We start from the raw sequence: 70,855 nt of genomic DNA on the forward strand, positions 1-70,855 counted from the left end.
AGAAGAATTTATTTTTAAAGAGAGAGAAAGGAGATTTAAATACTCAGAAATTTAAAAAATATATCCTCTCTCAAAATACTTTTTAGTCAAAGAAATAAAAACAAAACTGCATTTTTTTTTTAATGATCATAAAATCACATGTGAAAACAGAGCTAAACTTAAGCTCTCCTCTGATTAAATTCCTCATCTTGATTGCTCCAATGATTCACATCTCAACTTAAATTCAGATTCTCAGAAAGGCCCTATTTGAGGTTGGTTGCTCTCTTATTATCTACTAGTGTCCTGGTGCACAGATTCATGCACATTGAAAGGAAATTAATTAGAAGAAATATTTTAATATCACTATTTGCATCTTGCTAATGAAAAGAAAATAGGATTCTATGGAGTCTCCTATCTACCTACTCCAGGAATTCTGTGAGGATCAAATTAGAAGAGGTAGACAGCCATCCAAGATGTCAGCAAGGCCTGTATGCTCACAAATTGATGCCACTCAAACTTTGTCCTTATATTACCTAATTGTTATTGATTGAATGTATATAAAATGATTTTTATATTGCTATTTATAAAAGAAAAAAGAATGTGTACCCTAGCTGGTTTGGCTCAGGGGATAGAGTGTTGGTCTGCAGATTGAAGAGTTCCCGGTTTGATTCCGGTCAAGGGCACATGCCCAGGTTGTGGGCTCAATCCCCAGTGTGGGGCATGTAGGAGGCAGCCAATCAATGATTCTCTCTCATCATTGATGTTTCTATCTTTCTCCCTCTCCCTTCCTCTCTGAAATCAATAAAAATATATTTTTTAAAAAGAATGTGGCATAAGTCTACTTCTTTTCAAGTAGGACATCAGAAGGGTAATGTCTAACCATGTTTATTTGGCAGAGGGCTAACAAAATGTATTTTACAGGGCAGCAAGCAAGCTCTAAAATGCAATAAAGTCGCTTCTCTTATAAAAAAGCTTTCCCACAGTCAATGATTTTATAGTGGTTTTTACTAGTGTGAGTTTTCTGGTGTGTGACAAGGGAAGAACTCTGACTGAATGCTTTTCCACATTTGTTACAGCTGTACGGTTTCTCTCCAGTGTGAGTTCTCCCATGCCTAGCTAGGGAGGACCTCTGGCTTAAAGGCTCTTCCACATTGATTGCATTCATAGGGGTTCTCACCAGTGTGAGTTCGCTCATGCTGGTTAAGTGATGAGCGGTCGCTGAAGGCCTTCCCATATTCATTACATTCATAGGGCTTCTCACCAGTATGTGTTTGCTTGTGCAAGGTCAGGTAAGAACTCTAGCAGAAGGATTTTCCACAGTCTTTGCCTTTATAGGGCTTTTCCTCTGTGTGAATCCTCTGATGCTGGGTAAGAGATGAAATCCTGTTGAAGGATTTCCCACATTCACTGCACACATAGGGCTTTTCTCCAGTATGAGTTCTCAAATGTCGAGTGAGGGCGGAGCTGTGTGTAAAGGACCTCCCACATTCCTGACATTCAGATGGTCTCTCTCCTGTATGAATTCTCTGGTGTTCACTCAGTGAATGCCTCCGGTTAAACACTTTCCCACACTGGAAACATTCAGAGTTTCTTCACCACATTAGTTTTGTTATGTATTGTAAAAGTTAGATCATGACTAAATGATTTCCTGCTCTTTGCATATATGGACGTTTCAGTTCTTTTGTGTTGCATAAGGGGACAATTTTGGCTGAGATCTTTCCCACAGTCATTACTTTCGCAGAGTCTCTGGTCTGTGTATCTCATCTGATGATGGTTTAAGTATGGACTAGCTACCAAACACTCAATATCTAGGTCACAGTCAGGGCAGTGTTTTCCTACAGAACATCCCTGTGATAAAACAAGGTCTGTGTTCAGATTACGGTTTTCCCCAAATTCATGCCAGGCAGTAGCCTTCTCTAGAGCAAATGCCTGTAATTGGATGTATACCACTTGCCTCAAAAGCCTCTGAAGGTCTTCCTGGTTCTCTCAAGGTGACACATCCCCAGTCTTCTCTAGGGAGCTTCCTCATATTCATACCACCAGATGGTTCTTCTCCCAAAACACCTTCTTGTAAATTGACTCTTGGCTTTTTAGTCCAATCTCCCAATCTGAAATTAATTGAGGGGACCAAAAAATAAAAAGAATAAAACTTCTAACTTAAGAATGGTGGGACAGAAGTACCTCCAATATATACAAGGTACATGTGGATTCATGTTCAAGTATCAACTTTCAACACAGGGGAGGGACAGGAAAATGAGAGATGGATCAGTAAGCTGGTGTGCTGAGGACAGGATGCAGTGTAAAAAGTTTGACAAGAGCAGCTCCCTCGCTGTGATCTATTGAAAATCAGCCCTCGACACAAGGGTTTGTAAAAAATAAAAAAGAAAAAAAGAAAAGAAAAAGAAAACAAAAAATACCAAACCAGAGAGGGTCGGACCTGCATTACTACCATTTGTCCACCATCCATAACTGAAATATCATTGCTGTTATGAACACATAAACAACTGTTGGACATAGAAACTGGGACTCAAAAGAACTGTTGGCCCAGAAAGAAACTCACTATAGACTGATTCATTTGCCTCTCAGCATAACTATTATTGCTTGTCTCATTTTCGGTTCCTATAAGTGTATTCCTAGTATCACATGAGCTCACTCATCTAGGGGAAAAGATGAACAACATAGACTGAAGAACAAGAACAGCATTGATCAGACCTCAGAGGGAAGGTAGGGGAGGGTGGGGACAAGGGAGATAGATCAACCAAAGGACTTGTGTGCTTGCATATGAGCCTAACCAGTGTTCATGGACAACAGGGGGAGGGGGGCATGTGTGTGGGGGAGTTTGGGAAGGGAATGGGGGGGGGAGGATCGATGACAAATATGTGCTACCTTAATCAATAAAGTAATAAAATAAATAAATAAATAAATAAATAAAAAGAAAAGAAAACAAAACAAAACAAAATATAAAAAAAATAAAAGAAAAAGTGTTTTAAAAAAGTTTGACAATGATAGAAAATGGAGAAAATGTACAAGGAATTGCTCTATAAAAAACGGGGGGAATAAGAATGTCAGAGAGAAAGAATTATCAAGAAAGGAGAGAGGTAAGAGATGTAACTAGAAACACAGCTAGGATGGCTTCATGAAGGAAATGGGATGTTCTTTTCTCTGCACCCAAGAGGAGAAGGTGGTATGTGAAAGGTGAGTGTTGCTGGAGGATGAACTGAAGGCATCTGAGAGAGTGCCACCAAGGACCTAGGCCTTCTCCTGATACAATTAGGGCCTCTGTGGAGAGATCTCTGACCTACAATCCCCAAGACACTGCCTCCATCCCAATGGCTCAAGTCTGCTTGGTTCTCACCTGAACAGGAGGCTTGGGAAACCTCCCCCTGTCCCCCATCAACATGGCTTCTCCTTGTTCCAAGTGAAAAGACACCTGTGGCTGAAAGAGTGAGCACCCTTTCCATAGGAAAAAGCTGGTGTCTTGAAAGATTTGTGCTGGGGAAGTGTACCATCCTCGATGACCATATCAGGTTTGTGCTGGGGGAAGTGTACCATCCTCGATGACCATATCAGGTTTTTCAAGGCTTCTGAAAGAGACAAGAGCATGCTGGAGAAGTGGCATGCTGAAACAGCTAAAATTTTTATTTTCTAAATTAAAATATTGTGGATCTTACATTTTCCCCAAAGACCTATAAGTGGCCAACAAGCCCATGCTCACCATCATTAGTTGCTAGGGAAATGCAAATCAAAACAACAATAAATCCCCACTTCCTAACATAGCTCTCAACACACAGATACTAAATAAGTGTGACTTGCTGAGCATGGGAATGAATAACACTGTCCTTACCCAGTGAGGCCAGGTTCCTGCAGGTCTCTAGCATCACCTCTCTGCAGAGCTTCCTCTGAGCACCATCCAGCAGCTCCCATTCCTCCTGGGAGAAGTCCATGGCCACATCCTGGAAGGTCACTAACTCCTAAAAGATCACATCAGTTCTGCTCAAGAAGCGACACCACCACCCATTTTTACAGGAGGGGGGCTGAGGATGGTGGCTCCAGGGAGTCATATGGAACAGGGTGTAAAGTCCAGAAGTCAGAGTCTATCTACTAGCAACGTGTGGGTCCTAGTCTTTGCTTACAATCCCAGGGATGTACAGACCTTGAGCCCACTGTTAACATGGCCAGGAGAAACATCACCCAGGTCTGATGGAAATATTTTGCCCATTTCTTATTGAACTGGTGATTCTAAACCTGTAAGTATGACATCTCCCCTTGAGAATCATATCCTGTTTACTAAAAAAAAAAAAAAAAAAGAATCTGTAGGTCTGTGACTCTGCCACTCCATGGTTATGGGACAATTAGGTGTATTGCTGACTTTTCCAAGAAATGGCCTCCTCACCTGTTCAATGGGAAGAACCATTTCAACCTCACTGGCTAATCAGTTCATGCTGGTGAGGCACCTGTTATTGGTAAAGTCAGAGACCCTAGATTCAAGCCATCCCTAGCAATCTTGTGCAATCAAGCGGACTGTCATTCCACACTTGAGTTTGGTAGAGACTGGTTCTGTCTGCTGCCATAACTTGGAGTTACACATTGCAAGGCACAGAGGGAGCAGGAAGTGGGATTTGCTAGCCCCCCAGGCTGACTCACTGAAATATGTCGAGAGCATTGTTTGGGAAAAGGAGGGGTGAAGGGGTGGGGTATGATGAATATTTAGTGCCTGGCTGGCTATTGTGGGTGCTAAAAATTACCTATGGAATTTTAAAATGTTAGATCCACCTCCAGGAAAGTGGATGTGTTAGATGCCCTGGTTGTTTTGGGCCATTCTGACTGAAGTGGGAGGATTTAAAAAAAAAAAAAAAAAGGTGGGAAGAGAAAAGAAAGGGCTCAAACATTCCCAAAGGTGAACTTTGAAGTAGACCCAAAATAGTCAACATTTCTGTTGCTCATTCCCCGGCAGGAGGAAAAGGGGTTAAGTTAGTCCCCAGGGTGGCATAAAAAAAGCAGCCTGTTCTCAGACAGCGCAGCTGCAGCCTCCCCCCCCCCCCGCCCCCCGCCATGGCCTCATTCCAGCTGGTTTCTCCCAGGTGCTTCAGTGTGAACCCCAAGTCACTCACTGCACGGTTGATAAAAGTAGATAAAAAGGGGAAACATTATAACGGTGTTGTATTTTGTGGCTATTGCATGTGATGTATAATGAAATTACTATGAAGTATGACAGCGGACACAGGCATGATGACCAGGACTTTGACTCAGGGACAGTGCAGATCTAGGATGACTCTCGGGGTGGTGGTGGGCGGGGTGGGGGTCTAACTATGACAACATCCTGGATGCTGGCTGGGTCATCTGGGTCACCTACAAACCTTCTCGGGGCAGGGCTTGTTCTCCAAGGGGACCGCCTGAAACCCAGCTTTTGAATCCTCTGTATTTCTTTTTTAATTTACATTTTTAAATTGAATTTATTGGGGTGACATGGTTAATAAAATTATATAGGTTTCAGGAATACAATTCCATAACACATCATCTGTATATTGTATTGTGTGTTCGCCACCCTATGTCAATTCTCCTTCCATCACCATTTATCCGCCCTTTATCCTCTTCTACCTCCTTCCCCACCCCCTACCCTCCACCCCTCACCCCCACCCCCACCCCACCCCCTGCTGTGCCACCGGCAGTCCCCAGGCTGTTGTTTATATCTATTGGTTGGTTTTTGTTTTGTTTTTGCTTAATCCCTTTACCCTTTTCACCCAGCCCCTAAACACCCTCCGCTCTGACAGCTCTGAATTTCTGATAAGGAGACCAATTGTGTTCCTGAACTTGTGGCTGCCCCCCAAAGCTGCAGGGGCGGGGAGGGGAGTCTGATGTCCCGATGTTTGACAGCTGCTATTCCCCTCGCCCTTCTGCTAGACAGGCCTTAGTCAGGCAGTCTCACTATTAAACGCAGCTGTCCCTAGCTTTCAGAAGGCTTATTCAGCCTTAAAAAGGAAGACCACTCTAAGGCCCTAGCCCAGTAGCTCAGCTGGTTAGAGCATCACCCTGTTATGCCAAAGTTTTGGGTTCGATCCCTGGTCAGGGCACATACAAAGAATCAATCAATAAATGCATAAATGGGTGGAATAGCAAATCGATATTTCACTCTCTCCCTTCCTCTCCCTCTCTCTGAAATCAATGTTTTTTTAAAAAAAGGAAATTCTGCCACCTGCTGCAATGTAGATGAACCGTGAGGACTTTATGCTGAGTGAAATAAGTCAGATACAAAAGGGCAAAACTGTGATTCCACTCAGGGGAGGTCCCTAGAGAAGTCAGATCCATAGAGACAGGAGGTAGAATGGTGGGAGCCAGGGCCTGGGGGTGGGGAGGGAGAGCCAGGTTTAATGGAGACAGGGTTTCAGTTTGGGAAGATGAGAAGGTTTTGGAGATGAGCGGTGGTGCTTATGCCACCACGCCATGGTTAGCTGGTGAATTTTATGTTACATGTATTTTACCGCAACTAAACATTTTTTAAGTAAAGAAGATGCTTTCCTGGGCAGCCTTACCCCCTCTGTAGGCAAAGGTGCCAGACCTTCAGGTCTCAGAGGCGCTCCCAGCCTAGGAATGAACACAGGTCTCAGGGAAAGGCGAGCTGGACACAGTCCCCGTCACTCCTTGTGCTTACAGGAAGCACGAGAAGCTGGGCCCAGGCACTCATGGGAATTCCCTCTCCTTCCCCTTCTCTAACAAGGAACTTATTCCTGGTGTACACACTGAGTGGCCAGATTATTATGATCTCTGAACGCATAATAATCTGGCCACTCAGTGTGAGTGTGTGTGTGTGTGTGTGTGTGTGTGTGTGTGTGTGTGTGTATTAGAGGCCTGGTGCATGAATTCGTGCATGGGTGGGGTCCGGCCAGCCTGGCCAGGGGGAGGGGACATGAGCGGTTGGCTGGCCTGCCTGCTGGCCGAACTCCTGGTCGAGGGGACAATTTGCATATTTGCCTTTTATTATATAGGATATACACTGAGTGGCCAGATTATTATGCGTTCAGAGATCAGAATAATCTGGCCAGTCAGTGTATGTTCCCTCCAGACACACTGGATGCCTTTCAGGGTGGGAGGAAGTTCCCACTCACCTGGGGCCAGGGGAGCAGGCACCCAGCTGCCATTCTTTCTTCTTGGCAAAAGGCAGGTTTCTGGGCAGACAGAGCTGCAGAAAGATAAGATGAAGTCCAGACCCAGGCCTGTCCCCAAACCCCAGAACCTGCCTTCCTCGCAGTCAAAAATCAGTGTGTAACTTTTGACTCCTCAAAAACTGAACAACTAATAGCCCACTGTTGACCAGAAGCCTTACTGATTAAGTCAATTAATACATATTTTGTATGTTATATATATTCTGTACTGCAGTCTCATAATAAAATAAGCTACAAAAAAATAAAATGTTCTGTAAAATTACATTTACAGAAGTGTATGTATTTATTTTTTAAGACCCATATAAAAGTGGACCCACACAGTTCAAACCTGTGTTGTTCAAAAGTCAATTGGACAGCCCTGGCTGGTGTGCTCAATGGTTAGAATGTTGGCCTGTGCACTGACAGGTTGCAGGTTCGATGACCAGCCCAGGTAGGGAAGCATGCAGGAGGCAACCAATCGATGTGTCTCTCTCACCTCTCTCTCTCTCTCTCTCTCTCTCTCTCTCTCTCTCTCTCTCTCTCCCCCACTTTCCCTCCTTCTCTCCCACTCTCCCTAAAAACCAATGGGAAAAATATCCTTGGGTGAGGATTAAACAAACAAACAAACAAAAAAGAGTCAACTGGACAGTCACATTGTAGATGTGAACCTGGGGGGACACCATTCAATCCAGTATAACCTCCTGGACCCACATTCTGAAAGGCTCCATTGTGACCCTCACAGGTGCCCCCACCCCTTGCACATCTCAGATTCCTCTTCCCTTTGTGGTTTCTCCCTAATCTCCTCTGGACTATCTTCTGCCAAACCGCTCTGGCCCTGGGGCAGGAAGCATCCAGATGGGCTTGTCCCGTGTTATTTGTGAGAAACGGGAACACATGGCCCTGGGAGCCCATGGGAAATTCGAAGCTCCCCACATGCCCGCAGGACTCACTCCCTCTCAGGGAAGAGGTGATTCTGGCACCTCTGCTCAGTGGCAGGGCTCTCTCCCTGAGCAGACTTCAGCCAGGCCCAATTTTAGGAAGAATTCTGCTCAGGTGGTTAATCAAGAATCCTTCATCTTCATATCCGATCACTCTTTTTGTTTTTATAATGTACCAGAGGCCCAGTTCATGAAATTCGTGCATGGGTAGGGTCCCTAGCGGCAGCCGGCCTCCCTTCCCCCGTAACCTGCCACTGCTGCCGCCGGCCCTGTCCCCTGGGCCAACTCCTGATGGAACTCCCAGTCGAATTCCCGGTGGAGAGGACAATTTGCATATTAGGTTTTTATTATATAGTGTGGGGCGCAGCTACAGTGTTTGGACAGGTTCAAGCCTTGGACTGACGAGAGGGCACAGTCCTCTCATAGCCACGTGCAAGTCCCAGCTTGGAGGGCAGAGCCCTCCCAGCACAATTATAGCCAACAGCTGTAGTTGTGAGCTTGAACCTATGGTCCAAACACGTGGCCCCACGTGCCTAAGTGATATAGGCTGCAAGTAAACAAAGCTTGATCAGGTGTGTGTAGTTAAGGATTGAAACTCACAAGAATGTTGTAAACATCTTGACCACACCCTTACTTTGCCTCGTGGCTATAAAATAAAGACACGGCTTGTAGTCGGTGGCGCTGTCTCTCCGTGAGGAAGTAGCATCCCACCGAGACCCAGCTTTCATTCTCTTATCTGTCTTTTCTAAGCCTTTCAGCCGCCCCCACTCAGGGTCACTGAACCTGGCTGAGCTGGCGCGGCACATAAGGCGCCCTGGGGCTGAGTGTGCCATGGCCGTGCCGGCGCACCACAATATAGGATTTTTATTGCTTTTCAGAGAGGAAGGGAGAGGGAGAGAGAGAGAGAGAGAGAAAGATCAATGATGAGAGAGAATCATTGATTGGCTGCCTCCTGCTCACCCCACACTGGGGATTGAGCCTGCAACCTGGGCATGTGCCCTGACCAGGAATCTAACCGTGACCGCTGGTTCATGGAATGATGCTCAACCACTGAGCCACGGCCAACTGGGCCATATCCAATCACTCCTGATACCTAATAGGGTTCCTCACCCCACCCACGCAGGCAACGTTAGATCGCCCCACCTGTAGCAGGTATCCTGTTAGGTGGTGTAGCCAGAATCCCCCTTAGCAATTTTCCATCCACGGACCCCACCTACTCGTTGGCTATAAGTCCCCACTTGTCACACTGTACTTGGAGTTGGGCCCAGATCTACACTAAGCTTTCTTCTCCCCGTTGCAGGAGCTCCTGATTTGAATTGGTTTCTACTGCTCTGATACTGTCTGGCTCTGGTTCTGGATGACAAAACCCCGAGACAGTCCTGCTTTGTCCTCGCTCACCATGAGTGAGTGAGCTTCCGCCTGCTCTTGGTGATATAAACAGCAAACCCTCACCCAGACGCCTGAGTAATAAACGGGGGTTGTGTACTGAACACCTCCTGTGGGCATGATCTATATTCACAGATCACCCCATCAGCCCTAGCCCATTTGGCTCAGTGGATAGAGCGTTGGCCTGCGAACCGAAGGGTCCCGAGTTCAATTCCAGTGAAGGGCATGTATCTTGGTTGCAGGCTCCTCCCGGGCCCAGGCTCTGGTCAGGGCGCATGCAGGAGGCAACCAAAAAACGATGTTTCTCTCACATCGATATTTCTCTCATCTTTCCCTCTTTCTTCCACTCTCTGTAAAAATCAACAGAAAAATACTCTCAGGTGAGGATTAAAAATAAATAAATCACCCCCTTAGACACAGACAATCAGCACAGGGACACCCCAGCAAGAATTCCTGCAGACAAAACGTATGGATGTGAGCTTCATGACTGGTGAGACTCCAAGGAGAAGCAGGGCATCCACAGAGCTCAAAGTCACGCCGTAAACATATTTATTAATTACTGTCATAGTTTAAACATGTGACTGAAAATTCTTCAATACACCTTCCTCCAGGAGGTGGGTCTAACCTCCCTCCCCTTCAGGGTGGACTGACTCAGTGACTGGCTTCCAATGAACAGTGCAGATAGAGGGGGAAAGACTAACTTTGTAGTGCAGACTCCTGACAGGCCCCACCTTCCCCGGGAGATCAAGGTTAATATCATCAGTGATGTTGTGAGGGCATCAGGTGTCCTATATGACATGAGGAGGAGGGCGCCTCACCTCGGGAATATCTTCCCCAGAACCCAGAATCTCAGGGTAATCATAAGAAAACATCAAACTCAGTTTGAGGGGCATCCTACAAAATCCCTGACCACGGCTCTTCAAATGTGCCACGGTCATGAGAGACAAGGAAAGACAAAGGCACCATCCCGGTCGGAGGAGCCCAAGGAGATATGACATGACGACTAAATGTTACATGGGATCCTGCATGGGCTCCCAGACCGGACAAAGGACGAGTAGAAAACATGGTGAAATCTGAATAAAGTTTGTAGTCTAGCGAATAGTAAAGAGAACCCAAGTTAATGTCTTAGTTGGTTTATTTTAACTTTATCATGATAAGAACACGTACAATGAGCTCTATCCTCTAACAAATTGTAAGTAAACAATATATTACTGCTGACTATAGGTACAATATTACCCAGCACATCTCTGGGGTTTATTCACTGACACTTTATGCCTGCTGGTTGACAATTCCCCACCCTCTTCCCCCCAGCCCCTGGCAACCACCATTCCGGTTAACGTCTTAGTTTTGATAAATGTTCAACAGACATATGAAAACATCCTCAATGTCATTAATCATCAGAAAAATACAAATCGAAACCATCATGAGATCTCACCTCACGCCTGTCAGAATGGCTATCATCAATAAATCAACTTAACCACAAGTGTTGGCAAGGATGTGGAGAAAAGGGAACCCTCGTGCACTGTTGGTGGGATTGCAAATTGGTGGAGCCCCCATGGAAAACAGTATGGAGGTTCCTCAAAAATTAAAAATAGAACTACCATATGACCCAGCGATTCCACTTCTGGGTATTTATCCAAAGAAACACACTAATTAAAAAAGACATATGCACCCCTATGTCCATTGCAGCATTCTTTACAACAGCCAAGATCTGGTAGCAACCTAGGTGTCCATTAATGAGCCAACTGGATAAAGAAGATGTGATACATGTATACAATGGAATTTAATAGGTCATAAAAAGAATGAAATCTTGCCATTTTCGACAACATGAATAGACCTAGATGGTATTATGCTAAGTGAAATAAGTCAGAGAAGGACAAATGCCATATGATTTCACTTATATGTGGACTCTAAAAACAACAACAGAGAAAATGAATAAACAAAACAGAAACAGACCCATAGATATAGGTAAGCTGATGGTTGCCAAAGCAAAGGGAATAATAATAATTTAAAAAAAAAAGGCCCGGCCAGTGTGGCTCAGTGGTATGAACCAGGAGGTCACAGTTCGATTCCCAGTCAGGGCACATGCCCAGGTTGCAGGTTCAATCCCCAGTAAGGGGTGTTCAGGAGGCAGCTGATCAATGATTCTCTCTCATCATTGATGCTTTTATCTCTCTTCCTCTCCCTTCCTCTCTGAAATCAATTAATTTTTTTTTTAAATATCAGCTCAGCCAGTGTTGCTCAGTGTGTAGAGCATCGGCCTGAGCACTGAGGGGGTCTCAGGTTTAATTCCTGGTCAAGGGCACGTGCCTGGGTTGCAGATTCCATCCCCCTCGGGAAGCAACCAATCCAGGTGTCTCTCTCACATTGATGTTTCTCTCCCTCTCTTTACCCCACCCACCCTCCCTCCCTTCCACCCTCTCTAAAAATCTATAGAGAAAATATCCTTGGGTGAGGATTAACAACAGCAACAAAGAGATGTTAACATTTGGGGATGCATTCCCAACGGGGTGCAGTCACCCTTAAGGTGCTATAAATGGGTTCTTGGAGGGGAGGGAATGGGGAAAAATAACTTGTTCTTTTTATGTATAAAGCACATACGTACATACAGTCCATAAGCAGTATATACATAGTGTATCTGTTGTCATGGGCTAAATAGTGCCCCCCACCCCTTCACATGTTGAAACCTGACTCCCAGGATGTCAGAATTGGCTGTATTTGGCCATGGGGTCTTTATTCCCTCTTTGCCCTTGAGACTTTAAATTGCAGTTCATGGCAATGGGTCCAGGACCCCATCCCCCTCCTAGCATTTCCAGACCCTCTCTCACCCTGCATGGTCCAGGGGACCCTCCTCCCTCGTGGTGGATGTCAGCGGTCCCCTCCGCGCACCTCATTCACCCAGGCCTGTGGTGCCTGGCTCATGATCTTCCCTTTCTGTCTTTTTCTTTTTTTTTTTTTAAGGGGAATCTAATCACCTTTTTTTAAAATAAAAAAATAAAAGTAAAAACCCAGACTCAACGAAATGTTTTATTGATTTGAGAGAGAGGGGACTGGGAAGAGAAAGAAACAGCCGTGTAAGAGAGAAACATCCATCGGTTGCCTCCCCTACGCGCCTCAACCGGGGTAGAACCGGCAACCGAGGTGTGTGCCCTGACCCCGGACCGAGGCTCCAGCCAGAGGCTCCACCAACGAGCCACCCCGCGGGGGCTCATAATCTTCCCTTTCACTGTTCAAACCACCGAAACGCACTTTCTCCAAGAGAGGCCCAGAGGACTTGCTCGCGGGGAAGCGGGGAGGCTGGTGAGCTCGGGGCCAGCTGCTTCGCATTCGGTTGCAGGCGTGTGTGGACGTGACCGAGCGGACGCTGGGTGCCCCTAGGCACAATGCTGGTGGTGAAGCAGGGGCTCCCTCTGCCACGTGGCCAGGGAGCCAGGTCACCCGCTGAGGGGGGCTGTCCTGGACAGTGTGGGGTGTTGAGCAGCACCCCTGACCCCCATCACCCGATGCCAGGAGCACCCCTCAGTCATGGCAACCACAGATGCCCCCAGGCATGGCCCAGGGTCCCCGGGGGGTTAGGGTCACCCTCACTTGCAAACACCTGGTCTCGCCCAAGAAAGGAGCTCGAGAGAGTCCCCCTCTGCCTTTGAGCGTAGATGGTTTCCTCCACGTCCCTTTGATGTTCGACCTCCGGGGCCTCACTCACTCCCGAGCAGTTTGCCCCCGCGGGTCCGGACTCCGGTCTTTTTCTCCGGCCAGTTAACTCCCGCCGCCCCCGCAGCAGCACCGGTACGCGCGCCCAGGCACTGCGCCTGCGCACCACAGGTCCACACGCCAGCCCCTCTGTGAGCAGTGATTGAGTCACAGCGCCCTCTCCTGGGCGGAGATATCTACGCCTGTGGCTGCGCACATCCACCGCCCCCAGCTCAAGCACCTCCTGTGCTTAAATAAGGGAGAAAACACAATGTATTTATTGAGAAACACTGGTCACCTGCCTCCCGAAGGCGCCCCCACCGGGAATCAAACCGACAGTCTGGGCATGTGACCTGACCCGAATGGAAACCTTCACCCATTTGGTGCCACTCCAACCAGGCGAGCCACACCGGCCAGGGCAAAACACAATATATTTAGCAAGATGCCTGAGATATAAAGATTTGCCATTAAAACAATAATCATTATTATTACAATTTATTTGAAAGTTATCAAAAGGTGTAATCCATGTCGGTAAATTGTTTTAATGGTTTTATTAATATATTAATCTATGTTAATATTCTGTTAAAATAATAAAACTACCATGATTGGTTTATTAATATATTATATATTACTAATTATACTAATATTGTATCATTAAATATAATATATAATAAAATGTAATCATCTAATAAGATAAAATAATTTATTGATAAATTATATAAATATATAATAATTACATATTATTGTCATTGAGCCAAACCATGATGTGTTCTCTCCATTTTTCTCTTGCTTTTTCTCTATAGGGATGGGCAACGGTAGGTTTATAGTTGTATGTGAAAGTTTATTCTTGTACTATTATTAATTATTGTATTATTTATTTGTATTAGAGCTGTAAACCTACTGTTGCCAACCCCTGTATGCACAGTTTTGTATATGCAGTAGCTCAAGCCCTCTGCTGCATGTTTTCTAGTAGAGAAGAAATGGGGTCCCTCTGAAAATTGGGAGATGCTGACAATGCTTCCTCCATCATAACAGATGATCTCTTGGCATTTGACGGTGCTTTATATGAGATATAATTATAAACATGATTGTGACTTTGTCCTATGATCAACAGGTGCTCAGGCAGAATAGGTTAGGACCCTTTCTCAGTTACCTCTTACTTGTTACAAGCCTAGATTAGACATTTTGTCCTCAAGGGACTCTGGTTTAAACAGAATAAACATCAGGCAAAAGGCTCTGAAGGTTGGATGAATTTGTGTACCATATGGCGTAAGCCAACTCAATAATAAGCATAATGCGTGTTGTGGGATGAATGTCTGTGTTCCCCCCAAATTCATAACTTGAACTCCTAATCTCCCATGTGATTATATTAAAAGGGAGTTTTGGGGGATGTGATTAGATCATGAGGGTGGAGCCCCCGTGATGAGACTAATGCCCTCATATCATGGGCCCCAGAGAGCCCCTCTCCCGGTCCACTGTGTGAGGAGGACACTGTGAGAAGTCAGCTGTCTGCAACCTGGAAGAAGTTTCCCACCCGAACCTGACCATCTGGTACTCGGATTTCAGACTTCCAGCCTCCAGAATTGTGAGATACAAATTGTGTTGTTTAAGCCACCTAGTCTATGATAATTTGTTATAACAGCTCAAAGAGACTACAGTGTGTTGATTTTCCAACATAACTTTTTTTGGTCTGATTTTTCCAGTCCCAGCTCATGATGTGGAAGATGCACAGCACTGCCCAGGTTCCTCCTTCAGGACTAAAGGACCCATTTCCCTTCCTGGAAATGCTGCTCTCAGCCTTGCTCAAACAAGCATGATAGCAAAAAGATTTTTGCGCCCCTATGTTCATTGCAGCATTATTTACAATTGCCAAGATATGGGAGCAACCTAAGAATTCATCAATAGATGGTTGGATAAAGAATATGTAGCACATACGGGTGTCCCCCAAAAATGTATACATACTTTACCAGCTGATTCTATTACATTTTGAAAATGAAATGTATTTTAATAAACACTGCCTTTATAATTATTCATAGAATGTATACATTTTTGAAACACCCTGTATATACAATCAAATCCTATATAATAAAGAGCTATTATGCAAATTGACCCCCATGCCCTCACAAGATGGCCACCCCATATCATCATAAGATGGCTGCCCCACATCACAAGATGGCCACCACAAGATGGCTGCCCCCACATTGTCACAAGATGGCCAGCAGGGGAGGGCAGTTGGGGAGGACCAGGACTGCAGGGGAGGATAGTTGGGGGGGGGGGGGAGGGACCAGGCTTGCAGGGGAGGACAGTTGGGGCGACCGGGCCTGCAGGGAAGGGCAGTTGGGGGCGATCAGGCCAGCAGGGGAGGGCAGTTGGGGGCAATCGGGCTGGCAGGGGAGCAGTTAGGTGTCAATCTGGCTGGCAGGGGAGCGGTTAAGGGGTGATCAGACTGGCAGGCAGAAGCGGGTTAGGGGCAATCAGGCAGGTAGGCAGGTGAGTGGTTAGGATCCAGCAGTCCCAGATTGTGAGGGGGATGTTGGACTGCCGGTTTAGGACATCTGGCAGTCGGACATCCCCCAAGGGGTCCCAGACTGGAGAGGGTGCAGGCTGGGCTGAGGGACAACCCCTCCCCGCCAAGTGCATGAATTTCATGCACCAGGCCTCTAGTATTTTTATGTTCTTTATTGATTAAGGTATTACATATGTGTCCTTATCTCCCCATTACCCCCCCACCCCTCCATTCATGCCCTCACCCCCCTGGTGTCTGTGTCCATTGGTTATGGTTATATGCATGTATACAAGTCCTTTGGTTGATCTCTCCCCCTTACCCCCACCCTCTCCTACCTTCCCCCTGAGATTTGACTGTCTGATCGATGCTTCTCTGTCTCTGGATCTGTTTTTGTTCATCAGTTTATGTTGTTCATTATATTCCACAAATGAGTGAGATCATGTGATATTTATCTTTCCCTGAATGACTTATTTCGCTTTGCATAATGCTCTCCAGGTCCATCCATGCTGTTGCAAATGATAGGAATTCCTTCCTTTTTACAGCAGCATAGTATTCCATTGTGTAGATGTACCAGTTTTTTAATCCACTCATCTGCTGGTGGGCACTTAGGCTGTTTCCAAATCTTAGCTATTTATACAATCAAATATTACTTGGCCATAAAAAATAGTGAAATCGTACCATTTGTAACAACATGAATGGACCAAAAGGTATCATACTAAGTGAAATAAGTCAGACAGAGAAAGATAAATACCATATGATTTTGCTTATATGTGGAATCTAAAGAACAAAACAAACAAACAAAACAGAAACAGGCTCATAGATACAGAGAACAAACTGATGGTTGCAGGATGGGAGGGGTGTTAGGGGACTCGGTGAAAAAGGCAAAGGGATTAAGAAGTACAAATTGGCAATTACTAAATAGTCACAGGGAATTAGTCAATAATATTCTTTTTAAAAATATTTTTTTTTATTGATTTGAGAGAGGAAGGGAGAGGGAGAGAGAGATAGAAACATCCTGGGGGAAGGTCAATGGGGGAGAAAAAGGAGATAAATGTACTACTATATGTAATACTTTAAACAATAAAAAGAGAGAGAGAGAGAGAGAGAGAGAGAGAGAGAGAGAGAGAGAGAGAGAAACAATGATGAGAATCATTAATCGGCTGCCTCCTGCACGCCCCCTACTGGGGATCAAGCCTGCAGCCCTGGCATGTTCCCTTGACTGGAATCGAGCCTGGGACCGTTCAGTCCTCAGACTGATGCTTTATCCACTGGGCCAAACCAAACAGGTAGTCAGTAATATTCTAATAACTATGGTACCAGGTGGGTATGTACTTACCAGGGGATCACCTCTTATGTCATATAAATGTCTAATCACTATGCTGTATACTAGAAACTAATGTCATACTGAATGTCAACTGTAATTGGAAAAAATTAATTTCAAGAAAAGTAAAAATATAATAGTGTATTGAGGTTTCATAATGTAAGAGTAAAAGGCATGACAACAACAGCCTGAAGGCTAGGAGGGGAGGCATGGAAATGAAGTATTGTAAGGTTCATTTACACGGAGTCCGTAACAACACATGAAGGTAGACGGTGACAAGTTACATGTATGCTAGTCTCCATTACATAATCTCTAATGTAGCTAACAAACTAGATAACAAACGTAAGAGTCATAGCTAATAAATCAACAAGGAAATAGAATCATAAAATATACTCGGTTACTCCAAAGAAAGGCAGAAAAGGAGGAAAACGGGAGTGAATAGAATACAAACTTAACCCTACTAAAAATCACATCAAATGTTTCATTTCGTTTAATTTTGCGTAAATTTTAAAAATATTTATGTACACCAAAGAGAGAGAGAGAGAGAGAGAGAGAGAGAGAGAGAGAGAGAGAGAGAGAAGGGGAGTGGTAAGAATCTGAACTAAAGCAACAGCCAAGGTCTTGAAGACATTCCCCTACATTTGTTTCTAAAGCTCCAGTGTTTTGCCTTTCACGTTTAGATGTACGACCCACTGAAATGGCTTTTTGTGTACATGGTGTGAGGCCGGGCTCCAGGGTCAGTGTTTTCCATGGACAGGGCTATTCGCTGAAGAGGTCATTCCGCACCATTTGCAGTGATGCCTTTGGTGAAATCTTCCACGTGTGGGTCCGTTTCTGAGCATCTGTTTCTTTTGCCCCATCCTTGCACCAAAACCATGCTTGCTTGCTTACTGCAGCTTTCCAAAAGTCTGGCTGTCTAATAATGTTTGTCCTCCAAATGTACTGTTATTCAAGATAGTCTTGGCTATTCTAGCTTCTGGGTATTTTAACATAAATTTTAGAATCATCTAGTCAATTTCTACCAAAAAAAAAAAGTATGCTGAGGTTTTCACTGGGGTTGCACTGAAGATATAGGTTCATTTGGGGAGGAGCGGACACCTTATGACCCTTCCAGCTCCATGAGCACATTCCCTCCCTCCATTCACTCACCTTTTCTTCGATTTCCTGCAACAATATTTTGAGTTTCAATGTAGAGCAGCTGTACATCTCTTGTCCAACGTATTCCCAGGTGTTTGATGCTTTTGACGGTGCTATAAATGGTATCTTTTTAAAAATATATATATTTTATTGATTTTTTACAGAGAGGAAGGGAGAGGGATAGAGAGTCAGAAATATCGATGAGAGAGAAACATTGATCAGCTGCCTCCTGCACACCCCCTACTGGGGATGTACCCGCAACCAAGGTACATGCCCTTGACCGGAATCGAACGTGGGACCCTTCAGTCCGCAGGCCGATGCTCTATCCACTGAGCCAAACCGGTTAGGGCTAAATGGTATCTTTTAAACATATAAATATTTCCTTTCCTAAGTACTTACAGCTAATATATAGAAACTAGAGGCCCGATGCACAAAATTTGTGCAAGGGGCTCGGCCCCCGTCGCTGCGGCGGCTGCCTCGGCCCCCGCTGCCACGTCGGCCGCCTCTGCCTTGGCCCCTGCCGCGGCGGCTGGGGGCCTCTGCTGCCTCTGCCTCTTCTGCCTCAGCCACTGCCTGCCGCAGCTTCATCCGGAAGGACATCCAGATGGACGCCCGGTCTAATTAGCATATTACGCTTTTATTATTATAGATGGGTAAGAGTGTTGGACACTTCACCAAAAAGACATGGATGGCAAATAAACACACGAGAATTTGCTCAACATCACTTGTCATTAGGAAAAGGCAAAGCAAGCCCACAATGAGAGCTTACTTCCCATCTATTACAGCAGCTCAAATCCACGTGCAGAATCTACCCAAGAAAGGCGACAGCGTGTGGCCACCCAAAGGTCCACAACAATTTTATCCATAATAGTCCCAAGCTGCAACCAGCCCCAAGGCAACCCAGATGAGTGAATAAACACACATATCTGTGTAAGTCACCAAAAAAAGAAATCCACATGAACGCATCTCAGAATAATTATCCCCAGCACAAGAAGCCAGACCAAATCAATAAGAGGCCACCCTGTGTGATTTCATTTCTATAAAGACAGAAAATTCAAATAAGTCTATAGAGACCTGGGTGAAGGGGTGCTTGGGGGAAGGGGACTGCAGACAGGCACGGGGAAACTGGGGGTGACACGCATATCACCCTAATTGTGCTGAAGGTTCCATGAGTACTAGTATACAGAATGTCAAAGCTTATCGCATTGTCTCTGTTAAGAATGTCATTTATCTTATGGAGAATTTACTTCCATACGGCTATTTAAAAACATCTGCATCCCCCCTTCCAGACCTGACCACGGTCCTGAGATCATTTGGCTCGCCCTAGATGAGAAGTCAGGAGTCCGGGCTCCCAGCCCGGCCACGTTTCTGATTGCCACAGTCTGGGTGAGTCCTGCCCCTCGGTCCCCTCTCCCGCTGTCTCCCCTGGCTGAGGGGAGGGGAGGGCGGTCTGCTAGGTCCCTCCCAGACCAGAACAGACACAACTCTCCCAGGTACTCCTGCACTGCCCCTCCAGCCCTGATTACCTCACCATTGCAGATCTGAGAGACAGCCACGGGGGAGGGAGGAGGATTAAAGGGGGGAATGGGGAGGTTTAAAAGGCTCCAAGAGGGCAGTCTGCCCTGACAAGTCCAGCTTCAGCTTCTGCCTATCTCACAGCAGGGACAAGGTCAAGGACAGAACTCTGGGTTGCTTACTTACTGCCACTCAGTCTTAAGCACCAACGGGAATTCATTTGGCTCCTAACGGTGACCTTCGGGGGTCGAGATCAGGCAGATGCACGGATGGCATCCTGGGGAGGCCCCTCACCGCTCTAGTTTCCTCCGGGCTGCTGGCCTCACTCTTCGAGTGGCTGTGTTTGCCCAACAGCTTATGTTTACCCAGCTTCACACTTATGTTTCAGCAAGTCACCGTCCCAACAGCCCAGCCCTAGTGCACTGTTTGTCCACCCATGAACTAACTGAACTCTGTGGGCGGGAAATGGCCCGCACCGAGGAGGTGGCCTTACCCTGGACAAGTAATCTCAGGTGGGCTGTGGGCCCTGGCCTCATGGGCTGCAGAGGGCGGGACGGAAGGCCCACAGGAAGACTGGAATGTGAGGATGAGAGAATGGCATTGGCCTGTGACCCGGCACAGCTACGGTGAACTTGGCGCCCTGGAAGCCATGAGGGCCCCGTCCGTGCTGGCAGCCCACCCAGGGCCACACTCACCCAACAGTCCCCTCTGAGACTTGAACCCAGACCCCCTGCTGCCCAGGTCAGGCTGGACCCCCTGACAATATCAGGGTTGAACGCAAATGTCACGAGGTGCCTTTGTTTGTGCAGGGACAGAGCCGTCCTCACCGGGAAGGCCCTGCAGAGCCATCCCTTGCTGGCTGCTGGCTCCGGCAGGCACTGTGGGGTGAGGACACGTGAAAGGAGTGGATGCCGGCCCTGATCCTGAGCTGGCCCACCTGAGACGGCCTGCGGGGAGGAGGAAGATGAAATGGTGTGTGCAGACCCCAAGTGCTGGCACACCTGCTGAGTCCCACTGGCACCACCTGCCCCTTTCAGGGGTGAAAGGAGGGAAGCTATTCGAGGGCACCAGCGTCCTGAGTGCGACAGGGCTGGAGAGAACCTGCTGAAGGATCAAAGCTGAGTGGACATGAGGGCCGGCGTGCGGGCGGGACTGGCATGGAGGGGGCAGAGATGGGAGGCCAGCAGCCTTAATACCTGATCCCCTGGAGCAGCGACTTTCAACCCTCCTCATCTCATGGCACACATAAACTAACTACGAAAATTCGAAAATTCGCGGCACGCCAAAATTGTTTTGCTGATCTGACAAAAAAAAGATGTAATTTTGTTTCATTCACACTGGATGGCTATTGTGTTGGCTGCTGCATTTTTTAATTTGACAATCTAAGGGAAAAGAGGTGAGTGTCCCAACTAAATAGTCAGGTACTGCATGTTTAAAAACTCCTGTGGCACACCAGTTGGAGATTGCTGCCCTGTTGGTTGAAGGCCATCCACCAGGGCTACTCGGGTGCCTTGCCCCTTTGCGCTCAGGTTTCATCAGACCCCAACCAGCAAGTCTGTATAAAAATGTTACAAACATCTCCAAACACAAAAGCTCAGGCCTTTTACTTTTTAAATCCTCACCCGAGGTCACGTTCATTGGTTATTTTAGAGAAAGCAACATCAATCTGTTGCCTCCTGCACACACCCCAACTGGGGCTGGGGTATTAAACCCGAAACCTCGGTCTGTGCCCTGGCCGGGAATCACGCCCACAACCCTTTACAGGGACAATGCTCCAACCAAGTCACCCTGGCCCGGGCTTTCTAAATGTTCCAGGTAACCTCCACCTTCCCGGCACAGCCCTCTTGGCCACACGGTGCTACCAGCTCTGGACAAGCCCAGCCAGAACACTTGTCCCATTGCCCCAGAGTTTAAGACACAGATGTGGGTTCAGGGAGCTCTGTGCTAGTTCTACATAAGGGGGGACCCCACAGCAGGGCTGGTGAGGGCGGTCGGGTGAGGGGCAGGCAGCTGTCCCCACTAACAACAGGCCACCTGGGCCTTGGGGGGAAGGGTCAGGGTGCTGCCTGACCCCTCGCTCCACTGACTGGTCCTCTTTGCAGAGGGTGGGTGGGGCGGGGGGGGGGGGGCAAAAACTGGAGGGAGCAATTCAGCGGCAAAAGGCAGGACTCCCACCGAAACTGGTTTGGCTCAGTGGATGGAGCGTCGGCCTGCGGACTGAGGGGTCCCGGGTTCGATTCCGGTCAGGGGCATGTGCCTTGGTTGCGGGCGCATCCCCGGTGGGGGGTGTGCAGGAGGCAGCTGATCGATGTTTCTCTCTCATCGATGTTTCTGACTCTCTATCCCTCTCCCTTCCTCTCTGTAAAAAATCAATAAAATATATTTAAAAAATAAAAATAAAAATAAATAAATGTCTGAAAAAAAAAAAAAAAGGCAGGACCCCTTAGTCCAGGGAAGGAAATGGACTTTTCAGATCAGATGAAGAGGGGACAGCCACCCATCCTGCTCAGTGATGAAGGACCCTTTCCAAATTCCCACTGCAACCCAAATGACCACTAGGGCATTTCTGAAGAACTACTGGAGAGCCCAGGAGGCCATCCTTCCTCGTGGTCCAGACGTGGCCACGTTGCTAATGGCCAGACTGAGTGGCAAGTGGGACAGGGCACACCTGCCTTTCAGTCCTCAGGGTCATGTGGACACGAAAGGGCTTCTAGCAGCTGTGTCCTAACAGAGACCAGCTCCTGTCAAACTGCAAACCCGCACTGGCCACCGGGCCAGAAAAGAAGTCCAGCACGGACTTACCACGGGCCGAGGGCAGACGGCGGCTGCTGCGCACAGGTGGGCAGCCTCCGCCCCACATTGCCCAGCGCTGCACGGGGACCAGGATTTTCCCAGAATCGTGCTAGGTGAGAGGTTGGCAGGAAAAACACCTCTTGGTGCGCGACCCTGGCACCCCAGCTCCACACTCCCCCCCGCCCTGCTGCAGTCACTCCAGCAGCTCAGCGGTCTCCCAGTGACCCACACGGGTCACAATCCAGAATGCTCCACACAGACAGCCGCCTGCAACTGCCCATGTCCCCCAGGGCTGATCGCCAGGTCAGGGCTCAATGGGAACTCCTCCTAGGGACCAACGGCGATCACGTGTGAAAACCAACGTTCCACTCTTCTGTGGCAGAAAGGACAGGCATCAGAGAACGGACCAGCAGTCTCTTTTTTTCCTTTTTTTTAATGGATGAATTTCAAAGAACCCATTCCTTTCCTAAGACAAATTACCAGGAAGGGGCTATATTAGTGCAACAAAGAGGAAGGCTTGACCAGACACGAGCGCTCCCCAGACATCTTGAGGACAAGCTCTCTTCAGCCCAGGCTGGCCACTGAGTGGGGGTCATGGACACTGGCTATGAGAAATGACCAGAGAGAATGGCCTCTCTCCCACCCTCCCTGGGACGCTGAGGTGGAGGCCACCGTCTCCCACCCTGTTTCCAGGCTGGGAGCTAAGGCACCAGGGCAGGGGGAGCTAGAGCCCCCATCCAGGACTGGCAGGACCCCCCGGGCGCATCAGCAGGCCAGCAGCTCGCTGCCCTCCACCTGCAGGCCTTTGCTCAGGAGAAAGGCGTCCTGCTTGGGGTCACGACCCAGGAAGAGCTTCAGCATGATGCTGGCGTCCTTGGAGCCACCCGGTCTCAGGATGCAGCTTCTGTAGTCCAAGCCGACCTGCAGGGGGGAAGAGGGGCGGGGCTGGTCGCGAGTCCTCCAGCATCCCGCCCCGGCTCCCAGGGGACCTATGGGCGCCCACATCAACATCACGAGGGAGTGTGTGCTGACACTTTGATGGGGATCTCAGAACGAGTGTGCAAGTGTGTGTGTAAGACTGCATGTGCACACACGTGTGCATGCAGGAACCCTGTCCTTCAGGATAGGAGTGGCGGAGCCTCTGCTGTGACGACACAGAGGGCTGGAAGACTGGCCGAGCCCCCAGCCCTAGAGGGTCGCAGGGGGAGCCCCGAAGAGCCAAAGGCGGCCCACTCTGCCCGGTGGCCTGCCTGCCAGGGCCGGCTGCACAGGCTCGCGGGCCCAAGGCCAAGGACAACTGCTCTTGGTCCTCGGCCGCGGGGAGCATCAGCGGAAGCCCCTCACCTTGCCATTGAGGACGCCCTCCTGCTTGAAGCGTGTGTGGAACATGTCCATGGAGTACACCTCGCTCCACAGGTAGCCGTAGTACTGGGCGTCGTAGCCGCCCGCCAGGTGGCCGAAGGTCGCAGGCATGTTGGTCCCTGGGAAGACACATGAGGCTATTGCTGTGCCCTGGGCTGGTCCCCGACTCGCCCTAGTAAGAGGGGGTTTCAGGGCAGCCACACCTGGATACTCGCACCTGGGAGGGGGAACTGCCCTGGCACTTCCAGAAAGCAGGGCCAGGTGACTTGGCCAGAGGGCTCACCTGCAAGCTGCCACCGCCCAGGGTTCAATGTTGGGAGACCCTGGGATAAGTCGAGGCTCGCCCACACAACAGAGAACATGTGTCGAGTAAAACACTTTTGAAGGGTTTTTAAATGCTCAAGAAACAGTAAACCAATGAAACACTATCTACATTAAATCTCAATTACCTTCATGTATGTTTACTGAGTGTGCTGATATGTACATATGTACAAGGACACACAGGCACACGGAGGATACACATCAAAACCTTGTCTACTGCCCTAACCAGTTTGGCTCAGTGGATAGAGCGTCAGCCTGCGGACTGAAGGGTCCCAGGTTCGATTCCGGTCAAGGGCATGTACCTTGGTTGCGGGCACATCCCCAGTGGGGGGTGTGCAGGAGGCAGCTGATGGATGTTTCTCTCTCATTGATGTTTCTAACTCTCTATTCCTCTCCCTTCCTCTCTGTAAAAAATCAATAAAATATATTTTAAAAAACTCAAAAAACAAAACAAAAAACACCTTGTCTACTGTCACCCCCAGGGTATGAGATCACTCGTATTGTCTGCACCTCCCAGGCTTTTCACAAGCCATGTGTGGGAGGTCGCCCCGAGGGAGCGCAGGAAGGCACTGTGGACGTGGAAGGGACACATAACCAGGGAGGAAGGATGGAGTCACTCACACCAACTGCCCATCAGGCTCCACACTGGAGCCAAGGACCCAGGAACGCAAAGCAGAGGGGAGGCCATGGGCCGCTTGCTTCACTCGGGTCAGCTGGACCTATAAACTGTCCCCACTCCCTTCATGCAGTGCTAGGTCTTTTCTGACCCAGAGGACAGAGACCCCCTAACCTCTAAGGTGGGCCAGGCCCACGGGCAGCTACCTGGTGTGGCTGGGACCCCAAGGATCTCCTGGCAGAGGCGGGAATACTCGTCGGCTGGCTCGGCGGCCTTCTGTGTGTGCAGGGCCTGGTCCACCTTGGCCAGGACGATCTGGCGCAGGTTGAAGAGACCTAGTCAGGAGGAAGGAGGTGGGAGGCTGGCACCGTGCTCTGCCCAGCCCTCCAGTCGGGGCTGCCCAGAAATCCCCGCGGGCATACCCGGGCCTCGCAGGCTGCAGCCTGGGCATCAAGAACTCCCCTTTTCTCCCTGGCCTCGGGGCTGAAGGATGGGGACTACAGGTGGTCCCAGGGCTGGCCGGGGCCTCAGAGGCGGGGCGCATTAGGACACACCTGTGTTGGCCTGCCGGGACTTGATGAGCTTCTCGAGCAGCTCCTGGGGGATGGCGCTGCCCGTCCTGTAATGCTGCGACATGCGGAGCAGGGGCTCCTTCTCCCAGACCCAGTTCTCCAGCATCTGAGAAGGCGCCTCCACAAAGTCCCGCTCCACATGCGTCCCGCTGAACATGGCAAACTCCGCCTGTGGGATGAGGCAGAGAGCCCGGAATGCCATACCCTGCTTGGCCCGCTCCCATCCACCTGGCTTATCCGGGCACACAGGTACACGGCACACGTGGGTGGGTGGATAACATCGTAGGCGGGCTTTTCCTCTCCCCACACTGTGAGGCGTGGCCGAGGATGGGGACTACCGAGTTTCCCCGAGCAGCTGCTGGCTGACCTGTCTCAGCCAGGGACACGGGGAGGCAGAGAGCACCCATGTTCCCTGCTGGTCACCCAGCTTCCCTCCCACCCACGAAGCCAACACTCTCAAAAAGCCTGTACCCCAAAAGGCCAAAGCCTGGGAACAGTGGAATCTGATGATAGATGTTGGAAGGTACACTGTATTTTTGTCCACTTTTTGTGTGTCTGAAATTTTTCCTGAAAAATAGCACTTGATCCAGTGCAGCCAAAACCTGGGTCTGGCAGCTAATCAGCCAAACAAGCTGCTGAGAGATTTAACCAGTTAAGTGCCACGATATTTTGAATTTAATTAAAAAAGGTCCGCCGCTTGTGTCTATACACGCTTATGTCAGGTAACTGGCTAAGGAGCCCTATCCCGGCCCTCGGTGAGGCAGGGAACCTGGGAGAGGAGAACACATGGTCATCTTCATAGTGGTCCATTCACACACGGAGCATTACTCCGCCACGAAAAGGAGCGAGGCACTGACACTCACTACAACATGGATGGACCTTGAACACATGATGCTCAATGAGAGAAGCCAGACGCACATGACCACATAGTGTGTGAGTCCATCAATGTGGTATGTCTCGAACAGGCACATCCAGAGAGGGAGAATGGATTAATGGTTGCCAGGGGCTGGGGAGGGCGTGGACAGAGTGGGGAGTGACCGCTAATGGGCAAGGAGGATCTTTTGGGGGTGATGGAATATTATAGAACTGGACAGTGATGATGGCTGCACAGCTTGGTGAATTGACTAAAAATCACTGAGCACCCAGTTCCCACACACTCCCATTTAGCCCCAAAGCACACTTTTGCTATCAGGAGAAAGGGATGACTGTGTGAGAGGGGCCAGAAGACAAATGCCATGCGCATAGCTGGGTCCCGTGACCTGGACACCAGGCTGGGGGCCCAGAATACCCAGGTAAGTCCTGTCTCTGCCACTGAGGGCCTCTATGGGGAAGTTGCTTCAACTCCCTAAGGCTCCATGTCTGCCCCTTGCCCTCCTCACTGGGCTCAGTGGGTGTGCACTGCATCCAGAGCCACCTCTCACTGGGCTCAGTGAGTGTGCACTGCATCTAGAGCCGGCTCTCACTGGGCTCAGTGGGTGTGCACTGCATCCAGAGCCGGCTCTCACTGGGCTCAGTGAGTGTGCACTGCATCCAGAGCCGGCTCTCACTGGGCTCAGTGAGTGTGCACTGCATCCAGAGCCGGCTCTCACTGGGCTCAGTGGGTGTGCACTGCATCCAGAGCCGGCTCTCACTGGGCTCAGTGGGTGTGCACTGCATCCAGAGCCGGCTCTCACTGGGCTCAGTGAGTGTGCACTGCATCCAGAGCCAGCTCTCACTGGGCTCAGTGAGTGTGCACTGAATCCAGAGCCGGCTCTCACTGGGCTCAGTGGGTGTGCACTGAATCCGGAGCCGGCTCTGTGTCTGGGTCCTGCAGCATGTGCTCTGGCTATCGTTGCTGGCTTTCACAGGATCATGCAATGTTCCTTAATGTGAGCTAGCAGGTGATAAGGCTGGCATGAACACTACACTAAGCATGTTACATATGTATACTATCTTCACTAACCTAACAGTTCTCTGACAGCTATTATGGGCTGACTGTGTCTCTCCAAAATTCATATACTGGAATCCTGACCTTCAAGACCTCAGAATATGACTATGCTTGGAGATGGGATCTTTAAGAGGTGGTTAAATGAGGTCACTAGGATAGGCCCTAATCCAATATGACCACTGTCTTATAAGACAAAATCAGGACACAGACACATTCAGAGGGACAATCATGTGAAGACATGTGGAAAAGCTGGCCTCTACACACCAAGGAGAGAGAGCTCACCAACCCTGCCCACACACTGACCTCGGACTTCTAGCCTCCGCACCAGGACATCAGACATTTCTGTTGTTTAAGCCACCCGTGGGGCTTTGTGATGGAAATGAACACAACAGGGTATTACCCTCTCCGTGGTAATGCCACATGAAGACTCCAACACGGAGAAAACCGCCTCTAGAGACCCACTAACCACCAGGCGCAGATGGGGCACCCCTGCCCTTCTTCCCTGCCAGCCCCTGACCCCACCCCCCCAGCCAGCCCCTGGCCCACACCCACCTGAGAGCAGAGCTGGTGCATCACGTGCCCAAACTCATGGAAGTAGGTCTCCACCTCATCATGCTGCAGCAAGGAGGGGGCATCCGGGGTGGGCTTGGTGAAGTTGGCCACCATGGCCGCGACGGCGATCTGGCGGCTCCCGTCCTGTCGCAGACAGCCGGGCTGCAGGCCAAAGCAGGCTGCGTGCCCATACTTGCCTTCCCTGGGGATCATGGGGGGGAGGGAGAGGGCAGGGTCAGGCCTGGCTGGGGGTCTGCTCTGCTTGCTACCTAGCCCAGAGGGGTAGTAACCCCAGGCTGGTCCCCAATTCTGCCACTCCCTGACCCTGCATCCCTCCATCAACCCACCTGCCAGCTGAGGCTAACAGACACACCGAAGGGCTCCCAGCAGAGGAGGGAGTGCACACATCCCCAGAGGTATGAACACTCCTGGCCCCCGACCCTTCCCCCCTAGCCCACACGCACCGGGGGTAGAGGTCCAGGTAGAATTTCCCGATGACCGTTCCCGAGGCCGTGTCCCTCACTGAGTACAGCTTCACGTCTTCGTGCCACACAGCGGCGTGCTCCTCCAGGTCAAAGGTCAGCCCCAGCAGCTCCTGGTAGATGCCCAGCAGCCCCTTGGTGACCACCTGCATGGGGAAGTACTCCTTGAGCAGGTTCTGGTCCACGCTGTAGCACGTCTCCTCCACCTGGTTCATGTAGTAGCGCATGTCCCAGGCATTGATCCGCCCATCGAAGTCCAGGCCCCGCTTCTCACACTCGGCCTTCTTCAGCTCCAGGATCACCGCCCGCTCCTGCTCCCCAAGGGGCTTCAGCTTCTGGGCCAGCTCGTCTGGGGGTACAGAGGGGAAAGGCAAGGCTACTCCCTGCAGCGGGCACCGAAGCTGCCCATTCTCACCCCACCACGGCCAGCTCCCAACTTGCTGGCCTTGGCTTTCTCCAGCTGTCCGGGCCCTGGCGCCCCACGTGGGAAGGATGGGCCGGAGACAAAAGCTTGACTGAGGCCAGCACCCTATCAGCCACAGCAGCCCCAGGAGAGAGCAGAGGTCTCGCTTTCACAGGGGGAAACAACAGCCACACGTGAGCCGCTTATCCAGAGCCTCACACCCCGAAGGGCAGAGCAGGGCCAGCTGCAGGCCTCGCCTCAGAGCCCCAGTGCTCAGCCGTGAGATTAGGACCCCTCAGGTCAAATACAGGGGTCAGAGGAGTCAGTGGGACGCCCACCGCAGGGTGGACAGGATGGGCTCTCAGAAGCACCATTTCGTCACAGTCAAGAACAGCACACGGGCGGCGGGGGAAGGCCGGTTACCTAGGAAAGTGGCCACCGTCTGGCTGGTCTTGGCCATGTTCATCTCCAGGACGTAGTCGGCGTGCGTGCTGAAGCCCAGCAGGCTGGACTTCTGGGCCCGCAGGGTCACCAGCTCCCTGAGGATGGCACAGTTCTCCTGGAACCAACAGGTGAGCGGGCCTGTGGGTGCCGCTCCCGCCTGTGGGGGTCCCAGGCCAGCCCCCTGCTTCCCTAACGGGTCTCAGCAGCTGCAGGGCTTCTCGGGCCCTGGCTGGCTCAGCTCCGCCCCGGCTTTCCCTCCCTCCTGCCCTCGGCCTGGCTCTCTACAGACTCGTTTCTGTCCTGGCACACGAGCTATGGGCCCTCGGCTCCTTTTGGAAACACGAAGGGTGTGAACCATGAAGGGTTCTGAAGCCGAGTGGAAATGTGGGGCCGGGCCCTCCAGGACGGCCTCCAGGAGGCGCTGTGCCCCCCACCAAGGGCCTGGTCCAGGGCTCAAGGCTGCACCACATCTCTACCGGCACCTCTGGGCAGCCAACCCAGCCAACCCAGCTCATGGGCCAACACAAAATGAAACCTGTCTGATTCACTTGCAAGGAGAGAAGTCCGTTCAGAACAGAATCCTCCCACTGGCACGGTTGGTACACAGCAAAATAAATTACGACTGGGAAGTTGAGTGGAGAGCTTCCAGTCACATGAGGGGACTCAAGGCTGGTGGCCAGTATTGTCAGTCAGCATGCCATGTCCCCTGGGACCTGGAACTCTGCCTATCCCGCCCCCTCCCCTCCTCGCTCTGCCTCTCAGGTCAAGTCTGGGGGCCAGGATGGGAATGAAAACAAGGGGGTGCTAACCCCTATCCAGTCCTGAGCTGGCAACACTCTAAATTAGGTGGGAACATGGGGGACAGCTGAAGAAAAGAGGGCATCGGTGAGAGAAGCCAGGTATTTATGTGGGAGCAGATACACGACAGAAGCAGGATGAGCTCGGGACAGACGCTCTAACCCCTGCTCTGAGCAGACAGAACAGGCCCAGTGCCTCCCAGTTCAGACACGACTGTTCCAAGGCAGAGCCCTGAGGCGGATCCCCACAGCCAGGCCCTGGCACTGCCTTCTCACCTCCTTGCATCGACAATTGAAGGCTTCCTCCACCTTCCTTCTGGTCTCAGGTACATGACATTTCTTCAGGAGAGGAAAATAGTGAGGGTACTTGAGGGTGACTTTGAACTTCTCATCCTCAGTCTTTTCCAGAGAGTTCAGGAAGTCCTCAGGAAGCCCTCCTGTGAACCAAATTGGGGGGGGGGGGCTTTTAAAGACCCGTGCAGACACGGTGGGAGGGCTGAGCTAGGAATGGGACCCAGCAGCCCTGACTATGCCCCCTCTAGGCAGCAACACCCCCTTCCCAGTGGCCTACACTGCTGCGACAGCCCCACTCCTGACCTGTCCTTCCATGTCAGAGAACTGGGTGCAAGGCCCTTGGCTGGGCACCTGCAGGGTTCCCACCTCACGAGAAAGGACGGAATGAGCCTAGAACAGTGATGGCGAACCTATGACACGCGTGTCAGCACTGACACGTGTAGCCATTTCTGATGACACGCGGCCACTGAGGCGGCCGCATGCCGAGGATGAAACATTTGCTGCTCCTGAGGATGAAACATTTGTGAAATAATGTTTTTTCCTCAAAGTGACACACTACCCGAGTTATGCTCAGTTTTTTGGCGAAATCTGACACACCAAGCTCAAAAGGTTGCCCATCACTGGCCTAGAATATCTTGGGTCAAAAAGAAGGTGCTCATGCCCAGTTGTTGTAGCTCAGTGGTTGAGCACTGACCTATGAACCAGGTCAGGGCACATGCTCAGGTTTCGGGCTTGATCTCTAGTGTGGGGCATGCAGGAGAGAATCAATGATTCTCTCTCATCACTGATGTTTCTATCTCTCTATCCCTCTTCCTTCCTCTCTGTCTAAAAAAATCAATAAAACATATTATTAAAAAAAAAAAAGGTGCTTAAAGACTAACAGGGACATGGCATGCTTGAACTGGCCCCTTAAGGTCATACTAGGACAATCTTAGCATCAACATAAATAATGACAGCAGTAGACCATAATCCATTGAATAAAATAGGATCTACAGTCCACACTGATAGAGATAAATCAATCAATCAATGGGGGGTAAGGGAAAGCTCTGACTTATGAGAAAATCAACTAACAAATGTACAAAGATTGATGGAGTTAGAAAGTCACCCATGGGTGCTACAACTGACAACTGGTGGGTGGAAATGTGATGGGCAGTGGTCTCAAAGCTTCTCTTGAGAAATGATTGATCATGAAGGGAAAGCTGGTAATTTTACAATGGCAACATCTGGCAGACAATCACCTAATCAAGTAATTAAGGTTCATGGGCAGGGAGGGAGCAGTGGGGGGAGCGGAAAGGATACATATAGAAAGAGATACGTTGTCTGTATTTTGGTAAAATAACACCAAGTATCCCTTTTGCAAACAGAAAAAAATAAACAAGTGCCACAATCTTGCTCAGCCAGACCTGTAGACAGGCCAGACCCTGCCAAGCTGGCCAGACATGTCCCGGCCACTGCCACCGGCCCAAACCCGCGAGACATGGTCTCTGAGGCCAGGCAGGGCGAACAATCATCTGCTCCACATGCTGGGAGTCACGCTGCCCACACAGGAGGCCAGAGGCCAGTCTGACACAGCGAGGCCCTCAGGCTGGACAAACAGACAGCAGGGCAGTCCCGTGAACAGTGAGGTTGAGTAGATTTGTTCCTGAATTCCAGAGACCCGGGATTACCCTTTGGCCAGGACACACGGCGGCTTTCCTAAGTGCCAGGAGCCACATAGTGGGACTTGTTGTCCGGGACACAGGGGGGACTGAATGAGGATGAGGGGAGGCAGAGCGTAGTGGTGACCAGTCTGTAAGACCTTGTTCCGGGAACGCGTGTCCATGGGTCTCTGTGTAGTGCAGCCACCCTCAGTGAGGACTCTGCACCCTGGCCACCTCCAAGGCAAAGGCTACTGGACTCACAGAGCCGGATCTTACATAACATGACGCCACCCTGCACGACACACAGCTGGTTAGGATACACGGCCTCGTCAGAGGCTCTCACAGGCGGCAGCACCGCCACTGGCCTGGTTTTCAAAACTGTCAATGTTGGGCCCTGATCTGTTTGGCTCAGTGGATAGAGCATCGGCCTGCGGACTGAAGGGTCCCAGGTTCGATTCCGGTCAAGGGCATGTACTTTGGTTGCAGGCACATCCCCAGTGGGGAGTGTGTAGGGGGCAACTGAATCAATGTTTCTCTCTCATTGATGTTTCTGACTCTCTATCCCTCTCCCTCTCCATTCCTCTCTGTAAAAAATAAATAAAAATATATTTATAAAAAAGCAAAAACAGAAACAAAAAAAACCTGTCAATGTTGGGAAAGATGGGGGAAATGGCCAAAGGCTGAGGAACTGTTCGACAGGAAAGGGCCTGACAGGACACAAAGCTAAGCGGATCCCGGACGGGAGAGAGAGCACCCTGCAGAGAGCTGACGTGGGAACCTATCTGCACTCTGTTCGACGCTGTTTCCCGGGTGTGACATCTACACCGATGACGCAAGAGAACACCCTCTTCCTGCTGAAGCGCCACGAAGCCGACAAGTGACTCTCAGAGGTTCGGGAATAATACACGCACAAGCACCAGCAGCGGAGGGGAAGCAGAACCCCAGCGGAGGGGGGACCGGTGCAGTGCGCAGGGCTTTCCACAGCACCTGCTCCTAACTGTCCCAGAGGCGTGAAACTTTTCAAAATAAAATGTTCAGGAAAAGGGAAGTGGAGAAAAGAGTAAAAACTAGAAAGGACACCTAAGCCCCAACCCTTCAAAATTCCCACGTACAGCCCGGCTTGGGAACCACTGATTCAGTCTACCCCCTTCATTTTGTAAGGTTTTTAAAAATAAAAACAATAAAGAGGGCTGGGTGTGGACCTCAGACTCAGTGGCAAGGCTGAGACTGTGCTCCCACATCCTCGCCAGGCTCCTGCCACTGCTGCAGGACATCTCCCATCAGGGCCAGAATCTCGACAGACAGAACACGGCCCTCTCCAGGAAGGACCTAGAACCGCAGATTCCAAAACTCCGAGTGCTCCAAGTGAAAAACCCCCCTTTCCCAGGGTGGCAGGAAAAATGCTCAGCCTCCGAGGGAGGAGGCAGTGGTCCTGGAGGGTCTCCCCGAGACCATGCCCCTGAGGCTGGCTGTCCACATGGCTGCCTTCCCCACACAGCCCTCCACCTACCCAGCTCCTCTCGTGTAAAGGGCAGGAAGGTCGTGTCCTCGTTCAGGTTCTTATTGAAGTCAATGCACAGGAGACTCAGCTTCTTCTTGATGCCTTTGATTTTCTGAAAGAGAGAAGATGATGCCTTTGATTTTCTGAAAGAGAGAAGAGCCATGAGCGGGGAGCACTGCCATTAAGATAGCCTCAGGGTTGGGGCTCCCACCGACAGGAGAGGAGGCAGACAAGGTAGGAAAAACAGGAGGTTTTCAGCACAAGCACCTGTCTGCTGCGCTGAGCAACCTCATGACGCAGGGATTCGAGGGGTGTCCTCATTGGTTTGGGTCCCCAGCCAAGAGCCTTCTGGACCCTCCTACTGAGGAATTATCCCCAGAGTCCTCAGCCTAAGCTTTTGGACATCCTAACAGAGTTCAATGTTTGTCCTTTCTGGGTCCATCTGGTTTTTATTTATTTTTTAAATTATTTTTTAAAAATATATTTTATTGATTTTTTACAGAGAGGAAGAGAGAGGGATAGAGAGTTAGAAACATTGATGAGAGAGAAACATCCATCAGCTGCCTCCTGCACACCCCCCACTGGGGATGTGCCCTCAACCAAGGCACGTGCCCTTGACTGGAATTGAACCTGGGACTCTTCAGTCTGTAGGCTGACGCTCTATCCACTGAGCCAAACCAGTTAGGGCTCCATCTGGTTTTTAGAAACAGTTAAAAACTGACCCCTCTGGGTGAGGGAGTGACGCAGGGCACAAAGGAAGCGCCTGGGCCCAGGGTGTGAGTCCGCTGGAAACCCCAGGGCTGCCTGGCATGGGGAGAGAAGAGTGAACGAGGGTGAAGGCAGATGCCACCCTTATCAACCACAGGACTGGGAGCAGCCTCAGTTCCCAGCTGGGAAACAGGGACGCCTCTCTCTGTGACACTGTGACACAATAGGAAATGTGCATTTGGACGGCTCCGTTTCTGACAAGTGGCTCCTAAAACCCTTGGAATTTGCTAATTGAAAGAGGCCCAGGGGCACAAAAGTGACAGGAGCCCCTTGTAACCGCAGCTGAATCTATGTTAATGAGTCCACTTCCAAAAAGCCCCAGCATCACAGGATGGATCCAATTTTTAGTCCCACCTCATTCCCCACCTTCTGGGAGAGGGGAGGGGCTGGAGGTTGAAATGTTTCCAAGGGCCACTGATTTAATCAATCGTGCCGATGTAATGAAACCTCCCAAAGGGACGGGGCTCAGAAAGCTCCTGGGGTTGGTGAACACATGCAGATGGGAAGGGCGGGGGGGGGGATGGAAGCTCCAAGCCCTTCCCCTTACCTTGGCCTTTGCAACCCTTCTATCTGCTACTGCCGAGTCATAACCTTTTACACTAAACCAGTGATCCTGTGAGCAACGGGCCCTCTGAGTTCTGCCAGCCACTTTAGGAAGTTAACCTAATCTAAGGAGGGGTCGTGGGAACCTCCAATTTATATCACAGGTCTGAAGTCGGGGCCGTCCTGTGGGGCTGAACCTGACCCTGCGGAACCTGATGCCTTTCCTGGTAAACAGTGTCAGAACGGAGTTAACGTGTAGGACACCCAGCCGGTGTCAGAAAGTTCCTTCATGTGGGAGCCTCACACATCTGGCATCAGCAGGGAAGCGTGCTGTAGCACTGTACTGAGGGTGGAGGAGACACAGGAGCAATGAGCTTTTCCTTAATACCACTGCAGCCAACGCATGGGGACAACAATAAGGTGGGATGCAGGGAGGTGCCTCATTCAGCCTGCACTCTCTCCTTCACTGAGGGAGTCCTGTGACCCTGGGGAAGCGCCCAATGACCCTGGAGAACTGAGAGCAGGGCAGGTGCAAAGAGAGAGCTGCTCTAGACAGATCTCCCACCAGAGTTCAGGCAGCATTAGGCCAGAGGATGGGCCCTCAGATGGGCACGGGAAGGCATGCCCCCCCCCCCCCCGCACCCTCCCCCAGCTGGCACTCACTTCTTGAGTTTCCTCTGGCAGGTGGAGCCCATTCCTTCGGCCAAGCTTGATCAGTCGCTCCAGGTACCGCACTGCTTCTGGCCTCAGTGAGTCCTTTTGAACTTTTTCCTAGAATAAGAAATCAAAGTTCTATTTTCAGTGAAAAATCACGACAGTGCCAAAGGCTGAGAGGCAGCAGGGAGCCCGGCTCACTCAGATGTTGGTGAGGTCAGGTAAAATAGTGCAGCCACTCTGGAAGACAGTCTGGTGGTTTCTTAAAAAGAGAAATGTACAATGACCGTATGACTCAGCAACTGCCCTCCTGGGCATTTATCCCAGAGAATGAAGCCGTAAGTCCACACAGAACCTGCACCCAGATGCTTGCTCACTGGCATGGCACAGACTGAGACCAGCCCAGAGGGCATGCAGCAAGTGAGCGCTTCCAGAGGAACAGTGAGCGGGCAATACCCTGCTTCTGAGGTTGTCTTGGGTCCCACAAAATGATACATTGGGGAAAATCAGACAAAGTGTAGATGAGGCCTTTCTGAATCATTTCTCACAACTGCATGTGAACCTGTAATTGTCTCAATAAGAATTTCAATAAAAACACAACAATACAGCTTGTGCTTCCCCAGGCCTGCGCCTGCACAGGCACCAAAGCACACTGATCCCGAGGCCGACGTGTCAGCACATTTAAAGGGAATGAACGAGCCCTAGCCAGTGGATAGAGCGTTGGCCTGCGGACAAAAGGAACCTGGGTTCGATTCCGGTCAAGGGCACATACCTGGGTTACAGGCTCCTCCCTGGCCCAGGCCCTGGTCAGGTTGCCTGCAGGAGGCAACCAATCACTCTGTTTCTCTCACTAGACAGTTCTCTCTGTCTTGCCCTCTCTCTTCCACTCTCTCTAAAAAAAAAAAAATCAATGGAAAAATATCCTTGGGGGAGGATTAAAAAACACTAAAACACACACAAACACAAAAGGGAATGAATGAGCTGCATGAAGAGCGTGTGTAGTCCCCTCTACCAGCCCTCCGACATCAGAGTGAAGTCCCCACTCCTGCTGAGAGGAGCACCGGCTGGAGATGGAGCCCAGCCTCGTGCTGTGTCACCAGCACAGGTCACTCGAACCTGCTCCCCTCACGAGGGAGATGGGACATTATCTCTGAGTAACACCCATCAAGGTCAGCAAAGTGCAATGACATGGTGGATGTGGGAAAGGTGTAAGGAGTCCTAGGATTTTCATACTGTCTTTTTTTCATTCCTCTCCATTTGTCTGTCATTTTTAATTTATTTTTATTTTTAAAAATATATTTCTTTATTGATTTCAGAGAGGAAGGGAGAGGGAGAGATAGAAACATCAATGATGAGAGAGAATCATTGATTGGCTGCCTCCTGCATGCCCCCCTACTGGGGATCGAGCCCGCAACCCAGGTATGTGCCCCTGGTCGGAATTGAATCCAGGACCCCCCAGTCCGCAGGCCAACGCTCTATCCACTGAGCCAAACCAGCTAGGGCTGTCTGTCGTTTTTTGAATGATTTTTTAAATTGTGGCATATAGACATAAAATTTACCACTTTAACAACTTTCAAATGCACAGCTCAGTGGCATTAAGTCCATTTACACTGCTGTGCTGTCATCCCCACCTTCCATCTCTGAAACTCTTCAGTTTTCTGCCTTTTAAAATCGGAGGAGTGCCTGGCCAGTGTGGCTCAGTGATTGAGCGTTGACCCAGGAGCCAAGAGGCTGCCAGTTCGATTCCCAATCAGGGCCCAGGCCCAGGCTGCCGGCTGGATCCCAAGTAGGGGCCGCGCAGGAGGCAGCCGATTGATGACGTGCCCAATGCCGTGTCTTCGCAGCACCCTCACCTGCAGCCAGACGATCCTCTGGTACACGTCCTGCCTCATGCTCATCTCCACGTCAAACTCAGACAGCTTCTTGTCGGCCTCTGTGCTGGCTGTCCGAATGTCCTTGGATGGAGAAACGTGCTGGGGGAAGTCAAGGATATTCCTCTGAACTAAAACGGGGAGATAATGGGACAACTGTGAAGAAGGGTCCCGGATGGAGACTGGCAAGTGCTGACCTCATAGCCCAGGCACAGAACTCATCCCTATTTGTTGATTTGTTCTGTGAACATTCTCCACACTGGGCCCTGGGCCGGGCCCTGGAACAGAGAAGTTAGTGCTGTCACCCACATCCTCAGGATCTCATAGTCCAACTAGAAACAGATTTAGCTCATGATACTCCATGTCAAGGACCGTAACAGGGAAGTATGACAAGACCAGGAGAGGTTGAAGGGATTCCATTCTAGAAAAAGAGCCATGGCTGCTGATGGCTCTATTTTATTTTATTTATTTTTCGTATTGATTTTAGAGAGAGAGAGGAAGGGGGTGGGAGGGGGAGGGAAGGAGGGAAACAGACATCAATTTGTTGTCCCACTTATTTATGGTTGATTCTTATTAATTAATTAATTATTTTTAAATTTTTATTGATTCCAGAGAGAGAGAGAGAAACATTCATTTGTTATTCCACCTATCTACGCATTCATCAGGTGCTTCTTGTATGTGCCTTCACCAGGGATTGAGCCCGCAACCTTGGCGTATTGGAATTACGTTCTAACCAATTGAGCTACCTGGTTAGGGCCTGATGGTTCTATTTTAAATCCACAATTTTATAATTTACAGACCACAATTTTATAATTAACACTAGAGGCCTGGTGCACGAAATTCGTGCACGGGGCGGGGAGGGGGAAGAGGGAGTCCCCCCAGCCCAGCCTGCACCCTCTCCAATCTGGGACCCCTCGGGGGATGTCCGACTGCCGGTTTAGGCCCGATCCCCAGGATTGGGCCTAAACTGGCAGTCAGTCATCCCTCTCACAATCTGGGACCACTGGCTCCTAACTGCTCACCTGCCTGCCTGATCGCCCCTAACTGCCCCCCCTGCTGGCCTGGTTGCCCACAACCACCACCCCCCCCGCCGGCCTGGTCACCCCTTACTGCCCCCCCCTGCCAACCTGGTTGCCCCCAACTGTCCCCTCCCCACTGGCCTGGTCGCCCCTAACTGCCCCCCTGCTGGCCTGGTCACCCCTTACCACCCGCCCTGCCAGCCTGGTCACCCCCAACTGCCCCCCCCCCACCAGCCTGGTTGCTGCTCACTGCCCCCCCGCTGGCCTGATCGCCCCTTACTGCCCCCCCTGCCGGTCTGGTTGCCCCCAACTCCCCCCCTCGCTGGCCTGGTCACCCCTTACTGCGCCCCCCTGCCGGCCTGGTTGCCCCCAACTGTCCCCTCCCCACTGGCCTGGTCGCCCCTAACTGCCCCTCCGCTGGCCTGGTCACCCCTTACCGCCCGCCCTGCCAGCCTGGTTGCCCCCAACTGCCCCCCCCACCAGCCTGGTTGCTGCTCACTGCCCCCCCCTGCTGGCCTGATCGCCCCTTACTGCCCCCCCTGCTGGTCTGGTTGCCCCCAACTCCCCCCCTCGCTGGCCTGGTTACCCCTTACTGCCCCCCCAACCCCGCAGGCCTGATCACCCCTTACTGCCCGTGTCTGCCGGCCTGGTCACCTCTCACTGTCCCCGCCCCCACCGGCCTGGTCACCCTCAACTGTCCCCCCTGCGGGCCTGGTCGCCCCACGCAGCCTGCTGCTCGGTCGTTTGGTCACCCCTTACTAACCCCCATGCCAGCCTAGTCTCCCCACACAGCCTGTTCGGTGGTCCGTTCGGTTGTGATGGTCGCTTAGGCTTTCATTATTATAGATTCACACTTTGTTAAATAGAGAAGAAGGGAGTGACTATAAAGGCATAATTTTAACACAGACCCATGTGACCCAGTAATTCTGTCCTTAAGTGTCCACCCACAAGAAACAAAAACACACATCCACACTGAAACCTGTGCACACCTGTTCACAGTAGCAGGATTCATAATAACCACAGAGTGGAAACAACCCACAAGCCCACTGACAGGTGAATGGATATACAAATGTGGTCATCCACATGGGAATATTACTCAGTCATGAAAAGGACTGAAGCACTGACACTCACTACAACATGGGTGGACACAACATTCAGTGAGAGAAGCAGACACAAAAGGCCACACAGTGTGGAATCCCATTTATGTGAAATGTCCAGGACAGACAAACCCAGTGATAGAGTGGATTCCTGGTTGCCGGAGGAGGGGGATGGGGCTTCTTTTTGGTGTGACAAAAATATTCTAAAATTAGATAATGGGGATAGTTGGACAATGCTGCAAATATACTAAAAACCACTAGAATATATGCTGTCAATAGGTGAATTACATGGTATAAGAATTATATCTCAAAAGAACGATTTAAAAAAAGCACACCCTGCCCTGGCCTGTTTGGTGCAGTGGATGGAGCGTCGGCCTGAGGACTGAGGGGTCCCGGGTTTGATTCCGGTCAGGGGCACATGCCCAGGTTGCAGGATCGATCCCTGGTGGGGGCCGTGAAGGAGGCAGCCGACTGATGATTCTCATCATTGATGTTCTCTCTCTCTCTCCCCCTCTCCCTTCCTCTCTGAAATCAATAAAAATATTAAAAACAAACAAAAAAACAACAACAAAGCACACAGTGCATTGGGGAGACCTGAATTCAAATCACAGCTTGGTCACTTCCATGGTCTGGATGCATCTCATTGCACCATGAAGACCTCTGAGGGCCGGATAAGGACTGACCTGCTCAGCTGACTTGTATTAAACAGTGGGGCCCTGGGTGGACCTGCTGCTGGCTGCCCAAGAACAGTGAAAAGCAGAGAACCAGCATCTGGGTTTGGGATTGGCAGATGGACATGCCCTGAGTGCAACATCAAAACAGTGCAGAGTGAGGGGTTATCTGGGCAGCTGGCGTGGGGAAGAGGGGGCTAGGGAAGGGGCTCCTGAGATCCAGAGCAGTCTGACATCCAGCAAAGCAGAGGGTGAGAAGAACTCCAGGCTAAGAGCGGGGGGAACGGGCAAGTGCAAGGCCTTGTGGCCGGCAGACAGCCCTGGGAGGGAGGGAGGGAGGGCTGGCAGTGCAGGGCACTGAAGGCCACATCCAGGACTTTGCCTCCAGAAGACCAGGAGTCAATCTTAGCTTTCCTTAGAATTACTTGGACCACTGAGTGGAGATGGGGTGGAGTGACACCTGGTAAGTGGGAATTAGCATCCTTCGACCTTCGAGTACCGCTTGTGAGAGAGAAGAAGGGGAGACTGAGGCCCATCTGCCCAACGTGGGGAAGAGGAAGCAAAGGCAGGACGCAGAGCCCTCCCCCCTCAACACCAGCAAAGCTGACACAGTGAGGCCTCAGGGATGCGTGAGAATCCTGCAGCAGGGATTCTCAATGGTTCCCAAGAAAACGATGTTTGCTCAAGATGTGGGGTCAGGGGGTTTCCTGGCTCAGGACGCTTCGCCTCGAGACTCCCCTTGATCTTTTGTCCCCACACCGTCATCCTCTACAAAGGGGGCTCCAGGAAGCAGATGCTGTATCTATTGAACCGAGCACCTCACTCCTCCCAAAGGAAGCAGACAGACCCTAAAGAGGAGAGAAGCCAGCTGGGGGCCGGCATCGGGTTACCCAAAGCGCAGGGAGGCCGTGGGGAGAAGAAAAGCAAGGGAGCCAAGTTCAGTTCTCAGTCCAGATCTCAGAGAGAAAAGAAACACCCCCTGGGACTGGAAAGGAGTGAGAAGGGCTCCAGTTTCAAGGCAGGCACCTGAGCCGGCTCTCAGAGGGGGGGCTGCTGTCCCCTCTGGGCCCTCAGATGACGTGCCTGTGAGGACGGATCATCCCAGGTGGCCAAGTGGAGCGGGGCGCTCATGGGGATGGGCCACACCTGCCGGGTGCCTTTACCTGTGTCAGCACCTTTTGTCCTTCACCACCCCGGGGAATGGGTGCAGGAGCTCCCTGCCTGGGCCCTGACCTGGACTTACCTGTGTAGGACACCTCCACGTCAGCCAGCGCCTTGAGTGTACTCTCGTAGGACACATCTTCAAACTTCAGGGAGCCCACCTGGTCGTACACGCGCTTGGTCTGCTCCATGAGCTCCGTTGTGAGCTCCGCTATTTGCTGGGCACTCAGGTCCCATCTCAGGTAGTTCACCACGGAGCAGGGGGCTGCCTTGTCCAAGACATCTGCTGTGCAGGCTGCACAGAGGACAAAACACCATACTAAGCATCTGCTTCACATCCAGAATTAGGGTCCGACTAACTGGGGTGGGGGAAGGTAGGGGGGACACTAACACTAGTACAGTACACTAGTTCACAGTGTGGGATGAGTGAGCGGGGTGGTGAATGAGGGACAGGAAAGGACCTGTGTCTCTCTGCAGATGAGCAAGGCCCGAGGGCCCTGTGAGGAGGCACAGGTTGAACAGTCCTCTAGAGAAGGTGATTCTCCTCCCCAGGGCACGATGATGCCTGGGGACATCTGAGGTCGTCAGGACCAGGAGTAATGCTACTACATCGAGTAGGTAGGGGCCAGGGATGCTGCTCCACACCCCACAGTGCCCAGGACGGCTCCCCACAGAGAGCAACCCGACCCCAAATATCAACAGTGGTGAGGTGGACATTTGGTGTATACCTGCATTTCACTCAAAGAATACTTTGATTACAGGGTGCGACTCCAGGCCTCCCTGGGTGTAATACGTGACATGTGCACTGTATTACCTTTCTGAAATAGGGGGAAACCCTGATTACTGAGACATCCCTAGCCCCGAGAGCTTTTGGGTAAGAGACTCTGGTCTGTACTAACAGCAGTCACTTGACAACTTCCGTGTAAGGTTCAGAGTGTGAGATGTTTTGTACTCTTCCCCTCGCTGAATCCTCAGACAGTGCTGTACTCTGCATTCCATTTGCCTGTTTTATGGGTGGGAATCCTGAGATTGGGAGAGTTCAAGTCTCCTGCCACAGTGATCCCATAGGCAACAAGTGCTGGAGGTGGGGTTCACGCCCACTGTCTGATTGTGCTCCCACACTGTGAACTGGTGTACTGCATGTACTCACCTCACCTTTGTAAATCTGTGCATCTGGTTGTCAGGTCTCCCTGTCCCCTCTCCCCTACTCCACCCTGCACACAGGATTCAAGTTCAAACCTTTCATCCAAGTCTATACCCACCTGATTTTATACAGCCCATGAACTAAAGGTGATTTCACATGGGAGGTGGCTAAACCATGTGCGCCCTTATCTCGCAAGTTTGCTGACCCCTGGTCTACATTGTCCAAATTCTACTGAGTCCTGTATGGCAGGTTTGGCCAGCTGGTTTTACCAGCCACACTGGCTTTCTTCAGTCTCCAGGGCCTTCCGACAGGTTGTCTTCTCTGTCCTGAGTCCTCACCCTTCCAGTCTTCCCTTCCACATTCCTTTCTCAGAAAGACCCTGTAGATCTGGAATGGCTACACCTGTCCCAAATTACTTGTTGAGTTCATGGATAGAGTGGGTGTGCAATGCACCATAAACAAGAAGGGGTTGCTCCAGGAAACACCCAGCTATGCCTCATTTTCCCCTTCTGGCCAGCCAGGAGCTGAGCAGGGCCAAAGTGTCCTGGACTCCCCATCTTGTGAACACTGGGGACCTTTGCAAGGTGCTGCTGGCTCAAACCTGTGTTTGGTATCTTTGGGGTAGAGTTTTTTGAACAGCACTATCAACATTGGGGGCTGGGCCCTGGCCAGTTTGGCTCAGCGTATAGAGCATCGGCCTGCGGACTCAGGGGTCCCAGGTTCGATTCTGGTAGGGGGCACATGCCCGGGTTGTGGGCTCGGTCCCCAGTGAGGGGCATGCAGGAGGCGGCCAATCGGTTGTTCCCTTTGGTCGTTGGTATTTCTATCTCTCTCTTCCTCTCTGAAATCAATTAAAATATATTTTAAAAAACCACAAAAAACAACAACATTGGGGGCTGGGTCATCCTATGGGGTGGGGCCATTCCGGGGTGCTGAGCAGCATCCCTGGCCCCCCACCCACTCTATGCCAGGAGCATTCCCAGTCATGACAACCACAGATGTCCCCAGGCACTGCCCAGGGTCCCCGGGGGTGGTACAATCATCCTAGCGGAGGACCAATGATATATATACTAAGAGGGGAAAAGGAAAGCCTTTAAGTCAGCACAGGTCAGATTTTTCTGGCCAAAAGACTGCTGCGAACTTCGGAAAAGTCTTTCTGTTTGCAGAGCATTTTGAATTTCAGAAGTGCCAAAAAGGGATTGTAGGTCTGTATTAAATTTGGTGGTAAAGAAGGGCTCCAGAAGCTCAGGAAAGCTGGGAGATCCACATGAGCTGGAAGGTCAGGAAAACCTCCCGAAGGAGCTAGAATTTGAAAAATTTGAGCAGACGCATTTATTCCACAAATGTTTACTGATTACCATCTATGTGCCTGGTCCCCAAGCTAACAATCCTCCAGCGAACAAGGCAGACAACATTCTCTGCCTTCTTGCCCTAGCTGCAATTATTATAAATGCAATTATCATCATCACCATTGCAATGAGCTGGAGAAAGAACTGGGAAGGACAGGCGGGCAAGGAAAAATTCCAGGAGGCAACACACAACAACCTGGGCGATTTTCTAAAATGCCCTACACAGGTCATAGGGCTTCCAATGAAAACCCGTCCATAGTGCCCATCTGCCTTTAAAATAAAAGCTGTAGTCTAGCCAAAATGACCTATTACTCTCCAAATGTGTTACCCGTGTTCCTGCCTCCAGGCTTTTGCCCTCAGGGTTACAGCCAACTGGGACGCTCCTGCCAGAGGTCTTGGCAGAGAGCGGCTTCTCCCCATCCAGTCCAAGCCGAAATGCCACCCCCTCCCAGAAGCCCTCCAGGACTGCCCTCTCTAAAAAAGCGCCACCAGCCCCCTGCACTGACTGACCACTCTGAAGCCCTCGCCTGCTTCTTTGCTTGCTGAACATCTGTCTCCGGCTCTGGAACTCCGTCTAGAAAGCATGGTCTCTCCCAGAGTCCAACCCCGGGCCCGACCCGTCCTTAACAGAAGCCACGTGAAGTTGGCTGAATGAGCGAAGCGCTGGAAAAGCTGGTTCATTCATCTGCCACGGAGGGCATGAGGTCCCGGGCTCGCCGACACCTCTCCAGGGCCCCGGTCACTCGCGGGTCACTGGGCTCCGCTCTTGGGCCTAAGTCCCGACCCCCATACGCCCGAGAGGGTGCAGGGGGCTCCCGGATCCCGCTAGCGGGGCCGCACAGAGCGGTGGCCGGTACCTGCAGGGGGCTTCATGGCGGGCGGGTGTGCACTGGGGTCCTCTCCCTCCACCTGGCCTGCGTCGGTCTGCCCTCAGCCGCGTACGCCTGTCGCCTCCGTCCGCTCCGTGGACGCGGTGGCGAGTAAGGCACCCACCGCCCGGGCCGCTGAACGCTGGGAGGAGGGTACGGCGCAAGCGCGCCCCACGCAGCTCACTCCACCCCCACCCTGCCCGCGCGCACACAGCGGGAGAAAGACAAACGAGACAGAGGCCGGGACAGAGACAGATGGCTGGCACCTCGGAGCCTCTGAACGTGTGCGGCTCTCTGCTGGTACTTTGCCTGGGCTTCTAGTCCCGGAATTGATTAGTACCTGCATCCTTTCTGCCTTAAAGAGAAAAGAAAAGAAAGAAAAGAAACCTAAGCAATTAAGTATCACCAAGGAAGCCTCAATAAACGGATTCAAACTTCAAACAATAGGTATTTTGGAACAGCGCGGTAACCTGACCTATATCTAGTATTGTGGGTTAAAACAAACAAACAAAAAAAAAATGGAACTGTTTAAGGCCTCCAGAAAGAAAAATTTATTAGAATTAACTTTGGGGAAAAAAAAAAAAGAAAGAAAATTCTTCCTTTTATTTCTGCAGAAGAATTAAAATAATCCAGGGTGATAAAAGTTCATACGTCTTAAATAGGATAAAAATGAATCGGGAGGACACTTCTGGCAACTTTTGATACTAATGGTGGGCAGTTCTGAGTCATCCCAGGGAATTTCTCATCACTCATTCTCTATTAAGTGCACCGAATTTAATTCTACTTGTCTTCATTTTCACTGCTCCCTGTACCTGAAGTGTTTTTCCTCATCCTCCAAATCCACATTTTAAAAGAAAGGCCCTCCCTAACCATCCCGGCCAACTTATCTCCCCAATCACAACACCCCATTTTTCTTCGTACCGCTTGCCATTAAGTGAAATTCATTAATTTATGTACTAGTTTACTATTCTACAATCTGTCTGTTGTAAGCAGTTAGACAGGAGTAGAGAAAGGACAAAGGGCCAGGTACGGCAGGTCACCAGGGTGGAAAGCCCAGACCATCAATTGGAGGGTGGGACCTCGCCCCGCAGGGTGATTTTTCCTCCTCTAGCATATCAGTGGTCAAGCGGTTTGGACCCCCTGACCTTTCCTCCCTAGAGATAACATCTATGCCTCAGTTGTATTTCAGCTCCAGGCCCAGGTAAGCAACAAAACCAGGCTTGGCTGACCTCAGGACCAGCAGCATTGAATAATGACCTCCTGACCTGGTGCCTGCCAATCGATCAGTGGAGAGCACAAACCTGGAAGGACACACCTGAAAAACTGCTGAATATTCTATTGAGATCTTCCCCTGGGACCGCCCCTAAACTCTCCAACCTTCAAACTCTTAGGATGGAGGACCCAGTGCCCTCTCCCTCCAGGGGCGCACACCCTTGCCTTCCCCTTTCCCCTCCCCTTCCCTGCCCCAGGTACTAACAATTAGCTTCCTCACTCCCAAGTTCCAAGGGCCTTTTCTTTACCTCTATAACTTGTTTCCTTAGAAATTATTTCTTCCATCACTGTGATTTACCAAATAAGTGTTCTCTCAAAGTTTGGGTGTTGGCTCTGAATTCTTTGCTAGCCAAAACCAAAGTACCAAGGTTATTGAACTGAGGTTTGGTCTGACCCCGTGGGTCAGATACCTAATGCCATTCCCACCGCCTACAACACGTCCACCCTGATACTAAATAATGAGAGCACTTTGCTGGTCTTTACAGTTAGCTTGCAATAAATATTTGTTGACTACTAGGCACCTGCTGTGAACAACTTCTATATTCCTTTACGTCTTATGGATTAAATGAACGAAAGACTGCATTTGTGGGTGAGTGGGTGAATGGGTAGGTGAATAAATGAGCAAAGATAGTGGGTAACAGTTGCTCGCATTCACTGAGCGCCAATGATGGCTCTGGGCGCCAGAGACCCAAACACAGCTGCACCACGTGGCCCGTTGGGACCACGTGACAGGCTCCACCTACTTCCAAGAGTCCTCCACGGTCCCACCAAGCACCGCTCCACAATCCTGACTTCCGGTCTTCCTTCGGTCGCAGAGGTCAGTTGCCCTAACGACCACCACGTTCCCGCCTCTAAATTGCGTCACTTCCCCCACTCCTGCTTGGACAATTGACGCGCATGCGCAGAATGAAATCCAACACGAGCGGGTTCCTTCCGCGCAAGCGTCCCGACTGGGGGGCGGGGCCGGGTGGCGCCGCGGTGCGCAGGCGCAGCCGTCGGAGGGTCGGGGTTCAGCAGCCCGAGAGGTGAGTTGGGGGCTTGGCGCTTTGGTTCCGCGGCTAGGGGCTTCCCGAGCTACGGGGCCCGTAAGGGAAGATCGGTCTGGGGCTGGGGTCACTGCGCGATCCGCGGGGTGCTGTGTGTCGGCGGTCCAGAGGGGAAACTGAGGCCGGACGTCGTCGGGTTGTCCTTCACCAGCCCTGGCTTCCCTCCCCTGGACCCCAGGCCTGGGAAATGCTGGTTCGCAGATCCGTGGGTGGAAAGCGGGAAGTAAAAGCGTCCCGCATGTAGTGATCGCTCGCTGGGTGTACGCTGCTGTACAGAGAAACGGTCCTTTTAAATCGGGCCCCTGTTCGTGGGGCTCAGGTCGGGGCTCCTGTCCCAGTGCCGCTGCTCTCCAAGTGGGTGACGTTGGCCAGCCTTTTGACTTCTCAGCCTCAGTTTTCCCCTCTGTAAAACGGGCATTGTCACAGCCCCTGCTTCGAGGGCGAGGGGTTTGGGGAGGGTTCAGGCCACAGGGCCCAGTGGAAAGGGAGAGCTCAAATTGGCTAGCAGTTAGTCTTACTTCACACTTAGGGTCTTCTGCATATTGTGCTAGAAGCGGTTGAAATCTGGACTTGAGGACCCGCCGCACACCTCTCCCTGGCTGTGTAAGCGTAGAGAAGTGGCTTCCCCGCTTTGAGCAGCACATCTCTTACAGGGGCTGTGGAAGGGTATGCCTCTAGGGTCTATGCGAGAGCATTCTTTAATCAGGTCCCTGGTACTTGCTCACTAGAGATGAGTGGTTTTTGTTATTGAGTGTCAGAACATGGGTGTGCAACCTGTGTCCTTGAGTGATGTTCCTATTTCTTTTGTTTCTTTCCCTGATTATTTGTTGAGTCTGTTTTACCTCTCTCTAGACCAGTGATTTTGTACACACACACCCCGGGGGGGCGGGCAGTACTGGGAAATGGGGACATTTGTGGTTGTCACAACTGGGGTGCTCCTGGTACCAAGTGGTTGTGGGGCCAGGGATGCTGCTCAACCCCCACAGTGCCCAGGACGGTTCCTCAGAAAATGATTGGCCCCAAATGTCAGCAGTTAAACCCTACCCTAGACCAATGAGTGATTCTTGAACCGTGGGGCCTCTGCGGGGGTGGGAGGAGTGAACCCCAAGAAATCATATGCAAGGTTTTGTGCGTGCACCCATGTTTGTAGGGAGCAGAAGGGGTACTTTGGAGGTAGTCTCAAGTCAGACTACTTGGGCTTAAAACTGATTTGTGTCTAAGCTGGATGACCTTGAGTGGTGCCCTTACCTTTCTAAGCCTCAGTTTTTCCTTCTGTAGAATGGGAATTAGGTGAAACAACCTAGAGTCTCAGCAAACTGATCAGGGAGCCAAATCCAGCTGAGGCCTGTTTTTTAAAATGAAGTTTTGTGGAAACACAGCCACGCCCCCATGGCATACACCTTGTCAGTGGCTGTTTTTGCATTATAATAGCAGTGTTGAGTCGTTGCCACAGAGACCCTGTGGCTTGTGAAGCTGAAGGAATTTACTCTGGCCTTTTTTCAGAAAATGTTTGCGGATCACGGAAATAAACCATTGCATGTACAGCACTTAGTTCAGTGCCTGGAACGTCCTCAGCATTTTTCACCTGCGGTTTATAAATCAGTCTTGACCTGGAAGGGCGAGTGACTCCACACGGGATTAAGCTCTGCCCCAGGTCAAGAGCTGCAGTCTTACTTGACCTTACGTTTTTTTGGCCAAGACCTAACTTGGGCTGAGGTGGGAAATGCTCAGTGACGGTTGAAGGAATAAAGGGGATTGTGGGCAGGTAGGCACGACCAAAGGTCTTCTACTGATGAGGAAACTGAGACCCAAAGAGAACGACCTCCCCAAGGCACCTGGTTGTCACTGTTGACAGTGACCTCACATTTTCCTGAGTCCATCTGGATCAAGTGCCGCCAAGTGCTGGGGTTCAAAGGAAGTTGGTCTGTCCAGTGGCTCACAGTCTGCTGGCTGAAGACAGGCCTGGAAAGAGCCTGCAGGAGGTGCCGGACCAGAGGTGGGAATAGTATTGGGCTTTGCTGGGAAAAGAAGGCGTCTAGCTCTCTCTGAGGAGGCGACCTTGCAGCTTGGTGTCGAGGGAGAATAAGAGTTTTCCTGAGGGATCAGAGGGAAGGTGAGTAATGGGTTTGAGTGGAGCATGGAGGGTTTGGGGCCCAGCGGGTGACACACCAGTGCTGAGGGACACACTTGTTACACTTCAGGGAGCTTTTGAGGGTTTATAAGTATGCAGGACAATCGGGGGGCATCTTAGAAGAAAACTTTGGGGAGTGAACACCAGTTCTAGCTTTGGGGCAGCCTTTCTTGGGTACCTGCAGTACCCTAAGGTGGGTGAGAGAAGCACCCACAGAAGTGGTGGGTCATCCTTCAAAAAGTGGGTGCTTCTCCTTCTTAAGGTGGGGGGTGGGTCACTCATTTTAGTAAGGTATGCAATTTTTTCCTTTTATTGATCAGTCTTGGACAGGGAAATGAAAGGAATAGAAGTTTTTTTGTTGTTTAATGAAAAAGTAGACTGAGCGCTAGAAGGGATTCTGAAGGCGCCAAAGAGGAACTGTCTCTGGGACAACACCCCCCCACACACACAGCCTGGGGCATCGCCTGCTCACGCTTACCAGGCTCATTCTTGTCCTCTGTGCCCTGGTGGTGCTTTCTGAGAGCTCATACAGGCCTCACTGTTAGGAGAGAGTAGGCCTTTGAGAATGTTGTCCTGCAGCCAAAGACCTACAAGTTGTGATTGTTCCAAAGACACAGAGTGCCTAGTAGCCATCGAGCAAAAGTGCTGTCCCTGTGTCAGCTGGGCCCTGCTCTGTGAGGAGCAGAAAGTTGGTTCATCTCAAAGCCATGAGTTAAAACCAAATGTTCGCACCGTTTGCTGTCCTCCCTGCTCGATGAGGTGAGAGGAGAGGCAGCAGGTTTTAGGGACCACCTGTGTCAAACACTGCCCAGCCCTCTGCTGTGGACCCACAATCCCTTTTGTACATTTCCAAAACCCAGATATTCAACACACAGAAGATTTCCCAAAGTTTGTAGCAAAATCATTTGGCCAGAAAATCTGACCTGTGCTGACCTAAAGCCTTAATTTTTCCCACTTGGTGTCTAGCAGTGATCTTCATTTGGGGTGGTTTGGCCATGTCTGAGGACATTTGTGATTGTCACCACTTTGGGGGGAGAGGGGATGCTCCTGGAATTGAGTGAATGGGAGCCAAGGATGCTCCCACAGAGCATCAGTGTCAGCAGTGCTGAGGGGGAGAAACCCTGCATTAATTATTTGGGAAAATAGTGAATTTAATCCCTGCTCACACTAGACACCAGTATAAGTCCCCAATGGTCAGACAGTATAAACCAGGATGACCCCAGCATCTGTGTGTCACCCCCTGTCTCCTCCCATTCAGGCTGTGCATTTAAATGTGTGCAGCCTCCTAGGACCTCAGAAGTCAGATGGCTGTGGAACACAGTCTCCTGGGATCCATGGAATCCCCTGACCCGGGGTGTCTTGCCTGGGATGATCCTGCTCCCACCCCTAGCTCCCAGGGAACATTAGATGGATGCCAGGTATGCTGTTAAATATCCTGTAGTGCACAGGACAGTTCCTCACACAGAAAGTGCTCCATACATTGATAGTGCCTGGGTGGAGAAACCCACATTAGGTCGTTGAATTCTCATTTGAAGACATTTGTTACCCCATTTTATAGAAGAGAAAGTGAGGGCATCAACTGGGACTCTCAGATGTGACACAGGGACGGGGAAGGCAACATGTAGTTGGCCTTGGGGAGAATGGCTGGACCTAAGACATTATGGCTCCAGGTCTTGTTCTTCAGGAAAAAGGGATGTAGTCTGTGGCCCATCATCCAAACACTGGCCCAGGACAGGCTCCAGGGCCCCTGACTTGTTGGCACTGGGTGTATGGGCGGAAATCACACCAATAGACAGGAGAAGCCGAGAGGCAGGCAGCAAGAGTTGCCGTAAATTACTTCAGTGGCGGCAGGAGCGGTGGGAGCAAAGGCCCTGAGATGGAAGGGTCTGAAGCATTGGAAGAACTGAAATGAGTGTGACTTCATTTTTTCCATTTCCTCAACCTTCAGTGTCGGCCCCTCCAGCCTCAGCTCCATCCAGGAGTGCAGGAAACAGTTGTGCCAAAGATCAGGTTTCTTTTTTTATTCTATTCTTAAGCAAACAGCCAGCGCCACCAGGAACCTGCTCGTTTCCCTGAAAGGGAAGCAGATACTCTCACCCCCCACACAACCCAAAACCCAGTGTGAATCTCACATGACTCAGTGCTGGCTCCTGAGGGTCGGCTGGGGAACCGTGCTCAGAAGTGGTGCCCAGGACTCTTAGGCAAAGTCCAGCCGCTCAGCTGTGTGTTCTTGCCCTGCCACCTGTTGAACTTGTGACCTGCTCTGTAAGACCCTGGCACACCTCCATCCAGTTTGCCATCATAGTGCTGGAGGAGAGGGTGTCAGCAAGCATAAAGGCCCAAGTGGTAAATACTGTCAGCTTTGGGGGCCACAAGGGAAAATCAAGCATGTTACTATGTAGGCACTTACATACATAGAATACAAAAGCCATTCTCAGCTGAGCAGGTAGCTGAATGTGACACTTGACCCGCTTTAGAACAGACTATGCAAAAGGATCCGGGTCCTGCGATCTCAGAGGTTTATATCCTAAGAGGAGGACCTTTGAAACAAAGTTTCTTAATTATAGTAAAATAGACATAAAATCTACCATTTTAACTATTTTTTGTTTGTTTTTTTAATCCTCACCCAAGGATATTTTTTTCCATTGGTTTTTAGAGAGAGTGGAAAGGAGTCGGGGAGCATATCGAAAAACATCAATGTGAGAGAAACAAATCAGTTGGTTGCCTTCAAGATGCACACACCCTAACTGGGCTGGGATCAGACCTACAACCCAGGTGCGTGCCCTTGACCAGGAATCAAACCTGAGACCCTGTGCGGATTGACACACTAACCTCTGAGCCACACCAGCCAGGGCTAACTACTATTTTTAAGTAACAGTTCAGTGGGTGTAAGTACATTCACATTGTTATGCAACCATTACCACCATCCATCTCCAGAACTTTTTCATCTTCCCAAACTGAAATTTTAAGAGAGAGAGAGAGAGAGACATTGATTTGTTGTTCCACTTATTTATGCATGCATTGGTTGATTCTTGTATCTGCCCTGACTGGGGATCGAACCCATAACCTTGGTGTATTGGGACAATGCTCTAACCAACTGAGCTACCCAGCCAGGGCCTGCCTCTGAATTTGACTCCCCTAAGGACCTCCTGTGAATGGAATCACATAGTATTTGTGTCTGGCTTATTTCATTGAGCATAATGTCCTCAAGGCTTATCATGTTGTAACATGTGTCAGAATGTCCCTGTAAAGCTGGATAATATTCCATGGTATAGATCAGCGGTCACCAGCTGGTGGTCCACGAGGTCCGAAAGGTTGGTGACCGCTGGTATAGATGGAGCACATTGTGTTTATCCACATTCCTCCATCAGGGCTTTGGAGTTCTGTCCCTTTCAGCTACTGTGAGTCATACTGCTCTCTGTCAAGAACATGTGCAGAACAAAAGCATTTTGGGCGTTCTTGGCAGCATGTCTGTCTCCTTGGGTTTAGAGGCCAGCAGACGGCCAGTTTGTTCTCAGGACCCTCCAGCTGGGGAGCACGAGTCACCTTTTGGGACTTCACTGTCTTCAAAACAAGCAGGTTGTGTTGCTCTCCATGGGCCCCTGTGTATTGCCCCCAAGATCCTCCAGCCTTTTGTCCTCCAGGCTCTGGCCCATCCTGATCCCAGACCTGGGTCCAGGGATGCTCTTGGACCAAAGGTACTGCTTGGTAAAGGCTCGTTGTGTCCAAAAATAGAGGGGGAAACTCATAACCATCCCCCAAGAGCTTTCCAGGGTGTCTGTAACTTTCTGTCCAACTACAAGCTCTCCAACATAGCTATTTTAAGTTTGTCCCCTTTTTAGAAATGGAGATGTAATTCATATACCATAAAAAGTAGTAGGTTTTCGTATATTCACAGAGTTGTGCAGCCATCACCATGAGTTCCAGAGCATTCCATTACCCCTGAAAGCAGCCGAGTCCCTATTAGCAGTTACTCCCCTGCCCCTGACAACCACAAACGCCCTTCCTCTGATTTGCCTGCTCTGGGCATTTCATAAAAATGGAATCACACACAGTGTGGCCTTTTGTGTCTGGCTCCTCTCCTTTGAAGAAGCAGTTGACGGGTGAGGTTTTCCCTGTACCACAGACAGCGCGCTCGTAGCATGGCCGGCATCACGTGCCTTGACTGCCTTTGCACCACAACTTTTAGGTGCCAGATCAGCTCTGTGTGCTGTCAGCCCGCTTGTAAAGCCAGGGGTTAGTGACTTGCTCTTCTGATCTCTGGCCATTGACGGGTTAATGATGATGGGGTCAGGAGGCCCACTCCTTGATTTCTAGGGGGCATAAGCTATTGACCCCTATTCACACCTACTGGAGGTATTTCAAGGGGACCAAGATGCTTTACACCGTGGCTCCCAGCCGTGCTGAGTGGATATGAGGGGCCTTGGCAGCAAGTAGGTCCCCATCCCGCTCTTGTGTCCTCTCTAAATGGGAGCAGTGATGCACCTCGGAGGTCACTGTACGGTGGAAGTGAGATGTGCTGTGTAAGGTGCCAGGCGCATCACAGTTGCTCTGGTAGCAGACTCCTCACACGTTTCTTATTCTCACCCAGGCACTAGGGATATCAGGGACTGGTCCCTCTATGGGGGGCCATCCTGGGCTCTGGGGGGGGGGGGGTTGAGCAGCATCCCTGGCCCCACCCACTGAATGCCAGGAGCACCCCCAGTCATGAGAACCACCGATGTCTGTAGACAAAGCCCAGGCAGTACAGCACGGTGCAGAGGAACCCCAGAGGCCTGGAAAGGGATCCGTGCCCTGCAGGGCCTTTTTGCCTGCTCAGGCTATCCCGTGATGCCTGTGTCACCCCTCGTGTGCCTCGGAAACTTGGGGTTCACAGACCTCCAGGACTCCAACCCATGCGAGGCAGCCCTGGGGAGCCCCAGGCTGTCCCCATCTAGCCAGGAAAAGGGTGAAGACCGCCAAGCCAGGGCTGTGTTGCCCTCCTGTGAGAGCCAGGAGGGGCTGCAAGGGGCGTTCCGCCCACGTACATGCCCCAGAGCAGGGGCTCTGAGCCTCATTGCCTCAGTGTCTCGTCTGTGAAATGGGATGGCTAACTTTTTACCTCACAGATAAAAGGGGCCAATGTGCTTGGGTGGGGGACACACCTTCTGCAGAGTCCTGCCTGGAGTATGACCGCTGAGTAGGTGGAAGAGTGCGTATCTAAGCAGCCCAGTCCTCATCCTTTTGCCTGGGGTCTGCAGATCCTGAAAACCCCTGGGTGTCATCTCTTCCCATCGCAAGATGGATAACAAGAAGCGCCTCGCCTATGCCATCATCCGCTTCCTACATGACCAGCTGCGGCATGGGGGGCTCTCGTCGGACGCCCAGGAGAGTTTGGAAGGTATGCACGGGCCCCGGGAATGGAGTCTCCTGTCTCCAACATTGTGCCCCCACTGCCTCCTCCCACTCCTGCTCCTCTTCCTCCCCACCCCCCTTTCTTTCATCGGAGCCTAGAACTATTACAGGATGGTATGATAGGTCAGCACACTTGTCCAGCCATGGACGCTGCTCCTGTCCTGGTTTCACAGCCAAGACCGCCGAGCCCTGAGCAGGCACAGGACTGAGCTCTCCGGCCTCCTAGCCCAGCGCTCTTCCCCTACCACAGGGTGCCAACCCCCTGTCACTTTAGGGCAGGCCTTCTGTAGGCGAAAAGGAGGCATGTGTGTCCTGGGGCAGAGGGCAGGTGGCCACAGGACTCTGAGTAGTTCCTGTCTGTCCCACATGCAATTGTGTTGCCTCTGGAAGGAGCCCAGTTATGAAGACTTGGGCGGGGGGTGGTCTGGTCTTAAGCTTTGGGTTCTGGCTGGACTCCTTGGAGGTTCAGCAGAAGGTCCCCGGCATCTGGATCCCTGAATGGCTCTCCAGGCTGGGCTCAGCTCCGCAGCTTCCCAGCAAGGTAGCACAGCAGTGTGTCCCCACGGAGAGCCCCACTGGGCAAGGACAGTAACTTCCCCCACATCTCCTTGCTCCCAGGGCTCAAGGGCATGTCTGTCTGTCCTGAGTTTCCCAAGGCTCTGGGCTGACCAGGAAGAATCCAAACCAGGGTCAAGGGGCACACACTACACAATGTGCTCCAGGGTCTCCGCCAACCCACTTGAAAACTAAGCACGAGCCCTGCCTCCCGAGCCTCGGTCATAAACTCGGGTACATTCAGAAGAAAATACCTGTGTTCCTTGCAGTTGCAATCCAGTGCCTGGAGACCGCCTTTGGGGTGACATTGGAAGACAGCAACCTCGCACTTACCCAGACTCTTCCAGAAATATTTGAAGCTGCCGCAGGCAAGGTGAGCTGCGGGGCTGCCCCCATCACAGCCAAGAACGGTGAGAACAGCATGCGTAGCCAATGGCTCCGAAGCAAGTCCCTCCTGCGTGAGGGAAGCGGGGCACCTGCATTGTGGGCCCTGGGCCTGGTTCCTCTCTCTCAGCGCTCAGAGGCTCCTGACAGGGAGGAAGGCTCACGGAGCCGAGTTTGGAGAAGGAGGAGGGCAGCGGGATTGCCACCTTTTTTCTTTGGGGCCAGGAGATGCCACAGAACCTGAGGAGTCCTGAGGGAACCCCGCTTTCGGAGGAGGACTCGGCGGAGGCAGAGCGCCTCAAAACCGAAGGTGAGAGAAGGGTTCTCTGTCCCCACTGGCACCTCTCCACCTGGACTCCAGAGGCGTGAGAAGGCGGGGCAGGCTGATCCCTGGCTCTGAAGTTGAGGTAGGGGTTCTGTTGGACAGTAGACGACAAACCAGCCTTTGGAGACAGGAGTCCAGGTGGGGATGGCTTTTAAGAACAGATGTATGTGGAGAAATCATAGCCGCACACACAGTGGGTGAAAATGGAAGCAGTGCAGCTGCTGTGGAAATGGTCTGACAGCTTCTCAAATAGTTAAACACAGTGGTCACATGGCCCAGCAAACACACATGCCCACGAAGATGCTTGTACACAGATGCTTACAGGAGCACAGTTCATAGTAGCCAAGAAGTATAAACCACCCAGATGTCTGTCTGCTGGTGAACGGATACATACAAGGTGGCCTGTCTCTGCACTGGGTTATTACTCAGCCATGAAAAGCAGTGAGGCACTGACCATGATACAGTAAATGGACCTTGAACACATGACGCTCAGTGAAAGAAGCCAGACACAAAAGGCCACATGCGTGATTTTGTTTATGTGAAATGTCTTGAACAAGAAAATCGACAGACCTAGGAAGTGGGTTCATAGTTATCCGGCTGGGAGGGGAGAATTGACTACTGATGAGGACGGGGTTACTTCTCGGGGTGGTGGAATGTTCTGAAATTAGATGGAGGTTATGGTTGCACAATTCTGAATATACTAAAAAGCCACTTAATTGTACACTTTTATTTTTTATTTTATTTTTTTGTGGGTGGGTGGGAATTGCTTTTTTTTTTTTTTAAGTATGAGATCGTGGAGAGCCACCTTTAAATATATTTTATTGATTTTTTACAGAGAGGAAGGGAGAGGGATAGAGAGTTAGAAACATCGATGAGAGAGAAACATCGATCAGCTGCCTCCTGCACACCCCACACTGGGGATGTGCCTGCAACCAAGGTACATGCCCTTGACCGGAATCGAACCTGGGACCCTTCAATCCGCAGGCCGACGCTCTATCCACTGGGCCAAACTGGTTAGGGCTAATTGTATACTTTTAAAGGGTGAGTTGTGTGGCATGTAGATTATATCTCATTAAAATTGGGCTCTATTTCTGAAAAGATGCAAAAGTGACAGTATTTGAGACTTATGTCCCTAAGTACCACAATCAAAGCAGTGACAGCTGCCATCACCAAGTGCTGGCTCAGCCAGCCCCAAAGACACTTGATGCAAACTGCACCCCCAAGCCTATACCCGAGTGTTGCATCCTGACCCCCGAAATCTCACACCTTCAATTAGGAGTTGGGAGAGCTGAGAATGACCCCTCAGACTCCTCAGGTCTCTTATGAACAGCCAGTGTACATTTTTTTCTTTTTCTGTAGGAAACGAACAGATGAAAGTCGAGAACTTTGAGGCTGCCGTGCACTTCTATGGGAAAGCTATCGAGCTCAATCCCGCAAACGCCGTCTATTTCTGTAACAGGTACCTGCCAGGCCTGCTCGGAGGCCAGGCCCGCCAATCTCACATCCTGGCGAACAGGACGGGCTGTTGTACTGTAGGTTACTGATTGCCCCACTGCAGTCCCAAATACACATAGTGTCAGCCGGTCAGCGAGCTGTCAGAGTTGATAGTGACATTTAAATTAGGTGGCACCATTCTCTATTCAGACGTGGGGCCAAGAAAATAACCCACAATTTGGATACGTGCACATGCTCACGACAGCATTGGCAACCGTGAGGAACTGCATCTGGCCTATACTTTTTCTTTTTCCTTGTTTTTAAAAAATTAAATTTATTGGAGTAACAGTGGTTAATGACATTATATAAGTTTCAGATATAGAACTTTATAATATGACATCTGTATACTCCATTGTGTGCTCACTACCCAAAGTCTAGTCTTCTGTCTGTCATAATGTATTTGACCCTGGCCTGTGCTCTTTTATTTACTTATTTATTTTTATTGATTTCTGAGAGGAAGGGAGAGAGAGAAACATCAGTGATGAGAGAAAATCACTGATTGGCTGCCTCGGGCACATCCCACTCTGGGGATGGAGCTTGCAACCCAGGCAAGTGCCCTGACCAGGAATTGAACCGTGACCTCCTGGTTCACAGGTTGATGCTCAACCTCTGAGCCATGCCGACCGGCTTGGCCTATGCTTTTAAAGGAAAAGCCAAATTAGCTGTCACGTAGCCTCACTGTACGGAATACTGTGCTAATGAGAGGGACTGAGTGGGAGCAGGAGGCGGAATCGCACCATCGGTGTGGAAGCCGTGGAAACACACAGCGTATAGAAGACGCCAGAAGCATGGTTGCCAAAGGTTGTCCACATCACCTCTGGGTAGAAGTGTTTTTGTTTCCGTTTTTGTTTTTTTAACTATTTTTGGGGGGAAGTAATTCTAGATATACAGAAAGTTGCAGAGGGACTTATCTAGCAACATAAAATGGGCCTGAGCTTCACCCAAAAGGAAGAGCTCCATGGCGGAGCCCTGGGACTGTGGGTTCAGAACCAGGTCCTGACACTGCCTGTCTGCTGTGCAGCATTGGCCCCAGCCCTCTACCTCCCTCAGCCTCAGTTTCCTCTGGCAAAGGGATAGCACCCTTCCCCAGCCCCCCAGCACACGTGCTAGCAGGCAGATGCCCATGTCAGAGCCCACATACCCCTTCACAACCCCATACCCACCCTACCTTACAGCTGGGGAAACCAAGGCCTGTGCCCAAATGGCTCATCGTAGGTGTCCAGTGAGGGATACAACTCTGAACGCCCCGCTTTGTTTCCCCAGAGCCGCCGCCTACAGCAAACTAGGGAATTATGCGGGGGCCGTGCAGGACTGCGAGCGGGCCATCTGCATAGACCCATCCTACAGCAAAGCATATGGGAGGATGGGGTGAGTGCCTGGGCAGGCGCCCTTGTGGGGCCGGACTGCCCCTCCCTCTGCATCCACCACATTTCTCCTCTTCTGATTGTGGGGAGGGTTTTCTATTCCATTAACCACCTCTCCAACGCCAGCCTGGGTTCAGCTATTCCATTCAGCCCCGACACCACCGACCTGGAGGTAGTCAGACCCCACTGGTGCAGGGCTCAGCCCCATTTCAGACACTAATCACAAGTTGTCACCGACCAACCAGCCATCATCAGGGCTTCCCACAACCCCCTCCTCAGGATTGACAATTCCCTAGAATGACTCACAGAATTCAGGAAAACATTTTACCTATATTTACCAGTTTGTTAGAAAGGATACAGATGGAACAGCCAGATAGAGGCACACTGGGTAAAATCCAGCATGGTCCTGGGTTTTGGGTGCCAGAGCCTCTGTCCCTGTGGAGTTGGGGCTACACCACCCATATGGCACATGGATGTGGTCACCCTCTTTAGGTGTGATTAGAAGGGGCTCATGAATAACAAAGGACACACTGACTCAGGAAATTTCAGGAGCTCTGCCCGGAGCAGCAGGGACAAGCACCAAATACACATCCTTGTCTGACCACCCTGGCCCCTTGGCATTGCATCCTTTAGGCCAGTGGTCAGCAAACCGCGGCTTGTGAGCCACATGCGGCTCTTTGGCCCCTTGAGTGTGGCTCTTCCACAAAATACCACATGCGGGCGCGCACATACAGTGTGATTGAAACTTCATGGCCCATGCGCAGAAGTTGGTTTTTGGCCTGGGCGAGTCTATTTTGAAGAAGTGGTTCTAATGCTGAGCTACACTCAAGGGGCCAAAGAGCCGCATGTGGCTCGCGAGCCGCGGTTTGCCGACCACTGCTTTAGGCCTCAAAGCCCTTGGTATTGGGTACCACCATTAGGACCCGAGTGCATTTGAATTGTCATGTTCATCCTCTCAGCCCCTCCCCTGACCCCTCTTGTGTCCTCCACTGGAGTCCAGACTGGACAAGGAATGGTGACATTGACATGGAGACAGTTTGAGGTGTGGGGACTGAGGGAGGGGCCAGAAGCTCCTGGGGCCTCTCCCCTTCATCCCCAGCATCTCTCCCCCCAGCCTGGCGCTCTGCAGTTTGAACAAGCACGCGGAGGCCGTGGCCTACTATAAGAAGGCCCTGGAGCTGGACCCCGACAACGAAACATACAAATCCAACCTCAAGATAGCGGAACTGAAGCTGAGAGAGGCCCCCAGTCCCGTGAGTCCCCTGGGAACAAGGGGCGTGCTTCTGTGAGGGAGGCAGAGCACAGGGCAGGCAGGCAGACGCTTTCACAGCTCACAGGCTGAGGGCTGGCTTGACCTGTGTGCAAAGCATGTCTGGGCTGTTAGGGGACCTGGCATTTGTTTAATGGGGTATGAGATACACATTTGGAAATGCCTGTCAGGGAGGAAGATGTTTTATTGTCACAGAGCCCCAGAAACAGAGGACATGCTGCAGGTCACCGGGGAAGCACCGGGGTCAGTCATGAGGTGAAGGGAGAGGGGAAATGTGGACCAGAGCCTTTATTATGATTTCATGAGAAGGAAGGGTGATGTGGGGGGAGCAGGCTTAGGTTTTACTAGTTTGAATAATTCCAGGGGACTCTGGGTAGAGGCTAGCCCTAACTGGCACCTGGCTCTGGGGTGACTAGGGCAAAAGGATAGTGGCTGAGTGTGAGAGCCTCCTGGAGAAGGGGGAAGGAGTGAACAGTGGGTTGCCTGACTTGCATTTGAAAGGTGCGCTCCTAGGTGAGTTATTGACTGTCTCTAGGAATTGGTTACCCCGAGGAGGGCCCATTCCTCCAGGGTCTGCCAGGCCTCAGATGTCAGAGCATCAGAAAATGAAAGATGCCGTTAACACAGTCCTTTTCCCTAGTGATGGACGGGGGGCTCCTGCTTTTTATGAAGCACCACGAGCCTATGGGCTGGCTGCTCAGGCCGAGAGAGCATCTGTTTGAGCTAAACACCTCTTAGAACTGCAGATGGGCCCCACATGGGGTATTCTCTCAGTTCCTGGGGCCAGTATCATCTCCCCGTGTCCTGATGCCACTAACCAGTGCTTTCCTCATCCCCACAGACAGGAGGGCTCGGCAGCTTTGACATCGCGGGCCTGCTGAACAACCCAGGCTTCATGAGCATGGTACCTGCCCTCGTCTCCCCCAGCAGCGTCCTCGCCCACCACCTGGGCCTGCCACGGCACTGCCTGCCATAGACCAGGGCCACTGATGTGGCACCGTGGACACTGGGGCTGGGGTCACTCTGGGATGGGGGCCTGCCTGGGCACTATGGGGTGTTGAGCAGCATCCCTGGCCCCACCTACTCCATGCTAGGAGCACCCCCAGTGACGACAACCACAGATGTTTCATTTGTTGTCTTGTGTCCCCTGGGGCCAGCATACCCCCAAGAGAGACACCCCCCCCCCCCCAATTATTGAGCCAAAGGACAAATTAGATCCTACCTCTCTTGGCTGAATAACGTGGGAAAACTACGTCCCTGCTGCCCAGCATGGTGTTCTCACAAGGAGACAGTGATAGTGATAGGGCCACGCCTGCAGGTTCAGATGGGACACCAGAGCACTAGGTATCCCATTGAGAGTAGGCTCCCCGTTGTGACCGGAGGGGGCTGGTCCCTACACACACATGCCCATTTCTGAGTCATCTTGCTTGGCCTGAGGCCGCACTGCTGGCCTCCAGGGCCTCAGGGTGCAGGGTCTCAAACTGTCTGGAAGAGAAAAATCCTCAGTACACCGAGGAGCATCTCGCCTCCTAAATTCAGCAGAGATTGTACTTTCATTGTAAGCCTATGCCGCAGGAAAAGCCAGGGTCTTTGTTGATGGACGGGGATGAGTACCTGCACTCCGAAGGCTCAAGGACTCAGCCTAATAGCAGCCACGCCTTTTGACTTCAGCCACCCAGCTCCTGCTGGTTTGTGTACTTTGACTGGCATGGCCAGGGCCCTTCGGCTTTTGGCAGAGCTGAATGGTTGGAGCAGAGACGCCCTGAAAGCTGGGTGGTCCTTTACAGAAAGTTAGGCAACCTGTGAGCAGTGGTCTAGCAGGAAGCTCTTCAGTTCCTACCCTCCTCTCCCTGACCTGGGTTCTGAGGAGATGTCCTCAGTGAGCTGTGAAGGCTCGAAAGTGCCCAGTGCAGTGTTGTTTACTGATGGAGCAAAACAAGACTGCCTGGCTCTCCTAATGTCTTGTGACCCAAAAAAGATCTAAAATACACACATCCAGCGAAACCTAAGGTGCCAGCAAAGAAAGGATAGGTGCCCTGGAGTCTCCTGAAGTAAGGGTTTCAAATGGGATCAAAGTGGTGAAACGTGAGTCTCATCGCACAGAGGAAGAAACGGGGTGTGGGAGAGGCGGGGAGAGCAAGTACCTGGGTGACATACTTGCTGTGCTGGGCAGGAGAGCCCAGGGTGCTTGAGAGGGAACCTTCTCAGTCGGAAACTGTCCTCTGATGATGGTTTTTTTTCTTCAGGCATCAACCATGATGAACAACCCCCAGGTTCAGCAGCTGTAAGTGACGAACCTTTCCCCTGGGTCTTGTGCTTAGATCTCTTTTTGTAGTAAAACACATAAGATTATCGTATTAAACCCTTTAGTTTACAACTCAGTGGCATTTCGTGCATTTAACAGTGTCATGCAGCTATCACCACCATCGAGTTCCAGAATATTCCACCACCCCAAAAGAAGCCCCTCCTCGTGGTAGACTCTCGCCCTTCCCCTGATCCCTGGCAATAACTAACCCACTTCCTGTCTATGAATTTAATTTTTCTGTTCTGGAAATGTCACTTAAGTGGAATCACACACTGTGCGATCTTTGGTGTCACAGACATTTCTCAGTGTCACATGGGGGCCAGAGTTGCCCCATTGAGAATCAGTGTCTTTAGGGCAAAAAGCCGTTCCTGGAAAAGCGGATGGAACTCACAGGGCTGCCATCAGGGAGAAGGGTGGTGTCATAGAACGTCTCTTGCTAGCAGAGGCCCAGGGCTGAGTGGAGCCACTGTGGGACGGGTGGGCTGGGCCATCCTGTCTAAGTCCCAGGCTCTCTTCTTGCAGCATGTCTGGGATGATTTCCGGAAGCCACAACCCCCTGGGCACTCCTGGCACCAACACTTCACAGAATGACCTGGCCAGTCTCATCCAGGCGTGAGTACACCTGCATAGTGGAGACACGGTGGGCAGGCAGGGACACGCCACGTGGGAAAATGGAAATGTCGACGCTGTGTCCTCCAGCGAGTGGGCACACTGCCCTTGAGGGTCACATGTGGGGACGCATGACGAATGCCTGAGGGACATTTCAATGTGATGTTTGGAGAAGCTGGCTGGTATCCCGGCGAGCTGAGCCTGGCACCTCTCTCACAGGGGCCAGCAGTTCGCTCAGCAGATGCAGCAGCAGAACCCAGAGTTCATTGAACAGCTTCGAAGTCAGATGCGAAATCAAACACCCAGTGCCAGCAGCGATGACCAGCAGGAATGACCGCTCACGTGAGTCTCCTAGGGGGACGGGGAAGGTGCAGGCCCCCTTCCAGATATTTCCACTGAATTTTGCTCCTCCCCTCCCAACTCCCACTGAGAGACGTGGACTGAAACCTCACAGCTTCTGGAAGGGCTGGTCCCTACATGTGGTGTCTACAGGTGACAAGAGAACAGGAAGTATTGGCATAGTGCTTTTCTTTGCACCTGCAGAACGTGTCCTGGTGGCCCCAGTGGATGTGAGATGAGGTCACCTGGGCAGGGGAAGGACAGATCTCTATCTGCCTCTCCTTCACACCCAAGTGTTCTGCCTGGTTTTCATGATTTTGGGGTTTTATCTTGTTTTACTGTGAGCAGATGTTACATGTACACTTGCTTAAAAATATACTCAGAGGTCCCTGGAGACCTTGGCTGGCTTGGTTAGCTGTCCCTGGGCCCCTGACCTCCACCCTGTCTGTCTCCGGTGATTCTGCTCCCTGGGTACAGGTGGCAGGTGGCTTTCTTTATTTTGTTACCTTCCTCCTCACATTTTTATATTAACCATGATTTTTAAAAAATATTTTTTTATTGATTTCAGAGAGGAAGGGAGAGGGAGAGAGAGATGGAAACATCAATGATGAGAGAGAATCATTGATTGGCTGCCTCCTACACGCCCCACACTGGGGATCGAGCCCGCAACCCGGGCATGTGCTCTTGACTGGAATCGAACCTGGGACCCTTCAGTCCGCAGGCTGATGCTCTATCCACCAAGCCAAACCGGCTAGGGCTTAACCATGATTTTTTAAATAGAAAAATGTAAAGAAAAAGCACAGAAAACAACTTTAATCTTTCCATGCAAAGCAACGAATGTTAATATTTGGAGTATACTTTTTCTTTCCTTTTTTTTTGGCCTTAATTTTAAGACAAAACATAGGTCGGTTTTGTATTTGTTATTTGTTGGAGCTTTATCCCCAAAGTACTTTCACCGACATTCTCACGTCTGGGCTCCGAACCACATGTGATGATGACGGTGCGGTTTCTGTGCTTACGCGGCAGCCACGAGCCACGCAGGCAGATTGAATTTAGATCTCACCAGCTGCAGTGATGCCCTCTTGAGTCGGGGCGGCTGCCTGGCTGACCACCACATGTCTTGTCCTTCCAGCCATTCCAGTGCCATCGGGTTCTTCCCAGCTGACTGGAGCCTCCACACGTTCTGCCATTTTCTCCCATTGGATTGCCAGAGAGGGAAAAAGAAAAAGAAATTGGACCTGCATGAGATGGATTTTTATGCTTTTTATTTTTTCCTTTCACCCTCACCTCCCTTTTTGTACTCCCTTATGGCTCCCAGACCCTTCTCGAAACAGAGCCAGCAAGCTGTGAACGCAGACCAGCACCAATCTCCAAAAAGCCCAGTCACTAAAGTATTTTCTAGAATATTCCGGAGTGGGGATGGTCCTCGGGGGTGTTCTCCGAGAAGTTACCGGTTTTACGTCCAGCTACGTCCGAAGCCTGATGCCTTTTTGAGTCAACCTTGGCTGCTTGGACGAGCTCACTGCCAGCCACGGCCTGGGCACCAGTGTCCGCCGGACCCTCAGACCACAGGTTTTTGCATGAGGAACTTTAGTTGCAGATTCCTAAAGACATTTTCATTTCCCTACGCCTGTCGGGAGCGGGACTGTCTTGGGGTGCCTAGGGCCAGCTTTGGGGACAATCGAGCATTTTGATAGATGTGCTTTTCACCCCTTTTGATCCTCCTTCCCCAGTACTCACACCCGACAGACTACGAGGCAGGTGATCATGACCTTCGGGCCTGGCCCCCAAGCCGTCCCAACCTGCCTGTTTGTTCTGGCCCATGGACTCCCAGCGGGCTCCCCCTCCTGTTCTGGGGCCCTTGGTGTCCCCCTCCTCAGCCAGCAATTGCCAAGCAGGCCAGAGCTGCCTCCAGGGAGGGCAAACACACAAGCCAGGGATGGTCGCCTGCCTAAGGTGCAAGGCCACCATGGACACGCCTGCATTCCCTGCTTGGGCGGGGTCTCCGGGTGAATCTGCTGCGACCCTGTGCTGGCAGCAGTGTGGGAGGCTCCCCGGTGGTCTGCAAAGTTGATCCAGTGCGTGTGTCATAGGAAACTAGTAGGAAGAAGGGCCACCACCCGCCGCTGCAGTCATCACTTGGATGGCAAGGTGGCCCCAACTCTTGAGTGCTAGCCATGGTGACAAGAGTAATGTGTGGGGAATAAATAGACATTGTGACCTCTGCCAGTCTCTGCATTGACCTCTCGGCACCACCCCTGCTCTCCCTGCCCCAAGTTTCTAGAACCCACAGCCTAGAGTTTCCACATCACCCAGGACATAAGGAATAACACACTGCATGACATGACATGACATGACATGACATGACTAAGCTTTTCTTGTGCCAGGGTCATAGATGGTTCTAGAAATGGCAAACCTCGGCTGTCCCATCTTTTTCCCTCACCCCTGACCACAATTACACTCACACACCCACCATATAAGTGATGACCTTAGGGGTCAAGCTGGAATCCTAGGTTCTCAGGGACAGAGTAAGATTATTGTTCATTGCTTTTCTAGTATGTTCTCACAAATTTCACCATTCTGCAACCCAAGGACCCTCCCTCCCATAGCTTCCAGGGGAGAGACCTGGCCCTAGGCAGAAAGGAGCCCAGGAAACTTCCAGGCTTGTCTTGGCCTAGGGTTTCATCCCCAAACGTTTGTGGATATAGAAAGCACTCCACAGTCACTACATAAACCTTGCTTGAATTCTCAGCTCCTATTTACATTATGCGGTAGGCACCATCATACCCATTTCACGGGTGAAGGAACAGCTTTGACCCTCAGCTCACCCAGCCCTTGAATGGCAAACCTGGTGCAGTGCGACCCCCAGTTGCAGGTCCTATGCCAGGAGTGGCTGACTGAGGACCCCACCTCTGTGAAGGCTGCCTGCTTCATCCACAGATGAAGGCTCAGCAGTGGTCCTCCCGCAAATCAGAAAATCACAAAGTACGACTGCAAATCAGCAGCCCTAGGAAACAGTCTGGTATGGACAGTGAGTGGGGAGGGGGCAAGAATGAGGCCTGTGCCTGTCTTACAGGGCCTTCACCAGGGGTGAATCTGTCACAGAATCACTACTGTCATGCCTGGCGGTGTTCCTGGCATCAAATGGGTGGGGGGTGGGGGCGCTAGTGATGCTGCTCAACACCCTGCAGTGGCCAAGACAGCCCCTCACAGAGAATGACCCGGCCCCAGTGTCCACAGTGCTGAGGGGAGACCCTCCACTAGCACAATGCATGTCAATGTGTGACACCTCCCAGCCCAGCAATAGCAGCAGCTGGGAGCTTGGTAGGAATGCAAATCCTTGGCCTTCCACCGCCAGACCTGCTGGATCAGAAACTCAGAGTGGGTCCCAGTCATCTGTGTTTTAACAAACACTCCTGATGATGCTGATGCCCACCAATGTTCTAAAACCATTGGTTGGGTCTATGCATTCTGAATTTATTTAGCCACCCCCCTATGCAGTCTGCATTTAAGATAGGCAGCCTGATGTGGCTCAGTGGTTAAGCATCAACCCATGAACTAAGAGGTCATGGTTCAATTCCAGGTCAGGGCACATGCCGGGTTGTGGGCTTGATCCAGTAGGGGGTGTGCAGGAGGGAGCTGATCAATGATTATCATCATTGATGTATTTCTCTCCTCCCTCTTTCTGAAATCAATAAAAGCATATAAAAATATTTTAAATAGGAGCCCAGGTGGTTCTGAACCACATGTTTAGAGAACCCGACGTTGGGAAACTGGTGGGAACTTGAAGATGAGCCATACATTCCAGAAGCATCTACATGTGCCTTAGGTCTTCCCAGATGATCTCCATTCCTTCCCTCCCCTCCTGTGTCCTTCACTGGAGGGCCTTGTTCAGCTGCTCCAAGTGTACCCCAAGCCTAACTGTTCAAGAAAGACCCAGAAACTTTCTTGTTTGGAACTGCTAGCTGAGTGGGAATGGAAAAAAAACACACGTGTCAACAATCTCATCCAAGAAGCCAGTGTCTTCCGTGTGATTTGACAAGTGTGTCATGATAATTACTGCTCCATCCCACATGAGTTAGAAATAGAATATTTCTGAATATGCCTGTCAGACGTGCATTGAACAAAAAGTGAAAAGGCAATTAAATAATGGATTTGGCATAAATCGTGACCAAAAAGGCTTCCAGGAGTAGGATGAGCCTAAGATGTAAGGCAGGGGCTGCTGCCGTAGATGGAGTTACAAAGGCTGTAACCCCCATCTCCATAGTTAGCAAGTCTTTCCTGCAGGCCAGACTGTAAAACCCCACCCAGATTAAGTCCCAGGAAGCAACCAGAAAGTATCTCACAGAAAGAGGATTCTCAGCTGGGGGCAATTTTGCTCTCCAGGAGACACTAGGGCAGTGGTCGGCAAACTCATTAGTCAACAGAGCCAAATATCAACAGTACAATGATTGAAATTTCTTTTGAGAGCCAATTTTTTTAAACTTAAACTTCTTCTAACGCCACTTCTTCAAAATAGACTCGCCCAGGCCGTGGTATTTTGTGGAAGAGCCACACTCAAGGGGCCAAAGAGCCACATGTGGCTCGAGAGCCGCAGTTTGCCGACCACGGCACTAGGCCATGTCTGGGGACATCTGTAGTTGTCACAACTCGGGGTGCTCCTGACTTTGAGTGGGTTGGGGCCAGGGATGGCCCCAGTGTCAGCACTGCCAAGACTGAGAACCCCACCCGCTGGTACTGCCAGCACACACGACCTAGATAAATGTGTCAAACCAATGTCCCAAACCATTTTGCCGTCAGCAAAAATAATTTGTTCACTGGCTCTAGAGTGCCCTTGTAAATCTTTGCAGCAAAGATTTCACCCCAACTTGGGTAACCTGAAAACCCCTAACTGACGGCTTCCCCCACCCCAGTTCTCTCTTGCAAACTGATGATTTCAAAGTTGGAGCAAAGATGGAGCTCTCTGAATGTGACCCTTGTAGATAAGAAGCTGAGGCCACCAGGTGGCGCACCAGCTCCACAGCCTCTACAGCACCTAAATCCTTGGAGAGGTACACAGCATCAGGACCAGAAAGATGCCGAATCTATCATGAAACTACCTAGGTTTGGGCCTAAAAATGATTCAGTTCTGGGTATTAATGTGTGGTTCTAGAGCTGGTTTTCCTTTCAGAGGTATAAGTCCTCGCAACCAGGGACGTCTGCTAGGCCCTGTGTTGTGATGGGACCACCATTCAGAATGTGAATCCTGCCCAGCCGGCACAGCTCAATGGTTGAGTGTTGCCCTATGAACCTGAAGGTCACCGTTCAATTCCCGGTCAGGGCACATGCTTGGGTTGCAGGCTCCAACCTCAGTACGGGGTGCGCAGGAGGCAGCCAATCCATGATTATCTCTCATCATTGATGTTTCTCTCTCTCCTCCTCTCTGAAATAAATAAAAAATATATTTTTTTAAAAATATGAATCCTTTCAGTGGTGAGGTTGGAGGATGTAAACCACAAATTCTGCTCAGCTCATAGCTGTTCCTAAGTCTTATAAGCGCTGGTAAATTTGGGGAGTCCGTTCTGTATTCTCTCTCTTATTATTGTGCTTAATTTTATCAAAATGTAACATACATACATGAAAGTGCACACATTATGAGCAAACAGCTCGATGACTTTCCACAAAGGGAACATACCCATGTCATTAGCACCCAGACCAAGAACAGAACCTGACCAGCCCCCTGTCATGGCCCCTCCAGTCATTACCACCCTAAAGGGCAAGTGCCCCAGTGTTCTATGCTGCAGGTTAGTTTTGCCTGATTTTGAAATGTACACAAATGGAAGCTATGAAAGATAAAACTATAAAGATTGTAGAAGAAAATATATGGTTTGGGATAGACAAACTTTCTTAAAGAGAACACAAAGCACTGATGGTTAATTTTATATGTCTACTTGGCTAGGTTACATTATCAGATATTTGGTCAAAATCCAGTCTAGATATTGCCAGAAAGGTGTGTTTTAGATTAAATTAACATTTAAATCAGTTGACTTTGAGTAGAGAAGATTAGCCTCTATTATGTAGGTGGACTGCATCTAATCAGTTGAAGGCTTCAAGAGAAAAGACTGAAGTTCTCTCCAAAGAAGAGAGAATTCTGCATCTAGACTAGAGCTGCAACATCAACTCTTCCTTGGGGCTTCAGCCTGCCAGTAAGTCCTCTAAACTTCAGATTTGCCAGCCCCCAAGACCACATGAACCAATTCCTTAAAGTAAATCTATCTATCATCTATTTCCCTTATTAGTTCTGTTTCTCCAGAGACCCTGACTAATTCAAGCTCTAACCATCATTTTTTAAAAAATCAACAAATTGGCCCTAGCTGGTTTGGCTCAGTGAATAGAGCGTCAGCCTGCATACTGAAGGGTCCTGGGTTTGATTCTGGTCAAGGGCACATGCCCAGGTTATGGGCTCCATCCCCAGTGGGGGGGCATGCAAGAGGCAGCCGATCAATGATTCTCTCTCATTATTGATGTTTCTATCTCTCTCTCCCTCTCCCTTCCTCTCTGAAATCAACAAATTGAACTGCACTAAAAGTGAGGGAAAGGCAGCATGGGGGAGATAGAATAGGGTAAAGGGGGGCTAAATGGTGATGGAAGGAGACTTGACTTGGGGTGGTAAACACACAATACAATATACAGATGACGTGTTGTAGAATTGTTTACCTGAAACCTATATAATTTTATTAAGCAATGTCACCCCAATAAATTCAATTTTTAAAAAGTGGATTGAGCATCGTCCCATGCACCAAGAGGTCACTGGTTCGATTCCTTGTCAGGGTATATGCCTGGGTTGCAGGCTCGATCCCCAGTAGGGGGCATGCAGGAGGCAGCCGATCAATGATGTTTCTCTCATTGATGTCTCTATCTCTCCCTCTCCCTTCCTCTCTCTCTAAAAAAAAAGAAAATCAATGAAATCATATATACATATATATATTTTAAGTGAGAACAAATGTGAGCCATTGAGTGGGTTAGTTTTGTGTTTTACATTTGTAATGTATATTTGACAAAAATATAAATTACTCCTATGCTCTAACCAACTGAGCTACCTGGCCAGGGCTGTCACTTATCTCTTAAGCCTGTTCATTGTGTCCTTCACTGTGGAAAAAAATTTAAATACTCACACAAATTTGTTGGTAGTTTTTCTATCATACCTTCCCATACACAAGTCTTGGAGCCTAGGACTCTTTCAAAAATATGTCTTGAATGAATAAAAACCAAACACTTATGCAGCTCCTCTGAGCAGCCTGGTTCTCTAACTAATCATGAATAAATATTGCACCTCCTGAATTCTTCTATAGGAAGGAGTCATCCTGTGGGCATTTACTTGGTGTGCTATTATTACAAGTGATTATTTTTGTTGTTGTGAATTATGGAAACCAGAAAAAAGTCAAGGCACTTTGTGTCTAATAATAAAAATGGCTACCACCTATTGCATGCTAATCATAAAGCAGGCAGAAAGTGGCATCCAATATTAAAACCTCACAGCCATCTCATACTTTACTTCTGCAAAACCGAACTGTCTTTTGACACCTCCAATCTCTGTACCTCTTCCAGTCGTTCCTATTTTAGTGAACAACACCAGCAGTCACCCTGACACCTCCCCGCTGCAACCCACCCAGGCAAACCAGGGCCAAGTCCTGTCAATTCACCCTCCAAGGTATTTCTCAACTTCATCCACCCTTGACAATGCCTTCATCTAAACTAGCTTCCATTCTTGCCCCTCTGATTTTTAATGGGTCTCCCTGCTTCTACTCTGGCTCCCCTACAATTCAGTCTTTCTTTACACAGAGGTCACAATAACCTTAAAACATAAATTGGATGATGACCTTCACCTTTTATTTTATTTTTATAGTTTTTAAAATATATTATTATT

The 70,855-nt window shown here is 50.6% G+C and overlaps 2 protein-coding genes across 2 annotated transcripts; one reads left to right on the forward strand and one right to left on the reverse strand.

The window, feature by feature from the left end:
• Window positions 1-22,880: 22,880 nt before the first annotated feature.
• On the reverse strand, window positions 22,881-44,609 carry THOP1 (thimet oligopeptidase 1). Its single transcript, XM_079771513.1, has 13 exons — window positions 44,450-44,609; window positions 41,182-41,394; window positions 37,134-37,282; window positions 35,290-35,397; window positions 33,325-33,427; window positions 30,157-30,317; window positions 29,063-29,198; window positions 28,219-28,585; window positions 27,755-27,956; window positions 25,258-25,444; window positions 24,910-25,038; window positions 23,749-23,885; window positions 22,881-23,325 (listed from the first exon to the last, which is right to left on the reverse strand). The coding sequence occupies exons 1-13, from the start codon at window positions 44,463-44,465 to the stop codon at window positions 23,170-23,172; spliced, it is 2,064 nt and encodes a 687-aa protein (XP_079627639.1). The 5' UTR covers window positions 44,466-44,609; the 3' UTR covers window positions 22,881-23,169.
• A 2,030-nt stretch (window positions 44,610-46,639) lies between these two features.
• SGTA (small glutamine rich tetratricopeptide repeat co-chaperone alpha) lies at window positions 46,640-65,955 on the forward strand. Its single transcript, XM_079771520.1, has 12 exons — window positions 46,640-46,758; window positions 54,151-54,290; window positions 55,129-55,232; window positions 55,469-55,553; window positions 56,928-57,027; window positions 58,326-58,430; window positions 59,541-59,679; window positions 60,538-60,600; window positions 61,943-61,980; window positions 62,524-62,613; window positions 62,830-62,952; window positions 64,082-65,955. The coding sequence occupies exons 2-11, from the start codon at window positions 54,191-54,193 to the stop codon at window positions 62,942-62,944; spliced, it is 939 nt and encodes a 312-aa protein (XP_079627646.1). The 5' UTR covers window positions 46,640-46,758; window positions 54,151-54,190; the 3' UTR covers window positions 62,945-62,952; window positions 64,082-65,955.
• Window positions 65,956-70,855: the final 4,900 nt, after the last annotated feature.

This window comes from Cnephaeus nilssonii (genome assembly GCF_951640355.1).
Source record: "Cnephaeus nilssonii genome assembly, chromosome: 5".
NCBI lineage: Eukaryota > Metazoa > Chordata > Mammalia > Chiroptera > Vespertilionidae > Cnephaeus > Cnephaeus nilssonii.

Coding starts and splice junctions, on each gene's coding strand:
- SGTA (XM_079771520.1), top strand. CDS start 54,191: ATGGATAACAAGAAGCGCCTCGCCTATGCCATCATCCGCTTCCTACAT. Junction 57,028..58,325: donor GCCGTCTATTTCTGTAACAG/GTACCTGCCAGG, acceptor TTGTTTCCCCAG/AGCCGCCGCCTACAGCAAAC. Junction 58,431..59,540: donor AAAGCATATGGGAGGATGGG/GTGAGTGCCTGG, acceptor CTCTCCCCCCAG/CCTGGCGCTCTGCAGTTTGA.
- THOP1 (XM_079771513.1), bottom strand. Junction 28,586..29,062: donor GACGGTGGCCACTTTCCTAG/GTAACCGGCCTT, acceptor CTGTACCCCCAG/ACGAGCTGGCCCAGAAGCTG. Junction 25,039..25,257: donor GTCCCGGCAGGCCAACACAG/GTGTGTCCTAAT, acceptor CCTCCTGACTAG/GTCTCTTCAACCTGCGCCAG.